The sequence below is a fragment of the Arabidopsis lyrata genome (genome assembly GCF_000004255.2).
Source record: "Arabidopsis lyrata subsp. lyrata unplaced genomic scaffold ARALYscaffold_5, whole genome shotgun sequence".
Classification (NCBI taxonomy): domain Eukaryota; kingdom Viridiplantae; phylum Streptophyta; class Magnoliopsida; order Brassicales; family Brassicaceae; genus Arabidopsis; species Arabidopsis lyrata.
This window is the reverse complement of record NW_003302551.1, coordinates 11,362,360-11,430,740: the sequence shown is the minus strand read 5'-3', so window position 1 is coordinate 11,430,740 and position 68,381 is coordinate 11,362,360. Positions and strand designations below refer to the sequence as shown.

Sequence of the window (68,381 nt, the reverse complement as noted above, 5' to 3'; positions counted from 1 at the left end):
AGGGTTGGTTCATACTTCACTTATGTTTGCTCTATGTGTGTACGATGGTTCATAATTCACTTATGTTTACACAAATCTCCCCTGGTTCATACTTCATAGAACTTATCATTGTGTGTTCATGCTTATATTGGGAATGAATTTGATGTAGTACGTGTAGAACTTTGTTTGTAACTCATAGTCATAGTGTCATCGAATTTATCATTGTGTGTGTGTGTTTGCTTTGTTCTGGTGTGAGTTCGATGTGCATGTAGAACTTTGTTTGTTACAGTCAGGGAAAATATGACAAGTGCAAGTTGGGAATAAAGCGAATGCAACCATAACTCTCTGTACCATAACGTTCTGGTCATCTAATTTTCAACTCTTATAGCTTTTCCAATCTCTCTGGCTTTGTTATTGCATGCTTACGGTTTTTGAGAGTTTTGCAGGTTCAGGTTTGGCTTGTAGGGATGATAGGTGCGAAAAGGTTTGTTAACGATCTGTGGAATTTGTTTTTCAGGTTGAATTGGTGGCTTGAAGATTTTTGTGTTTAAAAAGATATGCAGATGCAAGGACTGTTGGATTCAGATTTGTTTCAGACAGGTTTGATGGTCGCTTGAAGATTTATTTTTCGTTTTTTTTTTTGGGGTTTTGAGTTTTCAGACTTGTTCTTGGCTTTGTATGGATAATTTTTTCTACTTTTAAAATATTATTGTGTGCTTTGTCCTGATGGATCTCGGCTCATTTAAACTCTAAAGTGACAATGGAAAATTAGATGCTTCCCGCGTGGCGCAGAATGCAATTTTAAATAAAAATAATATTAGTTATACTATATAATAACATAATTTTATCACTAATTTAAATGAAATAATGTTTATACGAGAAAGGTTTTCTATCAAGCTTGAGATTAGAATCCCGAAAATCGAAAGTTACGACCCCGTTTAAGACAAGGGCTATTGGATCCGAATAAAAGCACTGCAAGCACTGGGTTGTTTAAGGCAGCGATTCTAAAGAAAGAGATTTTCTTCTGTTTGGTTTCGTCTCCTTTGATCAAAGTAGAAAGGCTTTCTACTTTGCTCTGGTTTAGCTTCGTTGTTTGTGTCTATTTCTGCTGGAAAACTAGGCATGGACAAAATAACCGATCCGAAAAGAGTAAACGTAACTGAACTGAAAAATATACTCGAACCGAACTGGACATAAAACTCTAGACCCTAAGAACCAGTACCAAACCCAATAATTGTAATTACACAAATACACAACGTTACAATTTTTTTGGTCGGGTTACATGGATAGATTTGGGTGACACAAGTACAATTTCTTTTTTAGACATGTCGGAAACTTTTGGGTCATTTGGGTATTATTTGGATGATACAAGTATGATTTTTTTCCGAGTATTTTGAATATATTTTTTAAAATTTAAAATCCCGAGTACTTAAATGTTTAGGCAGTTAGACTAGACCTATGGAAAACCAATCATAGAGAAAGAAGATCTTATTATAAATGCATGGTATATCACAAAATATCTCTTTATGGTTTTATGTGCATCAAATCCTAATGATATATCCCGAGATTTTAATTAAGGGTTTGAATGATATAAAACTTTTTTCACGTTTTCAACACGTGATTCTATTGAATACAAACCATTTACAAAAATTTCTGCTGAACTATAAAACGTAAAAAATAACAAATGATTTTTCAGTTTATCCGGCACGCTTTAAAACTATAACTAAATCATAGAAAATTCATTCATCCATGAAATAGTAGCTTCACAATCTGTTCTACGTACAACAACATGTTGAACTACTTCAACAAGTCGACGCGTAAGATATCCAACATCTAATGTGCTTACAACAATATGTACAACTCCTTTACGGGCTCCATAGCAAGAAATAATATATTTTGTTAAAGACAGTCCTTCGTATAAATTGCTTTGAATAGGTAAATCAATCATTTGTTAATTTAGATTAAAACCGTTGTCGTTGTATTGATTCCACTATTTCATAATTCAGCTATTTCGTTGTTATTCGTACATACCGGTCAATATTTTGTCAAATTTAAAATTAGAACTAGCTAACAGGTAAAAATAATTATTAAGTTAATTCGAATTAACTATATAATCTATTGTAATGGCAAAAATGTATAATAACTTTGAGTTGTTTTATGTAAAAATATGCTTTGCCTATAATATGATGATTATTTGTATTATAACTCATTTTTCATAAAATAAATAATTTTATAAATTCATTCACTTAAAAACTAGATTACAATTTTTATGTATTATATGTTTTGTGAATTTGATTGTATCTTGGTTCAGAAAAATATATACATGTTTTGTGTATATATATATATATATATATATATATATATATATATATATATATATATATTTGACAGCGTATATTATATGTGAATGTTGATACATAATTATTTCTGTATATTATAAGTGGGTTTCGATTCTAAAAAATAAAATGTGTGATAATTAATTGGTTAGTTATGATAAAATTTGAGATTCATTTCGTAAATGAATATGCTTTCACATGTACAATGATGAAATGTATCAAATGTATCTGCCACATGTACTCTTAAATAATAAAATATTTGAAATTTTTTTAGCTACAGTAATCCTCTATTATTTATTAATGTTCATCCTTTTAAATATTTTCTGTTTTTGGTTTCGTCATTTAAATATTTTCTGTTATTAATTCCATCCGGGGTAGAATTTAAACTTTTAGTCAAAAAATATTTCTAGATTCAGTATTTGAAAATATTAGTCCTAGTTTCGATTACAATTTGTTAAAGTGGATATTACTATTTATTGAGTAAAATATGTAAATATTCTAGTTAAGGCCGGGCAGTTAATTAAATGGGTTGATGAGCTCTTGGACAGCAACATGTGAGCATGAGATTTAAAAATAATTTAATTATTCTTTTTTACTTCAAGAAAATAATATTTACACAATTAAAAATTAAAAATACCATTGAATTGAGTAAATATACGACTTTGTAATAATTGTGTAACTTATGCACATGTTAACACAATTAATACTCAATATTGACATTATAAATTTCTACATTTACCATTTAACAAAAAAAAAATAATTAATAATATGACTAAGGTTATAGAAATAGCTTGTTTTTAGTTTTACAATCAAAAATATTGAAATCAAAGACACTAAAAGTAATATGACTAATGTTGTTTTCAAAATAAATTCCAAACTGCATTTCCATTGAAAAATACTTGATAATCTCATAGCAATCAAACTATGTTAGCATTTTAAAACTGATTAAACGCATTAAGTGTATGAAAATCAATTGTACATTTTTTTTTTTGGTAAGCTGAAAATCAATTGTACATTGTGCTTATTTCACATGGTCTTAAATCCATATGTTTTATGTTTTAGTTTCCTTTAAAGAAAGTATTAAGACTAAATTATATTTTAGAAATTTGTCGTCATGGAGTTAAAGCTGCCCAATGTCCCGGATATGGAAATTTTTTCCTTGTATGGGATTGGCCTCCCAACATACAGAGCATACATATATCGTGTTAAGTTGTCATAACCTTTAATATTTTCAGTTCAATGGATTGATGATGAAGAAAGTTGTTTGAAAGCTGGCAGTTATTACGTGGACGAGGATGGTATAGTACTCGTACTAAGTGTAAGGTTTACAAAATGAGAAAAAGAATTTATAAATTGATTGCAATCTTGAATAATTTTCTTTTTCTTTTTTCAACGATGGAATAATTTACAAAACAAACAGATATTTTATAACCAAACTAGATCATCACCCGTACTAAAGTACGGGTTGAATTTTATTTATTACAAAATTTATATAATATATATATGAGAACTAAGTTTTAATATATTATAATAGTAAGTGAAAAATATTAATTTTTTTGTCAGTCCCTATATAAAATATTAGAATAAATATAGAAATTTTTCTATAATACTCAATTATGGATAATTTGTTTTTAAGATATAAAAACGGAAAATAATTTTATTTTTTAAAAAGTAATATTTTTTGAACAATAAGTTAATTTATGTTAACAACCACAATATAGGATTGCATATATTTCAGTTAGATCAAAAATTAAAATATCATAAATGAATCGCATATAAGACATATATTATTTTGAATTAATTAAGAAAATTAGCTATTATTTTGAATTAATTTAGAAGATTATTTTTCAATTTATAATTCTTTGGTTGTTGAAATAGAGATTTGTTTGAGCTAATCTAATTACAGAATTTGTTTGAGATTTATAATTACGGAATTTACCAATTATTCGCATAATTGAATATGTTATAAACATATATTTAGTATATAATAATACCAAAATTAACCCGTGCGTGGAGTCTATATTTTCATTTTAGAATCTCAATATTTTATTTTAAAATATTGCGTGCACAATCTATTATTTGTTAATTCTAAAATTGCTTGCGGAATCAAATTTTCAAATATTTAGAGGTGTCAAACCATATTTAAATGTTCTACACTATTTTTAAATATTCCAAATTAAAATCTTTAAATTTTTTTTGTAGTTTAGAAAATTATGAATTTCAAAAAACAAATTATATGAAATTAAATATAACTATTCAAATAGTTATAAGGATCAAAACACATTTCATCATATAATATATTATATTTAACCGCTACCTATTATAAATATTTTTAAAAATAATCAAATTAGAGTATTTATAATTTTTAACTTTTTGAACTATTAAGTATTGATGATATTCTCTAAAAGTATCAAGTAAAACTTATTTTAAATGTTGCAAATTAAAATATTTAAATTTTTATTGTAGTATATAAAATTATACATTTCAAAAATATAAATGTATGAAATCGAATATAAATATTCAAATTCTCACCGTTGCTCAGTCGGAATTTTTGTTGACTTTATTTTTGTGTAAAAGAAATATATTACTCAAGTCTGAATTTTTGACTCGTTTAATTGTTTCCTTTATAGATTGAACAATTTATATGCGTTTTTAAAAATTCAAATCTTGGCATATGCAGGAAAAAAATTACTTTTTTTTATTATGTAGATGATATGATGATTTATTTGTTTCATATTAATATAATCATATTAAGATGAGAGGTGAAGTTTAATGATTAATAACAAATTAATATGGTAAGTTAGATATCAAATCTTATATGTTCATTTTGATTGGTCATTTAAAAAAATAATAATAACAGATTTTCGTTTTATAATTTAATTAAATTAATTAAATGACATAAATTAGTATTTTACTTGTTTATCATTAATAAATTGAATGAAATTTGTTCTAAAAGAAGATTTTTGTAATGGCATTCTTAAGTAAATTCTTACAAAAAGGAAGGTTAGTTAAGGGTATATTATAAAGTGTACTCCCCAAATAATAGTATAGGATATTTTGTATGTAAATGATTATTTTCGGAATGGAATAATATTCCAAACGTTTTCTAATATATGGTAAAAATTTTGCACAAGTCAAGATTACAACTAATCGTTATTCCAGTTTTTGATTTTCACATCTATTTTTAATATGTTTGAAAATAATGTATGTAATATTTTATAATTGCAATAATTATTAAGTTTTATAAAATATAATAATTTCTAATTTATTTTTTTCTAAGAACCTCACTAGAGAGACTACCATTGGACTATGAATTTTTTTTTTTTAAAACACAAACTCTCATCTAACAAATTAACAAAATTTAAATTAAATAATTGGTGAGAGCCATGGTAGTCTCTCACCATTGGAGATGGTTTAAGAATCTTAACGAATCTAAAATTGCCAAGAAGAGAGCTAGAAGTAAAGCTAACAAGGAAGCCCTTCGTAAGAAATCTCATCAGGCTAAGATGATTGCAATAGCTAAGGCTATTGATATATTTAGGTTCAAATAATTTTTCTGAATTGTAAAATCAGAACATTTTATAATACATACGCTGTCCGGTCTAAGAACATTTCACAGCTGCAGGATGAATCTGTTCAAATTGTCATCATAATTTATTTTTTATAACTTAAATAACATACAATATTAATATACATTGGATCTGTTCAAATTGTCGCCATGATTTGTTTTTCTAACTTAAATAACAAACAATAATAATATACATATTTGTATATATATAGTTTATTTACTTCATAATTTTATTTATTTAATTTAAATTTAGTTTTTTTTTTAATGGGATATATATAACACTAATAACAAAATCTGTGAATATTCTAGTTTTCAATATAAGGTTTTTTATGAGCGAAATCAAAAGTAGCATTGTGAATCATGTTGATGAATTACGAACAATTAATACAAATGATTCTAGATGAAACTAATATAATGAGTAAAAAATTTGTTTCTAAATGATAACCCAAATCACCAACCCAATATTTATTGTAGGTTTAGGCCAAGCCAATAAAACCAACTTAGCCTTTTGGCGTATGGAGAAACATATATAAGAATTTGTATTGGAGGTATCTTAGAGAGCAAGATGTGTATCTTGCGGACCAACTATTGTGGATCGTCAAAGTCCGTTTATGAAGTTAACCCGTAAAGTCCAAGCCGAATAATATTCTAGATATCCTATTGTGATAAGGATTAAGAGATTTAGAATATTTACTTATTCATATTTATCTATTTCCTAATCTAATTAGGTTAAACCTAAATTAGTCTCTATATATGGGTATCAACTCTTTTGAGATGAACAACACATAATAAAGAGTTTTCTCCCAAATCCTTATCTAGTTTCTACAATTTGGGTGTAGGGGAGAGAGCCTTTACCCACAAACCCTAAGATATGAAGAGATGGATAGATGGAGTGCGTGAGAGAGAGAGAGAGAGTCGCAACCCTAGGCCCTGACTTGTCCTCTTCAATTCACAAGCCGCCGTTGCCAGCCTCGTCGTGCATCAACAACATCCGAGAGAAAGAGAAGCAGATCGAAGGAGGAGGCGAGAAAGATAGATCGGGAAAAGAAGAGAGGAAGAAGGGAAGGAGAGATATCTGAGGGAGAGTGAGGCCGAGAAGGAAGAGAAGCCGAGGGGGAGGAGGGGCCCGACCCCGAATGGGAGAAGAGAAACAGATCTGAGAGGAGAAAGAGAGAGAATCATGAACCACCGAGTAACTGAGGTGGAGATATATGGGATACCTTAAAAATGAGTATGAAACCCAAACATCATTCAAAATTTTTTATAAATGCAAAACTGTGTTCCAAATTCAACATGACATAAATGATAAAAGTCAAAATCAATGCATCCTAGACTTAAAACTTAATACTGTTAAATAACTAGCTCTATTAACAAAATTAAATAGCGCGCCAAAATAACTGATTTAACGAAATAAATAACGAGCCAAAATTTGAAACTAAATAAATAACAAATACTTGACTTTGATTTATAAATTGTTAACTAGATTTTAACCCGCGGTACACCGCGGGATGATTTAATTTTAAAGTTAGTATAAAAATATTTTGTAAATTATATCTCTTTATAACATATTTATTTCTATTACAGTTTACAATTGTTATTAAGTAACGGTATACCACGAGTCCACGAGACAATTATTAATAAACTGAGGATTTAACCCGTATTAAAGCGGTATATAAATATTGATTCAAATTCGTCCGGCATATAAATCCTTTCCGAAATATAACCCGTTCCATAATTTCTTAACCCATCCCGTGATTTGTTTTTATTTTAAAATTTAATGATTATTTATTATATATAAAAGTTTACAAATCATATCATTCTCTAAGACATTTATATTTTAATAAACTAAAGATTTAATATGTATTAAAGCATCATGTTAATGATATTTTAAAATTTTATAAAATATTGTTATTAAGTAACATTATACCACGGGACAATTTTTGGTTTTATACAATCTTTTCTAAATGAGACTGATTTAATATGTCTAATATTTGTGGTATTAAAAAAAAAAAAGATTTAATCCGTATTGAAGCGGCGGATTAATGATATTTTAATCTTTTTATTATTGTTGATTCAAAAACCCGTCCCGCCAAACCCGTCCCGCCAAACCCGTCCCGCCAAAAAACTCATTTATTTTATTAATGTTCTTATTTATGATATGATTCTGAATCATTGTCTAAATATTTTAATCGATGTAGAACGTTGAACACACATTTTCGTCGATTGGATAATATATGTACGTTTTTAAAATTTCGAATCACAGTATATGCTGAAAAAAAATTGATTTTTTTTTTACTTTATGTATTATGTGATGATTCAAAACAGTTAAAAACAAATAAAAAAAAATGATAGGAAAATCATAATTATAAATCTTAATCAAATCTTCTAAATATCTAAATTATTAAATATGGAATATTCGGTGTATGAGTTGGGTTAAATATAACCCGACCCAACAAATTTTTTGTGAAGGAATTTTAAAAACGGGTCGGGTATCCGATATATCCGGAAGCATTTTTAGCCACCCGTTACCAAAGTGTTGCAAAAATACTAGTATAGATGTATTAACTAAAAACATAAAATTACCTTTCCTTTTGTTTGACTTTAGAATTTGGATATTATTCAAAATATAAATTCCTTGAGCTTACTCTCTTCCTGTCATCCAAAATAAGATTCATGTCTTCCTTTTAGTGCTTACAAAAACAAAAGGAAAAACAAAGATACAAAATCTCGTTAAATTTTATGTTGTTCAGCTGTAGGTTTTGAATGACTCATTGTTGAAGCTAGCCGAGGTACATTACTTTCGTATCAGGCTTTTCATGGATTTTTTTATTTCTCGATAGGGAAATATAATTTTTATGTGTTAATTCTCCATTGACAAGGAAAATTAAATACTATAACGATTTATCTATAGATTTTGATATCAATGTTATATACTACTTTTAGTCTTAATTATTTCTTTGAACCAATAAATACTCAAAACATTTACATATACAAAATCTATAAATTTTAAATAAAAGTGGATATTTTGGCAACCATAGAAAGTATTTATTGAGATTGTTATTAGATTAATACCAAAAAAAACAGATTTTTCGTAGCCATCTGATTACATTTTTCGACTGATTTGCAGAATAAGGTGTTGTGAAAGATGTTTCATTTTCGAAAAGAGATGCAAAATAATGGTAAAAGATATCGTATCAATGGTAGGGAAGATCGAATAAGCTTATTACCAGATCTTCTTCTTGGTAAGATACTCTTGAATCTTCCTACAAAAGATGTTGTTAAGACAAGTCTTTTGTCCATTAGATGGAGATCACTTTGGCGTTCGGTTCCCAAGTTAGATCTCGATGACAATGAATTCCCTGATTACAATTCCTTTGTGAATTTTGTCAATAGATTTGTTTTCCCTGTTGAGACACCGATTGAAAACCTCAAGCTTACTTCCAAGAGAGAAAAGATTGATCCCTTGGCTATCAAGTCATGGGTGGATGCAGCGGTTACACGTAAACTTCAACATCTTGAGATTAATTTTCTTAAGAGATATGATGGTTTTGATCTTCTGCCTATAAGGATCTTTGTCTGCCAGACTTTGGTATGCTTGAGACTTCGTTGCATGTTCTTTAATGAGTTGAACCATATTTCTTTACCGCGTCTTAAGACAATGCATTTAGAAGAAGTTAGGTTCAAAAATCCTGCGACTCTAGAGGCACTTATCGTGTCTTGTCCTGTTCTTGAGGATTTGAGCATAGTTAGAAGTCAAGATGATTTGAAGGTCATCCGAGTGGGCTCTCAGACAATAAATACTCTCAATCTGGTTCGCAGTGATGATGTTACTAACCATTTTGATATTGACAAGTGGGAAGTTGTGATTTATTGCCCTAGAATCAAGTATTTAAGTCTTAAAGATAATAAATCCGATAGTTTTAAGATATATAGCTTGTCTTCACCTGCCAAGGTAGATATCGCTGTTGATTTCAATGTGAAAGGTGTTTTGGATCCAAATGACTTGGAAAAGAGAAGTAGCATTGGTAATTTTCTCGGCAGGATCTCGAGTGTCAAGGATATGACCATATGTTGGAATACTCTTAAGGTATATAATGTCAATAAATCTAACATGTGACTTTGGTTCATAAATTAAATTATATTCCTTAATTATTCATTTTTTTTTTCAGGTTATCCATCAATACTCGAAACAAGAACCCATACCTCAGTTTTATAACATGTCTCATTTGCATGCTAAAATCTTTGCTGATGATTTGGAAATGTTGCCTGACCTTCTCAATAGCTGTCCAAATCTCAAATCACTCGTCGTGGTACTAGTTTTTGTTTGGTATTATTGGATTAATACTTTTGAAAAGATTTATCCTATTCATCTTTTGTGTTTTTTTCAGGAGCTGAATGTTTCCACTAGGAAGAAAGAGCAAATTCGTTTCTCATATGTGCCTTGGTGTTTGTGGTCAAGACTCGAGAGCATCGAGATGAAAAATCCAATTGGTGGAGTTGGAGTAGAAATGAAACTAATAAAGTATTTCCTTGAAAATTCAGCAAGCCTCAAGAAACTTACTATATGTTTGGGAGGTCGTAGTATGAAGGAAGAGTATATCATCTTCAAGGAACTCCTGAGGTATCGAAGATGCTCTAGCGCGTGTGAAGTCCACGTTGTTGGACTCGAAGAGACGTTGATGAAACTATGATTGATGAGATTGTGTTTCAATACAGTCTAAGCTTCTTCTCTCTTCTCTTGTATTCATTTGGAATCTTCAATAAAATCATGAAATCTTTCAGGCATAATGTGTCTGTTTAGTTTTGAACTTCTCTTAGAGATGTGTCTGATTCTAGAACTTGCCATTTGGTGCTGTGGAAGATTTTAATAGTTGAGTCTGAGTTGTAATATATTTTAAAATTTGTGAAATATAATAGTTTATAATTTGTCAAATACCAAAATCTAGATTTCTAAAACTAATAAAGATATATATGAAACAAGTCATAATAAGAGCACTACGGTTTAAGTAACATCTTCACTTCCATTATTATAATAATAATTAGGACCTAGAAGTTAATAATTCTCAAATTATATTTTTATTCTTATAACGTATTTAACTTTATATATCTTAGTTGTAAAATTAAGTATAAAAAGCCAACTAAAATGGATATCATTATTAAGTATGAAAATCCAACTAAAATGTATAACATACAAATATTATTGTTAGATGTTTGAGTTGCTAATTTGATTAGTGAAAATATAAATTTTAAAGTATTAAAAATCATAGTCCGAAATTTCATTGACCAAATGAAATTAACTTTTTAAATAAATTAAAAATTAGCAATGCAATTTAAATATAGAATCCAACATTGATATATATATAGATATATTACATTGTATTTAGAAATATAGGTTTCAATTCACTTAAAAATAAATAAGTTACAAGACTAAGAAACTAAATTTGATTGTTTATTAGTTCTATAATCTAATTATCATTGTACGTTTTCTCTGAAAATGTTAACTTTTTTAATTAGTGAGTTATATAATGGATTTTTTAGCAAAGTAAACACTTTTATAAAAGTAATTTGAGAAATAGGTAGTTTTTTTTTAAATTTGTGAAATAGACACTTTTTATTTCTTTTGTGAGATAGAAGTGGTGTGTAATAGACTAAAAGACAAGAAAGAAGTCAAATACCACTTTACCCCCTTGTCTTTTGTGAGTTAGCTTTTTGTGTGGGTTCAAATCTTTTATATTATTGGTTCAAAATATATTATATCATTACTTTTTTTTTTCTTAATTTTTTTGGTTTTCTTTTTTAAAAAAGAATCTTAAAAAAAAAAAAGATGATTTGTATATATTCTGCTACCAATCTCGTACACCAGCATTTTAAACATAGTTTTGTACACTAACTTGTACACCAAGTCATTAAGTACATCGATTTGTCTTATATTTGTAAATTAAAGTAATTATTGTTCATAATATTAATACAAACACGATTGTAATATAAACCATAGGTTATACTAAATATAATAGTGTACACCATCATGTACACCAATGAATATGATGGTGTATACCATTAAATTGAAATAATGTTTGTACATTTCTACGTAGTGTACACTAACGTTTGTACACTCTTCTGTACACCAATCTCGTACACTATTGTGTAAATATTGTTTTATACATTATCACTTGACAAAAATGGTTATTTCTTTGTATGTGGTGTACAAGTACAAAATAGGTGGGTGTACGATATTGTAGACTACACACGAGGTGGTATATGGTGCGACATACTATCTCATCGTTTTATGTACACCATATTTTACATCATCTCCGTACACCATCGTATTATGTACGTGTACACCTCTATCAATTGTCGTTTGTACATCACCTTGTATACTGTTTACATATTGTATACCACTTTTACATTAATAGTATACATTAATTTTTATATTATCGCCGTACACTACAATTTGTACACCATTTTTTACATTATTTTGTACACCGACGGATTGAGATTAAATTAAAAAAATATAAAATATAGCAAAATTGAACTTTTTTGGATTCACTTAAAAATTTTAAAGATTAATATGTTTATGTAATAATTTTTTATGAAGAATTTTTAACAAAACAAAACAAAATAAAAGTATTTAAGTTTAAGTTAAAAGAAGAAAGAGAAAAAATAATAGTTTTGTCTTTATCTTGCTAGATAACAAAACAACAAAGGATATATATAAGTCATTTACTAAAATCTCTATTAGATAGAAAGTTGTATTAGAGAGGAAAGAGAAAAATGTCTATTCTTCTAATTTCTAAAAAAACTACCTACTTTGTAAATTATTTGTTAAAAAAGTGTCTATTTTACATAATTTCTCTTATATAATGTTATAACCTTGTAATCAAAATGATATATAGTTACGATATTGCCTCTAATGGAACAACAAAGAATGGAATCTTAATGCTAACAAACCAAAAAAAACAATCCATTCTTGGGTGCAATTAGTGCTCCACGTTGAATTCTTGTAAAACACATAGTGAAAAACACAATGTTATTAGTTTTCCCCAATAAAAAGAAAAACAAAAGAAGAGTTGAAACGCGTTCTCGTGTTGACGTCGATTATAGACTAAAGACATGTTCAGTTATAGTAAGTAGTCGTAATCTTTCTTCGTTCTTCTTTTTCTCTTTTTGATCTCGTCTTCTTGATATATACGCCATTAACAGAGATAACTAAACAATCACATTTCTTCTTTCATCTTCTTCATACACATTGCATACAGTTCGATTATTCAATTCGTGAAGGTTAAAATAAAACACATATTTGTGTTCTTCAATAAATATTCTTGTTTCTTGCACTCCACGCTTTAGGTTTGTAAATGTCGTTCTTCAATGTCGATTAAAACAGAGGTTTCTTGGTTACCAATACGAGTGTGCTCTTCATCTTCGTGATCCAGTGTGTGTAGTCGAACTTATCTTCCAGAGAGAGAAGGATCTTTCTTGTGCGATCTTGCGAGACGCATAGAAAAAGGGTAGGTTTGCTGTTCTTAAGCTCAATTCATGAGAATATGAGATCATTTATCTTCTTCTTCTTCTTCTTCTTCTTCTTCTTCTTCTTCTTCCATCAAAACACTTTGATTGAGAGCGATCGAAGTCTTGATTTCAACATTCTTCAGTTTGCGTGCGCAGGAAGTCTTGTGATTTTTCCAAACATCAATGGAGGAACTTCCTATTAAAGTAAGTTAAGAATTGATCAATTTAGTTTCTTGGAAGTAATGTTGATCTGACGAAGTAAAGAGATGTTCTTTTGATGATTTAATGATGTCGTAAATCTACGCAGGTTGAGATTCTATACGAATCCGATCAACTCTTTTCAGAACTAAAGAAGATTGGACAATACATCCCACTTTCAACATTTCTCGAGATTCTAAAACTTGAACCTGATGGAAAATTTGAGATACTCAGAGTGAAGAAAAAAGTAGTGAAACCTAAGGTAGAAGGTGAAAATATTGTAGTCGCACAGGGAAGAGGCGATTCCAGAGAAGAAGAAGAAGAAGAAGCAAAGGGATTCAAATCCCTAAATTGGAATTGGGGATTTGTTAATTTCTGGTGTTTTGTTGGAATTGTATCCTTGATTGAACTTGCAAAAGAGAAGAAGAACCCATGAGAAGAAGAAGATGAAGAACAGAGGAAGAAGCATCGGAAGAAGAAGACGATGTCAGAGAAAAGACATCGTGAAGAGAAGAGTCAAAGGAAGAAAGGAAAGTCATCAAACCAAATGGGTTTGTGTTTTGTGAGTTGGGCCATTGGTGATTTGATAAGGCCCATACGAATAAGTGTTTTGTGGTTGTTTGGTTAAGGTCCAACAAGAAGAGTTGTAATAACTAAAGTAAACTAAGTCCTAGTTAGAGTCTAAAAGAGAGAGTAAATCAAGGAACTAGTGTTCCAATGTCAATGTGTAGGGTGGCTACCTTGCTTGTGTAAGAGAGTCTAGAACTAGGAGTAAGGTCCAAGTGCAAGTGTGTATGTGTATGTAGAAAGTAGAAGTAAAGTAGTATAAGTATGTGTGTGTTGTATCTTGTAAGAATTATCCTTGTAATCCAATTAATACAATGTAGAAGATTAAAGCAAAAACGTTTCTTGTGTTCCTCTCTAAGCAAGAACAAGAACATAGTGTGATAAAGAGAGAGACATAAATAAAGAGTGAACTAACCTCAATGATGTTAGATGTAAGAATTACAACATGTTTGAATGATTTTTACTTTGTTAATACATGAGCAAATTAAGTAATGTACTTATGACGTTGTTTTCTGCTTTTTCACTTGTCGACCAATAAAGGTAGTGCCCGATGAAACGAAGAAGGTGGACTGGGGACCTTTTTATGGTCCGGTGAAAGATCAGGGAGAACACGGTAGAGTTTCAAATTCTAAGCTGTTTTTACTTATGAACTGGTTTTTGTTTTTCCTAAAATTGGTAACTATAAAAAAACTTTGATAAAATGTAGATATATGTTGGGCCATTGTGACGGCTGAATTAGTCACTGCAATACGGTGGATCAAACAACGTGAAAACGGGACTGAGTACTCGTATCAAGAGCTTGTAGATTTTGTGTTTCCGGAGAAGGGAAAGCTTCGAAACAATAAGGCGCATTTCTGTTATAGGCTCAGCATCTTAAAAGCCTTGAGGTATGTTGTTCAACAAGGTATTCAAAAAGCAGTTGACCGGCCTTTCGATGGGTGCAAAGAGTTTCCACCACCTCGGGTTTTATCCAATCCCCACCTAGGGTATATTGGTGCCGCCAAGTCGATCCCTACCGTAGAAGAAGCTCTCATTCATTTGCAAACACAACCCCTGGGAGCGGCAATGCCAATCTTTCAACCGGATTATGAAAATATTAAAGGGGTATATCATTACTCATGTATTTGCATATATCTAATGTTTAAACAGAAAATTGAGAATAAATATCATATTGTTGAATGTTTCTATGTTTTTGATAGGGAATTTACCGTGGACCAATGCATCCGGATTCTATGTTTATGGGCATGCACGCTGTCTCGGTAACGGGAGCAGGAGTTGAAAACGGGGAGAGTTTTATGTGGGTTAGATCGAGTCATGGTGTGGGTGTGGGAAAGGGCGGCTATTTCCGGATTTCGATTGATGCATTGATTCTCCGAACTGGTGAAGGATATCAAAAGCATGAGAAAGATTATTTCATAGAACCCACCCCACTACTTGTCAGATTCTGTTTTCCAGAGGTTTTAGATGAAAATGACGAGAAGAGATTGAAGGAAAATACAGCAAAAAAAATAGCAAGTATGGACCGAAGGTCAGCTTTCAATACCAAAACAATTACTAGTTGATTCATACACGGATTGTGAATGGCTTATCAGCTTTGGTGTCTTATGTTTTGGATTCTTTTGATGTTGTAGGGAAGGAGCAACATCAGGCAAAAACAAGAATAATAAGTGAACCACATCGTTCATGGGTTGAGAACCAAAGATCACTGGAGCTCCTTTATAATTACCTCATAACTTATCGTCTTTCGAGCTGAAAAACTTAGTTTTCTGATTCTATTTTGGACGTGACTAAAGAGATTATTAAAAGTTTATTTCTGTTGTTATTACATAGACAATAGTTACAAAGTTATATAATCAGAAGTAAAACTGAAATTTTGTAAAGACTTCATAATGTGATCTAACATAAATAAGCCTTCATAAAGAGGTGAATAAGAAAGTAGTACACTAGTAAACGACATGATAAGGTTTGGCAACATTAACAGATGAAAACGAGTAAATTAGTTTTTAAAGCCTTTATTTGGTAGCATTTGCGGTCAAGGCGGGGCTTGGTTGATCGTCCCAGCAATTAATTTCGAGAATTATATGCCCTGTTTTCCCATCCGTTGTTCTCCTTACAACCGATCTGTAGTCACGGCTCTTGGCCCTGAAGTTTATGTAGAAGATGGCATTACCAGACTTCAGCTTATGACACGGTTCTCCATCAGTTTCACGGGTTTCCACAATTATCTTCTTCATCTCCACAGGCAAACTAAACTTAAATCCATCCTTCACAACAAAAGCTTACTCCAGTTTATAAATTGCACAAGAATATGCGATTAAACCCGACCATCCAACCAGTTTCCCACTCGCAAATACCTCATTAAACCACCAAAAGCAGAAAAGTGCAAATTCGGTATATAGACGAAGCCAATCATTTTCACATATATCCTGCTCCTGAACCTGTTAAACATAGCAACATATAAAATGCATAAGAGGAGCATATATACCTCAAGCAAATAAACACATACAGAACATGTTTAATGAATTGTAGAAGAGAATTTCTTTCAAACGCATAGAGGAAACACCTTTTACCTCGTAGAATCTCAGCTTATCATCAAGTTTTGTCTCGGACAAAAAGTCAGGCATAGAGCCTTTGTAAAACTCATATATTGCTTTCTCATCCAACCGAGCATCAGCATCTCCTTCACCTACAATGATAAGAACAGACATCCATCCATGCTTTAACCATGCAAACCATGAATGCAACTTTAAAAAAGGCTTTCACAAAGAAAGAAACCGAGTTCAATAGAGAGTATAAATGCATGCTAGTTCTTGACATCCCAAAACATAACATACTTTTCAATACAGTATTCAAAATCTTGAGATGTGATAAATCGTTACCTGGTATCTCGGGTTTAAGTCTGCAGATTCCGGTAAAGACTACTAAGGATGCGTTGTTCCTGGGAAAACATCTTGTCACCAAGGTCTGAAAAATGTGAACCGACGAATTATCAGCAAGATCTTCCACCTCCATTGTTATATAGTAAGCCCTAGTTTGAACAAGCTCAATATTGTATTTAGGTATTCGCATAACCAGTAAATTCCTGCCCTGCAAAGATTGAAAAACAAAATGGATCAAGAACAAGGAAAACCATAAGACTCTGAGCCAAACCACAAGCAAAGTTGCACTAAACCTTCTCAAAGTTGAAACAATGAACTCCCAAGCGACCATAAAGAGAAATGTCTATAGGTGGTTCATAATCGCCTAGCTCATATGGTGCAATTCCCCATTCTGGTATACGAACATTCATATCGATATCGAAACCCTGCACAAAACAGAATTCACCAAAACAGAGACTATCAAAATTCACAAAATCACATGTTCAGGATTCTGCTAGAAATCTAAGATCTAACCAAATCAAAATCAATTACGTGACAAAATACCCCAATCCTAAATTCAAAACCCTAGAATTGTGATAAGCAGCGTTACCAGAGATTCCTTTACTTGGCGACAATATTCTTCGTCAACTTCTTCTTCTTCGTCAGATGACCATTCATCGACTGCTTTGTTTTTGGATAAATGCAGCTCATCGACTTGTTTGCCCAACCCACGCAAAACCAAGCGGCAATTTTCGTCGGATAATTTTCCACCGTCCAATAGCTTCCGCAGAACATCCGCCATCTCCGATCCTGAAGATCTCACTCTCTCTCGCTCGCAAGCCCTAAGTCTCAAACTTCGACGATCTATTTCCTATAACGTTATTTTGGATGATCGTTTTATTTTTTATACATAACAAATTACTTTGTATCCAGATTTTTATTTTATTTCTTGAGTTAATTTTTTTTTTTTTTTGTGTGCGAATACAAAATAATGAAATATTTGTCTTAGTTCAAGTTAATAAAATATACAACTAGAAGTTGGTTTTTTATCTACAGTGGCAGAGCTAGAAAATTTGGTTACAGGGGTCAAATATTTTAATAAAAATAATATATTATATAAAATTTATTATTAGTTTTGTCTAGAAATAATCTACACTTAAGAAAAAAAATCTGAAAATCAACCAAATTAATATTTACAATTTTTTGTTATGGTCCACAAAGGTTAACAAAAGCAAAAAAAGATTGTGGGGTTTTTTTTAATAAGTAATTATAATATTAGATCTTTATTTTAAATAAGTCAAGGATTTTTTATTTTATTACACTAGGTTTTGAACCCACGCTACGCGTGGGTTTATTTGATATATTTTGGTAAAAATTATATATGATGAGAGTTTTGGAAAAAGTTCATTCCAAATACACCATCTTAAAAATTATAAAAGTCAATAGTGTTTAAGAATCAAATCAGATCAAAAGAATCATGAATCAATATTATTTTCTCATATTCAATTGGCTGCCAACACCTATGCTTTCGTATTTGTCTTCACATACATCGTTTCTTACTTTTCATTTTCTTTCTCGTCATCTTCATTGTCAACTTTTCATGGCTCTTGGCATCGTTACTTTCACCGACCGTTTACGCTTCTTCGTTATACTCGTCTTCTTCCTCTTTCTCTTCCTCGTTATACCTTCTTCACTTTTTTCCTAATTCTCTTCATCTTCTTCTATGTAAAACATTCGTTATTATGTGGTTAAAAACAGAACATGAACTTTAAACTTACTAACCTTAACTAAACAAATCTCCATAAGCCTATGAACTAACTACCCGAAACAACGTCGTTCATTTGACCTTCTGAACTCGAAATTCAATGCCTTTCTACCCGAACTTAATTCCACGTCTCCATGATACTCCTACCAAATTTTAGATTATTCTGTGTACGTTTGGATGTTCGTTTGCTGTCTCCACATGGCTGGTTAGATTTGAAACTTTAAAAGAAATCTACTCGAACAGGTTATAGAAGCTAAGATACAATATACACAAAAAGCCGTTTAAATCAATATCCCAATATTCAACCTCAAGACAGTAATACCAGATACATCGCCGTCAAGTTTCAGCTACATATGAACTAAACGTTGTCATACAGAGGTTATGTCATAACTGTTTTCTCACTTTTCTTTTCCATATTTGATAATCCAAGTTTTTCTTGTGGTGTCAACCGCGTTTTTCTCTTTCTCCTTCCATTTTTACATCAAAATCAACCCTCTTTATTACCTAAATTATGACATCAATTGTTCATAATGCAAGGAAACTCTCATCAATTAAATTTATTACCTTTCTAACATCTCGTTAATTCTCGATTTTGATTGAAATTGGTATTCCAAAAAGAACAACTTTTCCCACAATTTTAACACAAGTCTTCATACCTTTTGAGTTTTGACTGGTTAGATATTATCCAACTGAAGTATATACAACCTGAGTTTTTAAAAAGAACTACACAAAAAGCTACCTCAATAGCCATATCTGCATCCACTTACAGTTTAACGTAAACAATTTTCACTATATTGACCAAGACATTTTTCCCAAGAAAGCTTTCTTGCACTGTCTTATATGTATGTTCCTCAACTCCCACCGCCACCACCACTTCTCTAGATTTATTAGCATGTGACACTTCTCGGGTACAAGCAATTGATGCTGCATTCATCAGTTGCACTGAATAACCATTCTAAATAATTTGTTTTAAAGTACCACACAACTTGTTTCCCAGCAAACCTCCTGCAATAATTGCCTATTTTCTCATAAGATTTGTGCAATTCAAGCCCAGCTTAGCCACCACCTGCACTCAATTATTGATACCGTCTCACGTATTCTCGATTTAAGATCCATACATATAGAAACTTTTCAAACCAAAATCCTTAATGCTACAAAATTTTAAGTTACTTGCGGAGGAAGTAACATGAACATGGCCACATGTATAGCTAATCAAACATGTGTGCTTGTTGTCGATTCTTCTTTAAACCCAAAGTTTTATCTCAAATTAAACAATATCAAATCAAGGTCTTACGATTGATAATCGACATGAAAGAGTACAAACATCGACCAATGATGCTTCTCCTCGATCCTTTTTCTTCAGACCCAAAATTTTTATGCAAATAACATCAAATCATCTATAAGATCATACACAAACACATGTTTTATGGCTCATCAGAGATATAAAGTAGAAAAAGTCTGACGGAGAGAGAGCGGCCTATAGTGGCAAAAGCGATAAAAAAATATAAAGAGGTGCCAATAAGAGTAGTAACCAACACTTACTGTTACTGACGACTCAAAACTTACAAACTTAAGAACTTATGATAGTATGAGATGCCTACGGTTATTATTTATATTAAAAAGATTTTAGGGTTTATCGAATATAGTTTTTTATTAGAAAATAAGATGATTAAAAAAATAAGAATATAAGTTTAATGTATTCCAAATATTGTTTTTTCAAAAATTAACATTTTTTAATGATGGTTTTCTTATTTCCGTATGTTGTTTTTCAAAAGTTTACATTTCTATTTTTTTCATATATATTTTTTTCTTTTTCATAACTATCTTAATATATAAAATATGTTGATTAACGTAATGTCAAAAAATGTCAATTAATGAGATGGCTAATTACGATTGGTCGATTATAAAATATGACAATATAATAAAATTCGTTAAACTAATATGAATTATTTTATGCATTATAATAACAAAATTTATATACATCTTGCTTCAATATATTATCATATTTTCTCTTATCTATAAATTCTTTTAATATAAAATTCATAAATTTTTAAAAATATCTGTCATTGAGATAGTTACCGTGAATAAATGGCTATTGTTATTAAAGATGAAATACTTATGAAGTACTTATTATAAATTTAGTGAGGCTAATAATAAATTGTGTATTTTTGTTTATAAATATAATAAACTTAATAAAAAAAACTTTTTTTTTTGATAATTTTATATTATGTTTTTTATGACAAAATATTAAAAGACTTTCCATATTTTCAAATATTTCTCTAATTTCCATATGTTGATTTTTTCCATTTTACAAAAAACTACAAAAATTGAAAATATTATAATTTCAAAAATGTTAATTAAAGAGATGGCTAATCGCGATTGGTGGTTTAAAATCCTACGTGGACAGCCTCAGGAGCTTATGGCCTCGAATTTTATATAGTATAGATTAGAATTTTAAACCAAATTCTAATGAACCAAACTTATTTGGCTATTTTGTTGTTTTAATGACATTTTTATCCCATATAGTTGAATTAGTTTGATATAGGAGTCAAAAACTATAATGCATTGGGGTCAACTGACCCCCCTAATTACACTCTGCCTCCGCCCATGTTTATCTATGTTTTCTTTTCTTCGTTAGAGGATTGCCTTGGTTTCTTCTATATATCCGGTTACGAACCCGTTTGGGCATTGGTCTTTGGTTGCAAACCGGTTTAGTTCGTGTTCTCTCCTTTTCTCTACATATCAGATTTGTTTGTGGCTTCTCTTTGGCTTCTCTTGAGGCGTTTAAAAGTCATAGTGACACATTGCCGCGTGGTGGTACTTTGTGTACTGCTTTCTTGCGGGGTTTTGAAGCCTATGTCTTTTATTCGATTGTCTTTATAGGAGGATTCTTCTTCCTTTGGTGTGCGTGGTGGTACTTTGTGTACTGCTGTTGGCTTTCTCGGGGTGTCTATGGAAGGTTAGAAAACTTGTAGGTCTCCACGGTTTTGACTAGTTTCAGCCTTTCAGGTTTAATATAGTTTATTACCTGCTTTAATTGTATGTGTTAATCTTTGTATTTATAGCTTTGGTTATTTCCCTTTTTAAGGATTTGTCTCTTGGAAACTTTGTCGTTTTTATGGATTTGTCTCCTGGAAATTGTAATTCCTTCGTCGGCTTTGTATTTGCCAAATTTTAATAAGATCATCAAAGTTGACAAAAAAAAAAAGACTTCTTCATAATTTTTTTAGGGTAGGAACAATTTCCTCGCTTAAATTAGACTAATATGATCTAGTTTAGTACCCAATTCGAAGAGATATCTAAACCAAAATTGTGAAAAACCTATCATACAAAGATGGTTCCAGTCAAGAGGATCGTAAGTTCTCTCTTCATTTTTATTGATTTGAATATGTCCTGTTTTCCCGTCCGTCGATCTCCTTACAACAGATCTGTAGTCACGCCCCTTAGCGCTGAAGTTTATGTAGAAGATGGCATTACTAGACTTGAGCTTCAAACACGGCTCTCTGTGAGTTTCAGATGTTTCCACAACTATCTTATTGATCTCCACAGGCAAGCTCCACTCATATCCGTCCTGCACAAAAGAAAGATTACTAAAGTTGATAAAAATCGGAAGATACATACCAAAACATGCTATGAGTTTCACACTTTCACATTATCAAATACCTCATTAAACCACCAAAAGCTGAAAAGTGAGAATCTACATATACATTTTTACAGAGTTTTTTTGCATTAATTCATTTGGATCCGGGTTTTACCCGGATTAATACTATTCGGATCGTGGATAAGAAAATTAAGGAAGTTTGTAATAAAAAACGAATTTAATTCTTTTATTAACCATATTTATAATTTCCTTAATTAACTTCTCACCACACCTCCCAAAAATTTAAAACAATAACTAATGAGTAATTATTAACTGTTTTTAAATGGAATATGCGTATAATATTGGCATTTAATATTTAATTTCAGAATTAAAATCCAAGATTTACACCTCAACAATATTGCCATAAATCTCTCCATTATTACTCGACCAAGACTTTCTAAAATCTTCTATCCCATATTTCATATCTAATTTTAATTACTCCAAAAATACTATTTACGATATTCTTTCTCTCCTAAATGTCTAACAAAACGATTTTAAGCAACAAATTAATGACCGTATAATTGGCATTTAATGTATAATTTCGACAATTTAAATCCACCATTTACAGCTCAACAATATTGGCACAAATCTTTCCATAATGAACAATTATTGGGTTCAACCCTAGGGGTGAACTCAATTCATTCACCCCCATTTTAATCACCAATCAAATTTTGACATGTCATCTAACTAAAACAATTAATATTGTTCTTAATATTATCTAAATAAAATAATTTAACTAAATTATTAAAAAATCAAAATTAAATTAATTATAGGCCCCACTACTCTCTCTCTCTCCCACGTCTCTCTCTTTTGTTTTTTTTTTCTTTTCTTCAAATATTTTTTTTCTTCAACTTTAATAAAAAATGTAAAAAAAAAAATTTAACCAAAATAATTAATAGTAAAGCTTTAACATTTCCATATGTTTTTTGTCTTTGTATTCAAAATGATCGAGGTTTACAATAAATCTCCGTAACTTTTGTCGAATTCCTACAAAATATAAGATTTCAAATAATGAAAAATTTGACCGAAAAGTCAAATATAAATAGTAAGAGTAAATTATTTACCTGAAACACTTATGAAGAAAAAGACCCCGTCTGTAAAGTCGGATTGCTTGTAGCTACAGATAAGTGGATATCGGAAGCAAAAGTTGAATCCGGAAGCATTTATCGATTTTATCTTGTAATTAATATACATACAACTATTGACGAAGTCACCGAAAAGTCAAATATAAATAGTAAGAATGAATAGTTTACTTGTAGCACTTGTGAGGAAAATGGCTCTGTCTGTAATGTCGGATTGCTAGTAGCAAAAGTTGAATCCTGAAGCATTTATCAATTTTATCTTTTAATTAATATATATATACATATATTTACGAAGTCACGTTTTGCTGGAAATTGGACATAAACGAAAAAGAAGAATTATTTATCAAATACCTGAAACAATAATTTTCTCTTTGATGTACCCCGGTTTTTCATTTCAAGAGCAGTCAAATATCGACCGTGGGGTCCGACCTTTTTGTTCTTTGGTCGTCCAACAGTAGCTTTTCTTTTAATTCCACGTGCATTTAGAACTTCCTCGTCTTCTTCTTCTCTTTCCACATGTTCAACATTTGAAGTTGGGAGCATCCATACATTAGCCTTCACAAGTTCTTTTTTCTTTTTCTCCAATATTTTAATCAATTCACATGCAGCTTCATTCGCACACATCGTCAATTCTACATGTTCAGCAGCAACAGATGCAATCTCACGGAAATTGTGACATAAATGGCTATAACGCTTTCCAATCGATTGCGTTACTGTTCCATTAAATGTCTCTGAACGATAAGAAGATATGTTTCGTGATTTTGCCTCTTTACTCCATCGATTCAAGATGTAGCTAGATGGAATTCTCCTAACATCCTTCTTATCCAATACTTTCATTGCATGACGACATAAGATCCCAGCAAAAGAATACTTCATGCAACTACACTGTATCGTTTGGTTTGTAGCATCATAATTAACCAAATGCTCTCGCGGTCCACCACGATAAGATACTTTGTATTCATACACCATCTCAGACTTGCTGACTTTTTTAGCAACATAATCACCGATAACTGTATATTGCTTCTGAAACAACTTAAAAACTTCGGGTGTATACACCTCTTCTGCATGTTGCAACATCTCTACGGTAGCAGATAATACCGAAGAGGTATGCATCATTTTGAAGTCAGCATTTGACTCGTTATATCGCCGATCATCCAACACTCTCTCATAGTGTTCAAAGAAGGACAACAAGTCATAACTACTCTTCAAGCATCTTTTCAAAATATTATTCATACTTTCACTACGTTGTGTGCTCATCATATCTGCTGTAAAAGTATGACGTCCATATACCATTGCCCATTTTTCTCTCACCTCAAACATATTCTTTAACCATTTATTCTCTGTCAAATTATGCTTATTGAGCATATTACTCCATGCCAATAGCCAGTCTTCTTCTTCCTCATGGTCATATACACAGTTTCCAAAGTCTGTGGCAAACTGTCCTGGCCCATGAAATACATGACTCAACTTTTTTGCAGCATTTTGGTAAATATGTCAAACACATAACCTATGTTTTGTTTCAGGAAATACCTTCACTATTGCATTCGCCATTGCTGCAGATTGGTCAGTAAGAATAGTTTTTGGTTGTTTTCCAGACATTGCTCCAAGAAAAGTCTCGAAAAGCCACTTATATGACTCAGTGGTTTCATCATATAAGAGAGCAGCACCAAACACTATAGTTTGCTTATGATAATTGACCCCGATAAATGGAGCAAATGGTCTATCATATTCATTGGTCTTGTAAGTTGTGTCAAAGCAGACGACATCTCCAAAAAGATTATAATCACTTATAGACCGATCATCTGCCCAGAAGATATTCGTGATCATATCGTCCTCATCAAGTTGCATTGAATAAAAAAAAGATGAATTATCCACTTTCTTTTTTTGAAAGTATTCCAAAACTGCTCCAGCATCTCCTTTTACCATTTTTTCCATTCGCTTTCAATAAATGTAATTACGATATCATTTCAACAGTTGATTTTGCTGAAATTCCTGACATCTCGGCATCATCAGCATGTTGTATTTGAGCGACAGAGAACATCCGGTTTCCCTTCAGCAAATGCTTCATAGGCGTCTTCACTAAATCATGGTTATGATTCTGGTTGAAAGACACAATCTTATATCTTCCCGTCCTCTGAAGGTAGCAAGTCATATGAGCTTTACAACCACACTGTGTAATTGGCTGTGAATAACATGTCTTGATCTTAGGTTCCTTCCTAAACCCTTATTTTGAGCAAACATAGAGAAGCCTTACTACTTTATCATTTTTTTTTTCTCCATTGTTTCCTTACATTGAAACCATGTTCACCTGCAAACTTTTTATAAGCTTTATATGCAGTTTCATCAGAACTAAACTCCATTCCAATACTCAGTTCATCTTTCTTCTCTTCAGTTTTAACGTAGTTCTCTTTGTTGACTATATCATCTTTTTCTTCTTCGAATTCGCTTACTAAAGCTTCGTCTTCACTGACTGAAGCTTCGTCTTCACTTACTGAATCATATTTTTCCTCATCACTACTTTCCATTGCAATCTGCACTAATCAATATATTATTATTATTATATATATATTTATTATGTTGTATAAATCTTGCCAATAAAACAAAAAAAATAGCACGGTACCATCTTACGACAAAAAAAAAATATGACGAAGAAGAACAATTCTTCTTTATGTGGTGCAAAAAAAAAAAATTGACAATTGAAAACTAAGTTACCAAAAAATAGAATACAAATAAAACCATACAAAACAAAAATAATAATTCACGTACTAACATGTTTTCAAAACACAAACAACGTCCTACTTATATGATATTCAATACATGAATCAAGTAGATAGAAAATCTTCAATTGAATAATTTTTAAACTAAGAAACTTTGATGTAAATATAAAAATTATTTTAACTTACGTTTAAATTGTGTAGAAACGTGAAATTCTTTCTTTTGATAAAACTAATCTCTTTTGATGATATGTGAGAAGAAGAATTAAAAAAACTTATGAATAAGGTTAGGGTTAATGAGTTTATATAACATTTAGAATTAGGGTTTTTGACATATTAAATTTTTTTTCCTAATGGATTTAGGAGTGTTACGTGAATGAGAGAGTTAGTGGCCCCACAATTAATTCAATTTTAATTTTTAATGATTAAATCTGATGAAACTAAATTATTATTTTTTTACATTTTTTATTAAAGTTGAAGAAAAACAATATTTGAAAAAAAAGAAAAAAAAACAAAAGAGAGAGACGTGGGAGAAGAGTAGTGGGTCCTACAATTAATTTGATTTTGAGTTTTTAATGATTTAGTTTAATTATTTTGTTTAGATAATATTAAGAACAATATTAATTGTTCTAGTTAGATGACATGTCAAAATTTGATTGGTGATTAAAAAGGGGGTGAATGAATTGGGTTAACCCCTAGGAGTGAACCCAAGCATTGTTCCTCCATAATTATTCGATCAAGACTTTCTAAAATCTCACATCCGAGATTTCATATCTTATTTAATTACTCTAACAATACCATTTTCAATATTTCTCCTCTCCAATATATCCAATAAAACTTAGACATTCAAATCTCATTGTCTTAAATTCTTTAGATTTTCAAAATTAAATAGAAGATATCAACAAAACGATTTGGTTCCTTAAATCTCGATTAAATCTACAGTTTTTTAGCTTATATATTTTGGTAAGATTCCCTGGAAAAAAAATATTAAATCTTACAAATCGAAACATATATGGTAACTAAATCTTATAAATTATAATTTAATCGAAACTTATATTTAGAACAAACACTAAGCATATTCTTTACATATTCCAAAATAAAAATATTGCCTAAATCAAGGGGTCTACAATCTTTTACAATATTCCATCGTAACTATATTGTTACCTTACAAAAAATTCTATCATTAATCGTGATTGATCATATAATCCAAAAATTTGTTTAAGAAATCTAAGATTTTCTACTTGATTTCCAGGATATTCTAAAACCGACTCAACCTTAACCCTATGAACAATGCATCTATAAATACCAAACGTCAACGGGCTTCAAATTGGTGGTTGTTTGCATTTTTATAATTAAAAAAGATTATGCCTGACGTTCTTATTTGTTATTAACATTCAAAGTTATTTGACTTCCCATCTTCTTTGGTAAAGGTTTAAGAGAAGCTCAAGTCATGCCAAGGGAAGACAGCCTTCCGTCGCTTATTCTCAAGATTTTGTACCCCAATATTTCTAGAGGTAATTGTATATTGGGCATATTGATGCTTTCAGTTTGTAATTTAGCCGTAAACTGTTTAAAAAGTCCTTTATGTTGTTTTTTCTTGCAGTCCTTCAACTTAACCTTTCTAGCTGAATGGGGTGACCGTAGCAAGATCGCTACAATAGATGTAAGAGTCATCTTTCAAATCTAGCTTCTTAAAAAAATTGACCAGTGAATGACTTTTATCTTTTTTGAAGTTGGCGACTCACAAGAACGCTATAGGATTGTCCATAACTATTGGACAAACGCGTTGTGTACTTCACCAGCGGTTGTTGGAGGAAGCATGCTGGCTTTAAGGATCTCACAACGGACGGTTGCAACTGTTGGAGGCTTGCTTTTCTTCGGCTTTTCAGTCTCCTCCTATTTCTATCCTCCACTACAGTAAATGCGCTTCTTTCGAAAATGGGTGTTGGAGACATTGTCTAAGTAAAGTTTCAATTTTGTTTTTTTTTTTTTGTATTAAGTTTGATTTTTGTTTAATACGAAAGAATCCAGCATCAATACTTTTACAAAGCTAATTATATAAATTTTTGAACTATACAATTTTCTATCTAGAAACCATCCGAGGGTGGAGTTCATGTAGAATTGTTGGCTGATCACATTTATGAAATTGTCCCAAGCTTTCATCTGAAACTATAACAGTTTCAACATCTTGACTACTCTCACCAAGTATCCTACTCTTAACAGTTACAAACAAGCTTGCAAGGTGAAAGAGTTTTGTGATGCTATGGATGAAGAAATTGGAGCCTTTGAGCGTACACATACATGGTCTGTGTGTTCACTTCCTCAAGGTAAGAAGCCGGTTGGATGTAAGTGGATTTATACAGTGAAGTTAAAAGCAGATGGCAGCTTAGAGAGGTATAAAGCGCGTTTGGTGGCTAAAGGCTATACTCAGAAAGAGGGTCTAGATTATGTGAAGACTTTCTCACCTGTTGCTCGCATGGCCACTGTTAAGTTTTTGCTCTATGTTGCTGCACCAAGAAAGTGGTTTTTGGATCAACTGGATGTTTCAAACGCCTTCCTCAATGGGGACTTACAAGAAGAAATTTACATGGTCTTACCTCCTGGTTACCTTCCCAAACAGGGGGAATCTTTTCCAGAAAATGTTGTCTGTAAACTCCACAAATCCATCTATGGTCTCAAACAGGCGTCAAGGCAATGGTTTTTAAAATTTTCTCAGTCTCTGTTGTCCTTGGGTTTCAAGTCAAGTTATGGTGATGACACCTTATTCACAAGGAAGTCTGAGAATGTTTGCATGGCAGTACTCGTATATGTTGATGATATAATCATTGCTAGTACTTGTTCTGCAGCCACATCATCTCTTACAGCTTCTTTAAAGGAATCCTTTAAGCTAAGAGAGTTAGGTCCTTTAAAGTATTTTTTGGGGCTTGAAATTGCAAGGACAGATGCTGGGATCTCCATATGCCAACGCAAATATGTATTGGATCTCTTGGATGAAACAGGTCTTCTTGGGTGTAAACCTTCCTCTATTCCAATGGATCCTAGTCAGAAACTGAACATGGAAACAGGAGACTTCATAGAGGATGTGGAACGATACAGAAGACTTGTTGGGAAGCTTATGTATCTCACCTTCACTCGTCCTGATATCACATTCGCGGTTCACAAACTTTGTCAGTTCACCTCAGCGCCACGACAACCTCATATGAAAGCCGTTTTCAAGGTCTTACATTACCTCAAAGGAACCATTGGTCAAGGTATGTTCTATTCTGCTACCTCTGACCTGCGGCTAAAAGGGTATACAGATGCGGATTGGGGGACTTGTACTGATTCAAGGCGATGTGTAAATGGTTTTTGCATGTTCATTGGTCCTTCTTTGGTGTCATGGAAATCCAAGTGGGGTTTGTTGATGGGTTTGTTATGCCTGATTGGTTGTCTTTAGCCAGATGGGTCCCTGCTTTGAACCTTAGCTTGGGTTTCTCCGCCCTATGTTTGGATACGGATATAATTCGTTTGGTTCAACAAGAAACGGTTTCTATGTCATCTGCGGAGGCAGAGTACAGGGCAATGTCTAATGGTGTGAAAAAGATACTTTGGTTAAGAAAACTTATGGTTGATTTATGGCTTGATACATCAGAAGCATCAATACTTTACTGTGACAACACAGCAGCAATACATATTGCTAACAATTCAGTATTTCATGAGAGAACTAAGCATTTGGATCTTGCTTGTCATCTTGTTCGAGAGAAGGTTCAAGAAGGCATTGTCAAGACATTATATGTTGGGACTGAACACCAGTTGGCTGATGCATTAACTAAACCATTATATCCTACACAGTTCTTGTACTTAATCCGCAAGATGGGTGTTATTAACATATACACTCCATCTTAAGGGGGAATATTAGATGTGTAAATGGTTTAGTATGGTTTAGATAGGCTTTGTATATAACCGGTTTGTACCGGATACCTTCCTTAAACTGTATATAACGTTTGTACCTATCATTGAAGAATAATGACAGAATCATTTTAATCATCATCATCTTCTTCCTCGTTTCTCTCTCTCCATCACCTCTCTGCAAGACCATCGATTCTGTTCGTTATATTTCACTAATATTGTCCCAAGCTTTCATCTGAAACTATAACAGTTTCAACATCTTGACTCCGCATAAGTAAGAAATGAATCTCGATAAGGTTTGGTAGCAATCGAACACAAACCAAACTTCATATTAGAGTAATGATTGCATAATCATAGTAAAGTAAACAACATCGTAAAGAGATGTTCTTTATGATACAAAATGCATTAAATCCTAGAGAATGCCATTACTACAATTTTTTAATCTATTAGTTAATATAAAAAAAACTTTATCTACAAATATGAATATATATTCCATATTGTTAATTTTCTTTTTCATTTTAAATATTTATAATATTAAGAATTTTATAAACTTTCAAATAAAATAAATATTTGAATTTTTAAGAATTTATCAGAAATTTAAACATTATAAATATTTACAAAAGATTTAAATACGAAACGGTATATTACGGGTGAAATCCTAGATATAACAATCAAAAGACTATTTGAATTTTGGGTCGATATTATTTTATTAGAAAATAACAAAATGATGTAGATTTCACGGGACAGGGTTATGGTCGGACGAGGTTGGGTCGATATTAATACAGTAAGATATACTACGGGTGAAATCCTAAAATTGATAATCAAAATATAACTATAACTATACAATCTTAAACACTAAACAAAACTAAATAAACAATATTAACAAAACAAATAAAAATTTTATTTAAATTTTTTAGTAATAAAATATCGTCATGCGGTGTACCATACATTTAAATCAAACAAAACAATACTATATATCTATAGATCATCTTTAAAAAATTTACTTTAATTTTTTAGTAAAATTATAGGCCCGCGGTGTACCGCGGGTTGATATCTAGTTCAGTATATAGACGAAGCCAATCGTTTTCACATATGTCCTGCTCCTAAACCTGTGCAACATAATAACAACATACAAACTGCATAAGAGGAGCATATATACTTGGAGCAAATATAGCACACAGATCCAAATAATTCTTAAGATGCATTTACTTCAAACACATAAACCTTTACCTCGTAGAATCTCAGCTCATCATCAGCTATTGCTTCCGACACAAAGTCCAGCATATCGCCTCTGTAAAAACCATCTATTGCTTCCTCATCCAATATAGCATAGGCATCTCCTTTACCTACAATGTTAAGAACATAAATCCATGTTGCAAACCCTGAATGTAACTTTTTAAAATGACATATCACAAAGTCTACGGACATAAACAGAGAGAGTTCAAGATGTGCATGGACATCTCAAAACATAACATTCTTGTCAATATAGTATGAAAATCCTTAGAAAATGTCAGTAAATAGTAAAAACCTGGTGTCGCGGGTTTAAGTCTGCAGATTCCAGTAAAGACTCTTAAGCCCTCACCATTCTTGGGAAACAACCTTGTGACCAAGGTCTGAAAAATGTGAGGCGAACAATCTGCAAGATCCTCCACCTCCACGGTTATAGAGTAAGAGTCAGTTTGATGGATTTGGGAATTGTATTTGGGTATGCGGATAAACCGCAGATTCCTCCCCTGCGAGATTGAAACGACATAAGAATAAGCCGTCGCCAGTTATCAACAATACTGCAAAGCAGAAGAACACACTAATATAAACCTTCTCAAAGTTGAAACAATGAACTCCCAAACGGCCATAAAGAGCAACGTTGTGAGGCGGTTCACAATCGTCTCCTATCTCATGTGGTGCAATTCCATAGCTAGGGATACGAAGGTTCATATATATCGATATCGAAACCCTGCACATACCAGAATTCACCAATCACATCTTAAATAACAAATCAACATGTTGAGGATTCTTCTAGAAATCTAAGATCCAACCACCGAATCCTAAATTCAAAACCCAAGAAAAAATTATGATCGAATCAGAAAAAAGTGATAAACAGTACCAGAGATTCCTTTACTTGGCGAAGGTATTCTGGGTCGATTTCTTCTTCTTTGTCAGAGGACCATTCATCGATTGCTTCGTTTTTGGATAAATTTAACTCATCGACTTGTTTTCTCAATCCACGTAAAATCAAGCGACACTTTTCGTCGGATAATTTTCCGCTGTCCAACAGCTTCCGTAGAACATCCGCCATCTCCGATTCTGCAACCCCTAATAATTCCCAAACTCCGACGATCTATTAACTCCTCCTCACCGATCTTTTTTTTTTCTCCTATATATTTTTTGCAACGATCATTATATACAATTATACATTAAATAAAGTTAAATAAATTTTCACTATGTTTCTGAGACATTTCATTATCACACAAACTTGGTAAAGTTAGCTGTGTAGCCATATTTGCACCAAAAATAAAGAATATAGCCATATAATTTAGGTAATTCAGCAAGTAACCAAAAACCCTAAATAATTACAAGTCTATCCCTGCATTATTTTCCTATTTTCCAATTTGCCATTACTCTGAAACGCATATGCTTTTTATCGTCGGAGCTCAGGTTTTGCGCCATTAGCAGCGGCGTCGATGCAGAAAAGCCGACAGAATCACTGAGAGTCGAGCATGTTTGATATTAGAAGTATCGATTCGTGGTCGAAAAGCTTGGGTTAAATCTAAACAGAGCGAAATTTTTTCGAAGACGGAGGAGTAGAATTAGAAAGGAATCCGGTGTCTAGATCTGGATTCGATGGTGGTAAAAGATAGAGACGAGGGTGGTGTGAAGAAATTGCATAGCCGGGACTAGAGGTCTGTTGAGGAGGTGATTGGCGGTGGAGATGAATCGGTTTCCGACGAGTATTCAGGTGATGTTGATTGATAGGAAGTGAGGTTAGATTTGATCGGATATCCATTGTTGGACGGAGGAGAGATTGGTGAGCTGTGGGATTTGGTTGTTCGGAACGGTGACGGTGGCTAATTGGGGGTATAAATGTATATATTACATATTATATACAGAATATCGTAGTTTTTTTTTTTTTTGTGGTTACTTATTTAATTTGTTGTTTTTTTATGGTTATCTACTCCAATTTTCCAAGTTATAATTAGGCAGATGTCACACTAGCATGCATTAGACTTAGGAGGGTGTATTGGAAGTAGGATTTTGGAAGATATTGGTTTTTCTTTAAAATGACCTGTTATTCAACTTGAGATTTGTAAATATCTTCTCAAATCCCTTGTTATTGAAACTGGAATTTATATAAAATCATTCAAAAAAACTCATAATCTCCTGTTATTCAATCAAGAATTTATAAAACCCATATCAAATCTACTGTTATCCAAACTTAACAAATTTTTTTTAATAAAATACTAATCACTGATTCTGGGAGACTTTGGATAATTTTTTAGTTGAAAAATAGCATGAAAAAATCCCACCTCTAGAGGTGTTATTCACAAGGATTTGATAAAATTAAAATTTCACAGAAAAACTCTGCAAACATATCCTCATCGTCCTTCTCTTGTCTTTCATTCCATATTCTTGGAAAAAGAGGGTTTCACACTCTGATTCTGCATTGATCGATCGATTGTGAAAAACTAATTGCTTCCAGTAATCGAATCCATACACGAATTCAATTTCCGATTGAACCCTAGTGTCCGATTCTCCAACCAATTCTGTGTTTTTCACATGCAAAATCTAAACTCGAGAATGTAGAAACTCTGATCATTCTCCGCTCTTGTCTTTATGCTTCTTCCTTCTAATCTTCATAGGAAGTGACAAAATTCTATTTTATTGTAACTTCGTGACAGCAAGTGAACATTCATAGGAAGTTTGAGATAGCAACTCATAAATTTTTTTGAAGAGTCTCTGAAATTAACGGTTCTCGATGAACTTGGTGTTAAGCTCTTGACTGATGTTGCAAAATTGGAAACGAATCAGAGATTACAAATGGTTGTTTGCTCCCTTTTTCACTTCATTCAGTGAAAGTTCAATTATGTTTTTGTCTGTAGTAACAATTCAATGGTGTTATCGAAATAATGTTTCAGTTTTGTGGGTTTCTTGTTATTTTGTTTATGCAGACATGGTGACGTTTTAGCAAACATGCAATCTTGGTGAGTTATTTCTTCACCAATGTCAAATTACTATTGCTTAGCTTCAAAAGTTGCATATTTACATCTAAAGTTTGAGTTAGTCCTATGTGTGGTTTCTCTTATGATGTTTCATTCTTGGTTTTATGTTTATATCTTTTGCTTCACGAGACAGAATTGAAGCCACACAAGTTATGAAACCCAACCAAACTGAAACATTATTTCGATATATTTGTTGGTAGAATATGTAGGATTAAAAATCTCAATGGGCACATCACATGAGATCAACGCCACAACAACATCACAAACACCAAATAATCCTCGGAGAGGAGAAGATGATCATGAGAGCAGAGCACCGTTTAAACAATTCAATGGTGGATTCACCAAAAAAAAAACAATTCAATGGTGGGGTTTGATTGGTCACAATTTCGTTGACATGAGAGAGGGGATTTAAACCCAGTTTTTTTTTTTTTTTGGTTCTAAAGTATCCCAAATCACTCAAAGTTAAATAATAAACTTCCCTCAAAATCTCACCAAATCACCAATCATTTAAAAAATAAAAAAATAAATAGCCTAACAAATCAACCCAAATATCTTTAAAACTTATCAAATCTCTCAAAAACCTAAAATATTCAAATTCCACCAAATCTTCTAAAATTATAGTTCCAATACACCCCCCTTAATTTGACCTTATTTACGCCTTTTTAGTCATTGATGCACTTTGTTTTTTCAACTTTCACCACAACTAATCTCACTTCTCATTAGTATAATCAGGATTAGGCTTAAAGTTTAAACATATAGAATCGAAACGGCCGGGCTGAATTAAGTTTGTGCCGTCCGCAATTACATCCTTTGGGACCAGTTAATTTGAAAATCAGTATTTTGCTTGTGCTTTCAAGTGACCAAACTCTCTCTAATAACATTGGACTAGTAAAAAAAAACTATCGTTTCAATGTACTTTTGAACAAACTCTAAATTCGAAACACAAAACTAAACTTAGTGGCAAACTCATAGGAGTAATTACAACACCTGAAAATTAAAACTCACCCAACAAATGATTCAAACCCTGGAAAAAAACCTTAAAACCCAGCTTTGAATCTTCATCACCAAGCCATCTAATCTTGAGTTTACTCATCGCAGTAATTACAACACCTGAAAACTAAAAATCACCACCAAACGATTTCTACATTAAAAGAAAAAGAAAAAAAGAAAAAACCCTAAAACCCAAGCTATCTTCATCTCCAAGCAATCTAATCTTGAAATTCTTTTACGTTTCTTTGCTCGACGAATTGTTGAACCAAAAGTAAACTCGGAGGAGAAACTGGCAAACATAAAACTCCCAAGAAGAAACCGAACAAGTACATGAGTAAAAAGACCAAAGCCAAGAAACCATAGATCATCATAGCCAACTCTTTACCAAATTTTTTGAAATCAATGGTCTTATCATTGCCCAACAAAGCAGCGTCGAACAAAGAAGATATGACCAACAATAGAAGATGCTCCTTTTCACTAACAAACACAACCATTGGGGGCCAGGAATGCCAATATTCGAACAGGATTATTCAATTCACTTATAAAAAAGGTTTGTGATTTGTTTTAGTTAAAGAAATCATTCTCCTCATATAATTTGTTTTTATAGAGAATAATAAATTTAATATCGATGTTATAACAATATAACTTGTTGACTAAATATGTTCATTGTAGGGGATATATCGTGGACCCATGCATGAAATTCAAGATTCTGTGGTATGCACGCAGTGACTGTGTAGAAAATGGAGAAAGTTTCATGTTGGTGAAATCATCACATCGTGTGAAAGTGGGGAACGTTGGCTATTTAAAAGTTTCAGTAGATGTTTTTATCGTTCCAACAAGCCAAAAATGCCAAGATTAGATGCTTAGAGATGAAGAATATTTTCAAGTCTGGGGGTTTTAGGGGGGTTTAAGGGTATGATCGATCGTTTGGTGGTGATCTTTTACTAGTCTTTTTTTTCAGATGTTGTAAGTTACTGCTATGAGTTTGGCATTAAGTTTGGTTTTGCTATCGAATTCAGATTTTATTCAAAAATTCATCGAAACAATAGCTTTTACTAGTCCATGTTATTAGAAAATTAGATCACATGAAAGCGAAAGCAATATACTGATTTGTCAAATTAACTGTCCCAGAGGATGTAATTATGGACCGCACAAACTTGATTCGGCTCGGCCGTGTTGACTATGTTTTAAGCTTAATCCTGATTAGCTATGGTGAAAAAACAAAGTACATCCTTCACAAAAATGCATAAAAACGAGTATGTAGAGATAACCATGTTAAAAACACACAGGGAGTCCTCTTCAAACGAACACAAATTGCAATCCATAATTACTTAGTCCTACAATAAACTAAACGTCATTTAAAAAAGCTATTAACAAAGTGTTATAGAAAAAAACAAATTTGGTCATCTAGAAATGCTCCTAAACAATAAACTTAAGACAAGCTAAACAAACCTTGATATATAGCGGTCCAAAAGTTCAAAAGCTCGTTGGTCCAGAAAAACTTAACAAGGAGAAATTAAATACATAATATAATGTCAATGAATATACAGACACCTTCATAAGATTAGCTGGGGTGAAAAACAAAGTACATCCATGACTAAAACTAAAAGGCATAATTAAGGTTTCAGCCACATTAACCTATAAGTACGAGTAAAAACTAAAGCCTTTTGGATACAATTATCGATGAAATCTAGTAAATTAGGCGGCTTAAGGACTGTTTTTGTAGTAGTAAAGAAAGCGGTTCAGGTGGAGCTCGGTTGATCGTTCTTCCAGGTATTAATTTCGAGAACTATATGTCCCGGTTTCCCATCCGTCGTTCTTCTTACAACCGATTTGTAGTCACAACTCTTGGCGCTGAAGTTTATGTGGAAGATGGCATTACTAGACTTCAGCTTCAGACGCGGCTCTCTATGAGTTTCACAAGTCTCCACAATTATCTTCTTGATCTCCACAGGTAAACAAGACTCAAACCCATCCTGCAAAAAAAAAGCTTACTAAAGTTCAAAAATTGCGGAAGATATATATAAGACTAAGCCCAAACATCCTGCAAGGTTCCCACTCTCAAGTACCTCATTATATCTCCAGAAGGAAAAAAGTGCAAATTCAGTATATAGACGTAGCCAATCATTTGCACATATGTCCTGCTCCTGAACCTGTCAAATTCAACACATCATAAAGAGATACGTTTCTATCAAACACATATAAGAAACACATTTTACCTCGTAGAATCTCAACTTATCATTGACAGCTCCTTCTTTGGACACAAAGTTGGGCATAACACCTTTGTAAAACTTATCTATTGCTTCCTCATCCACAAGACAGATATCTCCTTCTACAATATTAACAACACACATTAATTCAAACTTTTCGGCTACAACTTTAAATGTTTGTATATCACTAGTAATAGAGTTACCAGGTGTTTCGGGTTTGATTCTGCAAATTCCAGTAGAGACTCTTAAGTGCTCTCCATTCCTAGAGAAAGATCTTGTGACCAAGGTCTGTAAAAGTGTGAGCTGAATTATCAGCAAGATCTTTCACCTCCACGGTTATATAGAAAGACATAGCTTTAGGAAATTGAATATTGTATTTAGGTATGCGCATATACTTCAACTTCCCCTCCTACAAAGATTGAAACAACGACAGTAAGACAAGATTCTACCGTTCTCAGATATGAATACTCAAAGCAGAAGTCAAATATAAACACTAAACCTTGTCAATATTGAAGCAATGAACTCCCAAACGGCCATAAAGACTGATTTCGCTATGCGGGCTTTCATTAGCACCTAGAAAGACTGGTGAGATTCCACATGATGGGATACGAACATTACCATCAATATCGAAACCCTGAAGCCAAAGTTTTTTTATCAAAAAGCATCAAAATTTTGATATGTAATTTCGTAAAAACAAAACCTAAATACCAAATCAAAGCAGAGATATGAGAGAGTACCAGAGACTCGGTAACTTGGCGACAGTATTCTTGGTCAAGTTGTTCATCTTCCTCCGAAGTCCATCCATCAACTTCTTCTTTGGTTTTGGATAAATCAAAAGTATCGACATGTTTACCCAATCCACACAAAATCGAGTGGCAGGTTTCGTCTGATAATTTCCCACTATGCCGTAGAACATCCGCCATCTCCAAGAATCTTAATTATCAGAAGTGGTTAAGGAATAAAGTGGTTCTGATTTTCTTTAAAGAATTTCTTATGGTTAAATAGTTAAATCTTATAAAAGTATGCTATTATGGTATGTGTATCTTATAAAATTTCCCTAATTTGTGTATTATGGACTCATATTGTTATCAGTTTCAACCTCTCAGAACCACATTTTACACATCGGATACGAGAAACGTACATAGCTTATGTTCAAGGTCCGAAGGTCGAGCTTCAATTTGTTGATTTAATATACTTGTAAACAGAGTAAAAAAAAGGTTCTCTAACAACATGAGAGAGCAGTAAAATCTATCGTTACAATGTATTTTGGAACAAACTCTGAATTTCAAAAGCAAAACCAAACAACACCTGAGAAAACTAAGAATCATCACCAAAAGCTCCAACCGTAAGAAAAACCCTAAAACCCAGAGTTGAACCTTCATCTACAAGCTATCTAATCTTGAGATTATTCATAGCAGTAATTACAACATCTGAGAGAAAAACCTAAAAAATCACCAACAAACGATTCAACCCTAAACCCATATATGATCCATGTGTTGAATTAGATTGGAATCTTCATCTCCAAGCAACCTAATCTTGAAATTCTTTAACGTTTCTGGACTTGGCGAATCGAAGAACCAAAAGAAGACTCGGAGGAGAAACTGGTAGCCATAAAAGTCCCCAGAAGAATCCGAACAGGTTCATGAGGTAAAAGGCCAGAGTCAAGAAACCATATAACATAGCCAACTCTTTGTCAATCCTTACCAATGGATCGTTAAACTTGAGCAAGTCAGATAAAATCCATCGAAAACTTCCCGAGTAGTAAAAAGAAGCCATCATCAGAGTCAAAAGCCCCATCGCCTCACGAGAAGTTACTTTCGATATCTCAAAGTTTTCGAAATCGATAAATTCTCTCCATGTCATCCTCAGCAGAATCAGCGTTGCAACAACGAGAACGTTGAATTTGATCGATAATTTGTTGAAAACTGAATCCGAAGCTATCCATCTGCAAGTCATTCCCGTTTTCTTCATCGTTTTTGACAGAAGTGAAAGATGCGTAATCTTGAAGAAAGTGAAGAAGATTGAATTTGGAGACTGAACAAAGTTTTGTTGAGAAAACCTAAATCGAAAATTTTTAGTTTTGTGGGTATTTATAATGTTTATTTGGTGTCGGTTTAAAAGATAACGTTAGGGCTTTTCTAGGCCCATTTGTTTTTAACATCTGTTGACCTTGTTTGACCAAATCTTCTTGTGTTCCGGTTTAGTTAGTGTGAATTGAACCAGATTGAGTCTTTAATTAGGATGGACAATTCATTTTTTTTGTTTTTTTTTTTTTGTCATCCAAAATTAATTAACATTTTTTGTGTTCTAAGGACAGTCCAATTTATAATTTGACAAATCAATATATTTTGCTTTAGCTCTAGAGTGATTTTTAACAATACATGTGTTTTTTTTTGTTATCGTTTAAATGTGTTTTTTTTTTTTTGGAACAAACTCTGAATTCGAAACGCAAAACCAAACTTAGTGGCAAACTCACAGCAGTAATTACATCATCTGAAACTTAAAACTCATCCACCAAACGATTCTGCCCTTTAAAAAAGAAAAATCCAATCGGTGTGGTTGAATCTTCATCTCCAAGCAATCGAATCTTGAGATTGTTTTCTTCTCTTGACAAATTGTTGAACCAAAAAGAGAAACGAAGGAGAAAAAGGTAGACATAAAACTCTCCAGAAGAATCCGAACAAGTTCATGAGAAAAAAAGACCAAAGCCAAGAAACCATAAATCATAGCCAGCTCTTTCCTCTTTGTCAGTTCTTTTTTTGAAATCAATGGTCAAAACAGCGTCATATGATCGAGTTATCAGCGCAATAAGCAGCTCCCATCATTAGACCTAAAAGCCCCATCGTCTTACAAAAAGTTACTTTCGATAACTCGAAGTCCTTGAAATCGATGAAATTAATCAAGTTTTGCCGTTGAACGGCTATAGATGAGATCATGAGACTAAAAAATATTTACTTTTACCTTTTACTAGGTCTTGTTCAAGCTTGAGCTTAGATTTGTCATTTGTTTAACCAGAATATTATATACAAAGTAAAAAAAAAAAAACTCTCTAATAACATAGACAAGTAAAATCTATCTTTTGAAAAAACTCTGAATTCGGAAAACTAAACCAAACTCGTAGAAGTATTTACAACACCTGTAAAACCCCTAAAAAACCAGATTTGATCCCCAGACCCCAAGCATCTAATAATCTTAAGATTAGTCTCGTAGCAGTAATTACAATGAAAATAGAGATCACCACCCAACAAATCAACCCTAAAAGAAAAATAAAAAACCCTAAAATCAATCTGCGTGGTTGAATCTTTCTTCTCCAAGCAATATATTCCTGAGATTCTTTAGCGTTTCTTAACTTGACGAATTGGAGAATCAAAAATAGAACCGGTGGAGAAACTAACTAGTAGAGACAAAAATCCCCAGACGAAACCGAACAGATTCATTAGAAAAAAAGGCCAAAGTCAAGAAACCATAAAACATAGCCATCTCTATGTAAGTCCTTTCGGTTGTATCATCGAACAAACCCGCAGCGTCGAACATGAAAGATACAAAGCAGTGAATACATTTCGAGTGATAACAAGATGCCAATATCAAAGCCAAAAACCCCATCGTTCCACGGAAAGTTACTTTCGATATCTCAAAGTTTTCTAAATCGATGAACTCTGTTTCTTCTGGCCGTAATATCCACAGAGGCAAGAGCGTTCCAAGTAGGAGAATGTTGAATATGATTGCGAGTTTGTTGAAAACTGCGTCTGATGCTATCAGTTTGTATGTATGTCCCACTTCTTGCTTCATCGTTTTATCTTTTTAACTGAGAAGAAAGATGCGAAATCTTGAAGACAAGAGCCGAGAGAGGTTGAAGAATATGGATTTTGGAGATCAAGTAATTTGTTGAGAAACCTAAATCGAATATTGATGACGTCTGCAGATCGCGCTTTATATAAAAACATGAGTTAGGGTTTTTGGAAAAGAAATCACACGTACCATTTTTTTTTCTGTTTTTTTTTTTTCCTTCTAAATTCATTGATATCAAATCAAGGTTACAAAGTCAGTATACAGAAACTTTGGAAACAAATTATTACATAAGCAGATATATGCGCCATATAATGAGAGATACACAAAAGAAGTAAATTTGACGATGCTTTCCACAGATAAGCCTTATTCGCTAACGGATTATTAAATCCATTATTTTTCTTCTCTATGTTCGATCTCGCTCTGATGCGAACTGTGTGCGTGGATAGCTTTTCTTGGCTTGATCTCTAAATTGCACACTGCATGGTTAAACCTAATGCTTCCATCATATATTCTGGAGCTATGACTATCAGATACCAACACTTCCGTAACCGAGTCGTTCTATGAAAATTTGATTTTGAGATTATTTTCTTTGAAATCAACCTTTGATGTCGTTTCCGCATATTGGCTATGGTTTCCTCCTTCTTTCCACAATGCCCTCTCTTCCACAGTTGTTGCGTCAGATATTTTTCAAAACCAAGAGCATCTTCCAAATATTTCAGACTAGATTCATGAGTTCCCATCCAACGCACGTCATACGTTTGAGTAGAACAAATTCTGTAATCCAAATCCACCACATGAGACATGTGAAGGAATAATTCCAATCCAACTTTACCCCGATCGTAATCCTTGACAAAGCATCTCAAACGGTGAAGGCGTCGTCGATATAATTCACAGCCACCATTGGTCTTACCGATAATAGTGATCCTCCTTGCACGCAATATGAAGATTGTGGTTCTATCCCATAGTCTCGAAGAGGCGTGAAAAGTAGAGGACATCCATGGTGGCTTAGGGGGTCGAACTTTATCCAAGAGGGACAATTTCCACCAACCGTCAGAGATTTCACTCAACGGACTAACACCGGCATGTCTGATCCAATGAAAACAGAAAACAGATTCCGGACAAACACTCTTCTGGATGAAGAGAAAACGAATACGATGATCGTATAAATAGACATCTTTCAACGGAGAAAGGGTATGGAGAAGAAAAGATGGTGCCAGTATCGAAGTTGGGATTTGAATTGAGATCGCCGAAATGAAGACATGTACCACCACGGATTCTAAGAGGCAAAGGGCGTGATTTTGATTTTCACGATTAGCCATTATTAGAAACGAAATCTATGCAAAAACTATGTGAAGAGACTAAAGGAGGAGAGAGGTGCCGACCGACGCCAGAGAAGCCGACGCCGGCCGGAAACTATGGAGATCGGAGGGGTTTTGTTGGTGAACAGGCGTCTTCGTGATGGAGAGAGAGAGAGAGACCAACGTTTTCAATTGTTGGTTTCCCCTTTTTCTGGTTTTTTTTTTTTTTTTTTTTGTCGTTAAAATAATCATAAAAGTGCTTGGGTTTTTGATATATTCGTATTTACTATAACCATGTTTTATATATTTGTTGTCACAATTTTATATTTAGTACCATGCGACCATAACGTTTACAATTTCGAAATTTTGGAAGGGTTTGGAGATATTAAAGGAGTGGAAATGGCGTGGTCATCTGAGGAAGATGGTAATTCACGGATTGGGCAGATGCTGGCTATGAGCAGCAGATGCTAGTAAGTTACTAACAGGCTCTAAAATTTATTTATTAAAGATAAAAAGGAATTGATCATTTCTTTATATATGTTGCCAAACAGACACTATTTTATCCTTGTAATTCACCCTGTTATGTTCGATATTGGCTAATACTATTATTAGTGGCAAAAGAAAACGGTGAAAAAGAATTTGATATGCTAAGACTCTAATTGCCTACTTTCATAGACTCGTTTAGACAAATAAAATGTTGTTAGACACATGAAAATAATCGAAGAGGTTGATCGATGAATTGCATTTAGTTGTATAGTGTCTTAGTTTCTCCCCATTTAGTTGTTTTCTTATTTGTTTCTCAAATTAATAATGTAGTCATTAAGTTAAGTTATTTCTTTGTTTGTAGGAATTGTAAGATATATTCAATATTCTTCTCTATTTTATGAAACCCATGAAAAATAAAATTTAAAAAAAAACAGAGACCAAATTTCTCCAAAAACTAGTTTTGTTCTTTGAGTTTTTTTTTTGATCGGGATCTATATTCCCCACACAACCTTTAAATAATAGAAATACGATTAATGACAAAACAAACAAAAGTAGAACGAACGACGAGAAAATCCACAAAATATAAAGAAAGCATAATCTGTTTTCTTATAAAGAAAATTAAAGCATAATCCCAGACATTAATTCCGATCCACATAGTAGAAATTACAAGATAACAACAACAAAACGATTAAAGCTGCTAAATATGACACAATAGAATTAGAAGACCAAAACGCCAAGGACAGTTTTAGCTTGAAGTGCCTCCTTTCCTAAACCATAAAAACAAAAATTCATTTAAGAATACTAAATTATGTTAAACTAAAAGCGTACGTGAAACAACAGCTCTACATTATAAATGGGAATTAAATCAATGAATCAACTATTTATTGTTTTCTTATTCAAGAAAACTAACCTCCTCTATCTTTGTTTTCAATTTCTTCTCTTCACTTTCCTCTAAAAGTTCTGGAAAGCAAAATCTCGTTAGTAGTGGTGTGGGCGTTTGGAAATAACTTTCCTCATGCTCGTGGCATTCTGTGCTTGTTCGGAGGAGCATAACGTCTATTGAAACTTTGAAGTAACCTTTTATCCCTATTTTCTCGCCATGAGATGATCTCACCGTCATAAAACTTTCTCCATTCTCAGTTGAAGCTCCTGTCACTGATACTGCGTGCATGCCAGCAAACCTTGAACCCTTGTACATTGGCCCACGATATATCTCCTATAAAGAAACACAAACAATTTAATTAACTATTATAAGAAGATTTTTATGCCCATAAATACATAAAACAAATGTGCAAATGAAATGTTAATTGTTCTATATAGAAACAAGAGATCATGCATGTAAGTACGTACCCCTCTTATTTGTTCGTAATCCGGAAGGAAAATTGGAAAAGCTGCTCCTAACGGCTGTGTTTGCAAGTGCACGAGTGCTTCTTCTATTTTTGGGATCTTCTTTACAGCACCAATAAATCCAAGTTCGGAATTCAATATAACCCGTGGTGGTGGAACTGCTCTACACCCAACAAAAGGTCGATCTACCTCCCTTTGGATCCCCTTTTTGACTATGTATGTTAAGGCTTTAATGATGCTTAGTGTATAGCAAAAATGACCACCCTCTTTGACATATTTTCCTTTCTCTTGATCCACAAAATCAACAAGCTCTTGAAATGAATACGCCGTTCCGTTTTCACGTCCTCTAATCCATCTTATAGCCTTGACCAATTCAGCTGCTACTATAGCCCACCCAACATATGTCTGAAAAAATTAATATTTTAATTTCATCAAATTATTTTATAGTTACTAAATTTGCAAAATAAAAAGGGAGTAAACTTGGACTACCGTGGTTTTCCTGATCTAGCACGATACCATAATAAGGACTCCAGTCCACATTGTTCGTTTTATCTGGCATTGCCTATATATTATTGATCAACACAGAAAAAAATGAAAAAAAAAAACTAAAAAGTTAAGAAATGACAAAAAGAAAAGTGAAGTTTGAAATATTTCATCAATTAGACATAAGTTATATATTAGCAAAGTATTAGTATTATACCCTGTGTTTTCTCAAGCGAGCATAGGTTACATCAATACTTTTCTCGGTTGGTGTATTTTTACGTATTGTGCTTGTCACTCGGATTAGCTCAAATTTAGCTTCAGGTTGTACTTGCAGAATCTTGACCAATAATGCTAGTGGAATGATCTTGCAAATCTTTTTTATTTCTGAAAACAATTCATCAGACTCGTAGATTACCTGTTTAGATTTACGAGAATTCAACGTTATAAATAGAAAAACAAATCAAAAGAATATAATATTTTTGACCCAGATTAAATTTAATAGCTTAATAATCTACTTACTGGAAGAGGAAGTAATTCGGTCTCCGTATATTTCTCCATAATCTCAGAAAACTTCCCAAAAATCCTATGAAGAAAAAATAGTTTGAATTTTGAGGCGATGGTTCATGGGAAGACAACTCATTTTCCTTTCCAATTTTATTTCTGGAAACTCAAAGAGTCAAACTCTTACCTTATCTGCTCATAGAAGAGAGAAACGAACAATATTGAGAAACAAACACAGTGGATGGAGTGTTTTTTTACCTTGCAGACAATTTCAAGGCCAAGGCACCCAACAGCTATACGGAACAAGCAACAAAGGCTACAGACACAGTTAGCAAATGAAACCCTAGAAGACAAAGACACATTAATGAACTTAATCGTATGAATAAGAAGCTAGAGGTTTGAGAAGAAAAAAAGAGAGAAGCAGATTCTAGGTCATTAGTGTAATGGAACCGAAAATGAAGAATGAGCCTACCCTAGAAGCTTGCCTCTTCCCACTAAAACAAGCAACTCTGAGCAACTGTAGATAAAAGAGAAACGTTAAGTTAGGAGTATATATGGATAAAAGTGGTGATAAACAACAGATTAGTAAACAATGAACATGAGAGGGAAGAGATTAACTAACCAATGTTTCTGGAAAGTGAAAAAGGAAATCACCGACTCAATGAGTCAAGTCGTATGTAACTCTCGTTGCAATCCATGGAAATCACCTTAAAAACAACCAAGAACATGGAAATAAGTTAGTCTATAGATCCACAAAAAGAACTCAGATTCTAAGTAAGAAATGAGAGATTACTTGAGGTTTTGAGCAGAGAGAGAGAGAGAGAAGATGTGCACCAACGTCGTCCAAGCTTTTATAGAAACTGAGCATGGAAAGTTGAGTCTTTACTCTCTGCATTCTCTTTTTTTTTCAAATTTTTATTAATTTATTTCTCTCACGGTGTCAGTCCATACTTTTTCTACCATACCCCAATATTTTTAATGTTACAGTTTGAATTTTGTTCTTATTTAATTTTCGTAAACTGATTAACCACTTATCGATGGAAAATGTGGAGTGTGGACTACAAAATTATAGTAAACAAAAGTAACTTTTGTTGTAATAACGAAAGTACTTATATTATTGATTTATTAGAGTGCAAACTACTATAGGTTTTCCCTAAGAATATTAAAACTAAAATCCGAAGGTCTGCAATTCAAAATATGGGTTATAAACTTATAATTTGGACCCCGTTAGGGTTGTTAATAACAACTTGTTATATTGTTATATATGTCTAGAAGAGTAGACGACCCACAGTATTTGATAAAACAGCTCGCAAAATAGTTTAATTTCCTATGGAAAAAGTTAAACATAGGTGATTAGAACGTGTAATTTATAACACCAACGACAAATAGTAGCAACGGAACAATGAAAAATAAGTTATGCATGATGGTCCTCTTGTTATGTCAGCAAGAGTGACACGATGAGGGTTTACAAAATTGTTATTACTATTATTTTGTTATCACGATTCAGTGTTAAGATTCTACGACGACGTAATTACTTAGGGGATTAAACATGTACATCATTTTGTTGTCATTACTGTCTATGATAACCTTAATTATAAATTTTTATAGCACATGGTATTATACATCAATTAAGATATTTAAGGATCAGAAATAACAAGTACCATATGGTTTTAGAAGTGACTCCGTATATGCCTTTTGAGGATCAATGTGTTTTAATTTTTAATTCACATGGACGTTTTACAATTATATCATCACTATATATATACATTATGATATAAATTAAATATTACTAGTAACTACTATATATTGTAGATAAACTAAATAAAATTCAAAATGGTTACTTTAAATAGAAAGACTAAACAGAGCGATCTCTTTGTTAGCAAGACCCAAAAAAAAGTCCATTTTTATGTCTTAATAGTTAATTCTTCAGCCTTATAGTTAATGCTCTTTGTTATCAAGCTTAATAGTTAATGCTCTTTGTTATCGAAGCTGTATTCTTTAGGTGCCAATTAATTCCTAGGAAAACATAATAGAAACCTGTCGAGACAAAAAAAAAAAGCTGCCAATTTATGAAGACCCATCTCTTCAAGCAGAACTAGTGTACGAAGATCATAAAGATGACATCATTTGATTCACCAAAATAAACTGATTTTGTTTCAAAAGAGCCATGACACGGCATCTCTATTAGTGTTACATATTTATTATAGATATTGTTAATTTATGTAGTGTGGAAACCTATCCAAGTCAGGTTTGTTCATTGATGATATTTGTATGATGTCCAATGGGGATAAATTAGTCATTAACTTGTAAAATTCAATTCGCAATATTCATTAGGTTATGATATTGAATTAATTATGTAGTGTGGAAACCTATCCAAGTCAGGTTATGATATTGAATTAGCTGCCCATTAGATTGTAAAATTCTAAATGTTTATAAAAATTTTGTGTTATGGTCAATAACTTGATCCACTTTCCTAGGCCTGGGTCTTCGGGTCGGGTTCGCATAAAACCCGTTCGAATTCGGATGTAAGGGTAGAAGAGTGTAGGATCCAGTAGGATAAAATCGGTTCGGTTTTAGTTTAGGTCCTTTTGGGTTCGAGTATATGGATTTTCAGAATTGCATAATATCTGTTAATTAAATTTTCGGATAAATTCTCGGGTTTTCAGGTAAAAAATCGAGTTTTGGATAAATTTTGGGTATTTTAATAAAGAAATTCGGTTTTTTTTTAGGATTTGAATTTGGGCCGGATTCGAGTTCGGGTTTTTGGATAAAATAGTTTAGGACCCAATAGAATCAATCTCGATTCGGATGGATATTTTTCGAGTCGGTTTTGGTTCGTCTACTCGGTTCGGTTTTTATGTCTGGGCCTACACTTGCCCTACCCGTAAAATAAAAAATCCCTAAATCTAGAAGAAAAACAGTTAACAATCCCTAAATCTCTCGAAGCTTAGGATCTCGGAGATGGCGGATCTTCTACGACAGCTGTTGGATAGTGGGAAATTATCAGACGAAACCTGCCACTCGATTTTGTGTGGATTGAGTAAACATGTTGATACTTTTCATTTATCCAAAACCGAAGAAGAAGTCGATGGATGGACATCTGAGGAAGATGAACAACTTGACGAAGAATACTGTCGCCAATTTACCGAGTCTCTGGTACTCTCTCATGTCTCTGCTTTGATTTGGTATTTAGGTTCTGTTTTTACGAAATTACATATCAAAATTTTGATGCTTTTTGATAAAAAAAATTGGCTGCAGGGTTTCGATATTGATGGTAATGTTCGTATGATATAGGAAACTAGGCATTGATATATGGTTAGATACGTGGCAATACATGAGTGGAGACAGTAGCTGTGAGACGTGGCAAGAGAAGATTGGTCGATGGGAGTGTTAGAGGAAGAATCGAGACGCAGAGATATATAGCTAATGAGGATCATTTGCAGAAGAATAAGAAGATTTGGATTTGTTGTTTATCGTTTCCTTTTGGATTCTCTCTGAGAATCGTTCCTCATCATTCGCCGGAGTTTCATGTTGAACTCTTGTAGATGAGAAGTTGATATCGCGTTTTATGAACGTTGTATCAATCTGTCATTTTCATTAATCGAAGTATTCTATTTCGTTCCTCTGTTTTCCGTTATCACTGGTATCAGAGCAAGACGACCTCGGAATCCAGGGCAGAGATCAAAGCTACTAGAACGAATCCGTTGTCAAATCGCACAATGAAGATTCGTCGGAGCATATCGTGGGAAGAGATTAACGAGAGAAGGTTGAAGGGGTTATGTGTGTTTTGCGAAGAGCCAGAAACTCTCGATCACCACCTAAAACACAAGAAATTAGGAATTCTCATGATTGATGGTGATGAAGATCAACTTCCTAATGTTGAATTTGGTGAATCAATTGAACATCGTAAGGTGAAGTTGGTGTGCGAAGCTCAAGAGGAGAACCTCAAGTTGGAGAATCACGAGATGTTGGTACAGAAAGCGATCTTAGAGAAAGAATCAATTCCACCATTTCAGGTACCACTTGCTAACTCAGATATTTTGAGGAGTATGGAACTTAGGGAAGTAAATTTAGGGTTGGAAATGGTGCTGAACGAGAATCTAGAGCAAGAGTGGGTTCAAAAGAACATTAGTAAGAGATTTGAGGTTGAAGGTGATGTTGAGAAGGATTACAAAGTGCCAAGTATCACAGAAAATGACTATGCACATAAGGTGTTCGATAAAATGCCTCTCATAGTACACAGTAAGAAGAGACATATTAAGTGTCCCAAGGGTTGGAGGTTCAAATTCAAACAACGGAGTCAACATAAGGGCAGGTCACGAAAGGCACATAAACAGACTTACAGAGGGGTTGTCAAGTACAAATATCCTTGTTCAAATACTAAAGTTGCATTGATGAAGAAGAACAAGTTTACCAAAGTTTGGTCCATGCTGAAAGATGATTGTTACATGGAAGATGATCAAGTGAATCATGAAACATTTCCAGTGTGGCTACTTGTTAGATTCAAGTTTTGGAAATTCAAGCTCATGAACATGAATTTGCAGAAAATGATGAGAGAGTATAGATACTCCAGCCTCCTTCAACTAATGTTTGATAAGGGTAAACATGATGAGAAATTCAGTGTGGCCAGCGCTGCTAACATGAGAGGTTTGCTAGGTATAATGTCTGATCAAGAAAGACATGATGCGATTCTAAGAAGTGCTCCTTATGCAAATTTGGGGACAATATCGTTTATGGAAATAGATTCTTTGAGTGACCAGAGTCAACTGATTCAAGAACAAGCCAGGAATCATTCCACGGATTCAATTATGGAGCTTAGTTTGCTACAACCAAAGGACTCGTTTCTCAAACATCAGCCACAAACAGTGAGCCAATGTTTATTGGTTGGAAGATTGTATGAGCAAGCTCATCAGAAGGGACTGATTATCAGAAAAGATGGTGGGGATTATGAGAAAGGAGCTCAACCTTTAAATTTTCCAAGGGAAGCTGCAGGACTTTCTTTAAGTAACATTCAAATGCACATTCCTTCACCTATGGATAAAGACTCCACGGATGAGAAGCAAGTGGCTTCTGTTGGTGTGAACAAATGTTTGCAGCCACAAGAATTGAACTGTCTCTCTATTAGATTGAAGAGAAAAACTTTACAAGACCTGCAAAAGTTTACAATTGGTGTTGTGCTGTTCCTAATCAAGCATAAATGGAGATTTAAGTTCCTACATTCAGCTTCAGAGTTGCTGTTATATTTCGACAGTTTAGAGCTTTCCACTAGTTATGCAAATTTGTGGGATTGCTTATGGACGGGGGGGTCCTCTACAGTGCGTTATGAATATTCTATTTGGAAACAGAGTGACAAAGGGACGCAACTCTTTTCCAGCAGGAGATTGGTTGTTTACAAGCTTGGAAGTGAGGCCAAGAATGTTATAGAGGTGTCTCAACGTGTGTATCAGCTTGTTAAACTGAAATTTGCCAAAGACGAACGAAAGCTTGAAGTCATACAGAGCCAAACCTTTGACCCTGGGATTGGACTTGAATCACAAGAGCTACTTGAGAATACCTATTCGAACTGAACCTTGTGGTCAAGGTTCTTCCAACAGGGGAGCTCTGATATAGGAAACTAGGCATTGATATATGGTTAGATACGTGGCAATACATGAGTGGAGACAGTAGCTGTGAGACGTGGCAAGAGAAGATTGGTCGATGGGAGTGTTAGAGGAAGAATCGAGACGCAGAGATATATAGCTAATGAGGATCATTTGCAGAAGAATAAGAAGATTTGGATTTGTTGTTTATCGTTTCCTTTTGGATTCTCTCTGAGAATCGTTCCTCATCATTCGCCGGAGTTTCATGTTGAACTCTTGTAGATGAGAAGTTGATATCGCGTTTTATGAACGTTGTATCAATCTGTCATTTTCATTAATCGAAGTATTCTATTTCGTTCCTCTGTTTTCCGTTATCATCGTATCCCAGCATGTGGAATCTCACCAGTCTTTCTAGGTGCTAATGAAAACCCGCGTAGCGAAATCGCTCTTTATGGCCGTTTGGGAGTTCATTGCTTCAACATTGACAAGGTTTAGTGTTCATATCTGAGAACTGTGGAATCTTGTCTTTATCGTCTTGTTCAGAGTTGTCATTCATTTTTGATTCAATCTTTGTAGGAGAGGAAGTTGAAGTATATGCGCATACCTAAATACAATATTCAATTTCCTAAAGCTATGTCTTTCTATATAACCGTGGATGTGAAGGATCTTGCTGATAATTCAGCTCACACTTTACAGACCTTGGTCATAAGATCTTTCTCTAGGAATGGAGAGCACTTAAGAGTCTCTACTGGAATTTGCAGAATCAAACCCGAAACACCTGGTAACTCTATTACTAGTGATATACAACCATTCAAAGTTGTAGCTGAAAAGTCTGAATGTGTGTTGTTAATATTGTAGAAGGAGATATCTGTCTTGTGGATGAGAAAGCAATAGATAAGTTTTACAGAGGTGTTATGCCCAACTTTGTGTCCAAACAAGGAGCTGTCACTGATAAGCTGAGATTCTATGAGGTAAAACGTGTTTTCTTATATGTGTTTGAAAGAAACGTTTTCTATTAGAACTCTTTAAGATGTGTTGTATTTGACAGGTTCAGGAGCAGGACATATGTGCAAATGATTGGCTACGTCTATATACTGAATTTGCACTTTTTTCCTTGTGGAGATATAATGAGGTACTTGAGAGTGGGAACCTTGCAGGATGTTTGGGTTTAGTCTTATATCTTCCGCAATTTTTGAACTTTAGTAAGCTTTTTTTTGCAGGACGGATTTGAGTCTTGTTTACCTGTGGAGATCAAGAAGATAATTGTGGAGACTTGTGAAACTCATAGAGAGCCGCGTCTGAAGCTGAAGTCTAGTAATGCCATCTTCCACATAAACTTCAGTGCCAAGAGTTGTGACTACAAATCGGTTGTAAGAAGAACGACGGATGGGAAACCGGGACATATAGTTCTCGAAATTAATACCTGGAAGAACGATCAACCTAGCTCCACCTGAACCGCTGTCCTTAAGCCGCCTAATTTACTAGATTTCATCGATTAATGTTTCCAAAAGGCTATAGTTTTTACTTGTTTTTATAGGTTAATGTGGCCGAAACCTTATTTATGCATGGATGTACTTTGTTTTCCACCCCAGCTAATCTTATGAAGGTGTGTCTGTACATTCATTGACATTATATTATGTAGTATTTAATTTCTCCTTGTGAAGCTTTTCTGGACCAACGAGCTTTTGAACTTATGGACCTCTATATATGGCGGTTTGTAGTTTATTGTAGGACTAAGTAATTATGGATTGCGATTTGTGTTCGTTTGAAGAGGAATCCCTGTGTGTTTTTAACATGGTTACATCTACATACTCGTTTCTATGCAATTTTATGCATTTTTTGTGAAGGATGTACTTTGTTTTTTCACCACAGCTAATCAGGAGTAGGCTTAAAACATAGTCAACACGGCCGGACCGGATCAAGTTTTTTGCAGTCCGTAATTACATCCTTTGGGACAGTTAATTTGACAAATCAGTATGTTGCTTTCGCTTTCGCTTTCATGTGATCAATGTAATTACCTTCTATCGTTTCAATGTATTTTTGAAACAAACTCTAATTCCAAAAGCAAAACCAAACTTAGTGCTAGTAATTACAACACCTGATCACACAACCAAACGATTCAACCCTAAAAGAAAAAAAAAACCTAAAACCTAAAACCAATGTGTGGTTTGTATCTTCATCTCCAAGCAATTATCTAATCTTGAGATTCTCTTCTTCGCTTGACGAATTGTTGAACCAAAAAGAGAAACGGAGGAGAAAAAGGTAGACATAAAACTCCGAAGAAGAATCCGAACAACGGAACAAGTTCATGAGCAAAAAGGCCAAAGTCAAGAAACCATAGACCATAGCAATCTCTCTTTGTCAATTCTTTCGAAATCAATGGTCTTACCATCGTACCAGGAAGATACTATGCAGTGAGTTGACTTATAGCAACAAAAAAGTGCCATCAGCTCAGCCAAAAGCCACATAGACTGACGGAGAGTTAAATTCGATACCTCAAAGTTGAAGAACTCAGGATCTTTCGTTCGACCACCTACCATCATATTATATAGTATAAGCACCGTTGCAACAAGGATAACGTTGAATTGAACCAGATTGAGTCTCAAAATCAAATTAAGTATTTGATATTTGATACATTTGTATGTACTATTACCATCTCTGTGTTTACTCTAGTCGCTTGGAGATATATACTCTTCTGCAATTTGGATGTGTTATGTTTTGACAGGTTCAGGAGCAGGACATATGTGAAAATGATTGGCTTTGTTTATTTACTGAATTTGCACTTTTCAAGAAGAGTTGGCAACTTTTCAAGAAGAGTGGGCAATTCAAGTCTTCTTTAACAGTAAAGATCAAGAAGATAGGTTTTGAAAGTTGAAACCCGTAAAGCTGATAGAGAACCGCGCCATAAGCTTAAGTCTAGTAATGCAATCTACTACATACACTTTAGTATCAAGAGCGTTGAAGGTGGCCTTTTCCAAAAACAACAGAACGGTAATACGGATAACAAAGGATGGGAAAACAGGGCATCTTTGTTCATGAACTTAGTTGCTGGCTTAAAGGACCGATCATTTTTAAAATGTTGTGGAAATAGAAAATGGTGAAAACCTAATCTAAATTAACAAATTGTGCCTAGATAGAATGTTGAAATATAGTGGAGATAAGACTCCAATTGGCACTCTTTCATTAAGACTTGTTATAAAAAAAGGATGAAAATCCGAAGGTTTCATAAAGACTAGAGGCAAAATTTCAAAGATATCATAATGATCCTACTCAAAACACAAAACAGAGGAATAGTTGATAAGCTCTAAGAAACCACTTCACTTGGCGGCAGAATGCTTGGCCTTGTTGTGAGCCTCAAGTGCATTCCCAGAGTTGAAAGTCCTGCCACAAAGATAAGCCGATAAGCAAATGTTATTAGAACCAGATATATTGAGCAGTGAAGAGGACGTTAGAGAAAGAGAGTGTCTCACTTTTTGCATGAACCGCAGGAGACTTGACTGGCCGACTTTGGGCTCTGGGTAGCAGGCTTGGGGGTCTTTCCACCTTTATTCTTCTCCTCTGTTCCAAAGAAGACAAAAGAGGTTCAGATGGGTACTTATGTTTCCAAAATTCAGTGAATAATATAAGAGAATGGTTTATATCTTTACCTGTTTTCTGAGGAGTAACTGCTACTTTCGCCTTCTTTGATGACACAGGTGTTTTAGGGGCAGTTTCATTTGCTCTCTTCTTGTTTGATGCAGGCTTCTTAGGAGTAGGTGTCTCTTCTTCTTCCTCTGAATCGTCATCACCATCAGAATCATCTTCATCCATCTGAAAGAATCATAACACAAGAATGTGTCACTAACATTACTTGAAAAAAATGCCACCTCTCCTCACTCACTATTCTGGAATGGTATGATACACATATTACTGTAAACAAAAAGACATATCACAGAAAGCTATAGCAACTCACTCCTTCGTCGGAATCAGAGTCATCCTCTTCAGCATCAGCAACCGGCTTTGCAGTCTTAGTCACTTCTGCAGGCTTAGCCTTTGGTTTTGCTACAGCCTTAGCAGCATTCCCTGCAAATGGAACTAGTTATTACCAATTATCCGGAAAACAAATCAAGGCAACAAGTAGTCTCTGCCTAGTTTAAGTACCATTAGCAGTAATGGTGGCAGGAACTTCTTCAACCTCTTCCTCTTCTTCCTCTGAATCTGTCAATACAACACATAACGAATCATCAGCAACCAAGCAAATATTACAGTTACAAAGAGAATAATTGATTTGAAAGAGATTTATCTTGCAAACTCACCAGAAAAGTATTCTCCTCCCTCAGTGAGAACACAATCGATTAAGAATTAAGGAAACCATAGAAACTCAAATCAATAAGAAACTATCTAAAGCCAAAACAAAGTACAAATAAACATCATCAAAGGATATTTGATGTTGGGAGTTTTGTATCCAACAAAGTAGACACTTCCTTTTCCCCAAGTGTGAGAAAGCTCAAACTCCTTTTCGAATACCAAATCACAGAAAAGCTGAGGGATGTTCTCAGTTGATAGAGTTCCCAGAACCAAGTTCTGGTTACCAACCTTAACATGTAAAGGCACAAATTCTCCTTTCTTGTTTTTACATTCTCCAAGCGATGCCTAAACAAAGAAAGATCCAAGATTGTTTACACTAAACCTCTATAAACTCCCAGAATCAAATCAATAATAATATTTGATACTAAACCTGAGAAACGTGGATAAGAGTGCCTTCTTTAGGAGTCACTGTAACTGGCTTCCCTGGTTTAACTTCAATTCCTGATTACATAACAAAAATCAACATGAGTATCAATAAACAGCTTCAAGTTAAACCCTACCACACTATTTCCTATACAAGATAATAATTTCTATGTAAACCCTAGATGAAGCTACACACACAAGGAAGCAGCCAGAAGAGAGTTCAAAAACAGATTTTTAAGAAAACCCAATAAGCTTCAGACAAAAACATCGATTAAATGACTGAAACAGAGAAGAATATTACCCCAGAACTCCATAGCTAAGAATCGAGGTAGGAAAAAAGTTTGAGAAAGAGAGGATTTTTAGGGTTTATGAGCAGCTAAAAATGAAAGAGAAGAAGAAAGGGTTTTGAGAGACTATTTATATAACAGAGAGGGTTTTAAGTGCTTTGCTCTTTAGGGTTTTTGATCATTCTCTCATACGACGCCGTTTTCATAAATACGCAATTTTTTTTTTTTTTTTTTTTTTTTTTTTTTTTTTTTTTTTGTCAAAATATAAATACGCAATTTTGTTACAAAATTTTTGTATAAAATAAATTTTAAAACAGAAAAATTTAACATTGCTCCGATCAGATTCTAATGGAGACTCTTCGTGAATCGTTATCGGAGAAATCTTCCTCCGTCGAAGCTCAAGGGAATGTCGTCAGAGCTCTCAAGGCTTCGCGAGCAGCGAAACCGGAGATCGATGCTGCTATTGAGCTGCTCAATAAATTGAAGCTTGAGAAATCCGCCGTTGAGAAGCAGCTTCAAGCAAGTATCGGAAATGGTTTACATAACCGTGAAGCTTTTCGACAAAATGTTGTTAATACTCTTGAGCGGCGTTTGTTCTATATTCCTTCATTCAAAATCTACGGTGGAGTCGCCGGACTTTTCGATTATGGTCCTCCTGGTTGTGCTGTTAAATCCAATGTTCTTAGCTTCTGGCGTCAAGTAAGCAACAACACCATTCTTATTTCTCATTGAGTTGAAATTGATGCAAATTTTACATGATTCATTGAGTAGAGTAGAGATTTTGTTAGGTTTGTTCTTCTATGGGATTGATTTGAGTAGAAATTGAGGTAAATTTTACATGATTAGAGTAGAGATTGTGTTAGGTTTTGTTCTTATTTGGGATTGATGTGAGTGAAAATTGAGGCAAATTTGACATGATTCATAGAGTAGAGTAGAGATTGTGTTAGGTTTGTTCATATGGATGTGAGTAGTAATTGAGGAAAATTTGACATGATTCATAGAGTAGAGTAGAGATTGTGTTGAGTTGGTCTTTATACGGGATTGATTTGGTTCTATTTGCAGCATTTCATTCTTGAGGAGAATATGCTAGAAGTGGATTGTCCATGTGTGACACCAGAGATTGTTCTCAAGGCATCTGGACATGTAGATAAGTTTACTGATCTTATGGTTAAGGATGAGAAAACTGGGACGTGTTACCGTGCGGATCACTTGCTTAAGGATTATTGTAACGAGAAGTTAGAGAAAGATCTTACTATCTCGGGTGAGAAAGCTGCTGAATTGAAGGATGTTCTTGCTGTCATGGAAGATTTTTCTACTGAACAGCTTGGTGCTAAGATTAAGGAGTATGGGATTACTGCTCCAGACACGAAGAACCCTCTCTCTGATCCTTATCCGTTTAACTTGATGTTTCAAACATCCATTGGTCCATCTGGTTCGAGTCCCGGGTGAGTATTTTATTCATGTTGTAAGTGTTCTTGAGCTAGTTAAGTCCTTGGTTTTTGATCAAGTTTCTTTTTTTTTATTGTGTGTCAGTTACATGCGGCCTGAAACTGCACAAGGCATTTTTGTGAACTTTAAGGACTTGTATTACTACAATGGGAGAAAACTTCCCTTTGCTGCTGCTCAAATTGGTCAGGCCTTTAGAAATGAGGTGATTTGTTTTTTTTTTTGCAATTACTTAGCTTGGTAGATTGGATGTGTTTATCTCAATCTTCTTTAAGGGACTCTTTTTTCTATTATGTCTTGGGTTCAATAAGTAGCATATTACTTGCAGATATCTCCTCGTCAAGGGCTTCTTAGAGTTCGTGAATTCACTCTGGCAGAAATTGAGCATTTTGTTGATCCTGAGAATAAGTCACATCTGAAATTCTCTGAGGTAGCAAAATTGGAATTCCTGATGTTTCCAAGAGAGGAACAAATGTCTGGCCAATCTGCCAAAAAATTTTGCCTTGGCGAAGCTGTTGCCAAGGTCAGTATCTGTACTCATCTGCGCCTACTTAATTCTACTAAGCACTCCCACAGAACTTTTTTGTGATTTCTTATTGATGCCTGCAACTGTATTCGAATAGGGAACTGTGAACAATGAAACTCTAGGCTACTTCATTGGGAGAGTGTATCTTTTCCTTGTCCGTCTTGGCATAGACAAGGAACGGTTGCGTTTCCGCCAGCATCTAGCAAATGAAATGGCCCACTATGCTGCAGATTGTTGGGATGCTGAAATTGAGAGTTCATATGGGTGGATTGAATGTGTTGGGATTGCAGATAGGTCTGCATTCGACTTATGTGCCCACTCAGTAAGAAACTCACCTTTTACTTCTATTTTCGTCATTTCATATGACAGCTAGAGAATTGATGGTTAAAACCCAGAGGTATTCCTATCTTAATTTACTAAAGTAGATTATGGATCCATTGTTGTATGGCAGGAAAAAAGTGGCGTTCCTCTTGTGGCTGAAGAGAAACTTGCAGAACCTAAAGAAGTAGAGGTATTCTAATCCATATTTTTATCTCTGTCTCTATAACTTGTCCTTAATATGGGTTCTCTGTTATTTCAGAAACTTGTGATTACTCCTGTGAAGAAAGAACTTGGTCTTGCGTTCAAGGGAAATCAAAAGAATGTGGTTGAATCTTTAGAGGTAGAGTGACTGAATTCCATTGTTTTACTAACATATTTCTTTGTCTGATGGTGATGCTTTATGTAATGTTTTGTTAGGCGATGAATGAAGACGAAGCTATGCAGATGAAAGCAACTCTGGAATCCAAAGGGGAAGTAGAGTTTTACGTATGTACCCTAGAGAAAAACGTGAGCATCAAGAAGAATATGGTGTCAATCTCACAGAAGAAAAAGAAAGAGCACCAGCGGGTTTTCACTCCTTCAGTGATTGAACCATCATTTGGGATTGGTCGGATCATATATTGTTTGTATGAGCACTGTTTCATATCACAAGACGAAGCAAAACAGGTGATGAACAGTTGAATGTGTTCCGTTTCCCTCCTCTTGTAGCACCCATCAAGTGCACGGTTTTCCCGCTTGTTCAGAACCAACAATTCGAGGAAGCAGCCAAAGTTATTTCCAAGGAACTAGCTTCTGTTGGCATCTCACATAAGATTGACATCACTGGTATGTAAACAATTTGACAATTACAAGTTCTTAATATTTTGAAATGGAGGAGAGCGAGTGAAGATTTACATGTGTGAACAGGTACATCGATCGGGAAGAGATACGCGAGAACCGATGAGCTTGGAGTGCCATTGGCAATAACAGTGGACTCGGACACATCAGTGACAATCAGAGAAAGAGACAGCAAAGACCAAGTTCGAGTCAGCTTAGAGGAGGCAGCTTCCGTGGTTAGCTCAGTCGCAGAGGGGAAGATGACGTGGCAAGACGTCTGGGCTAGTTTCCCTCACCACTCTTCAGCTGCTGTAGATGAGTAACTAGCTGCTTCAATTATCGTGGAAAAATGAAAAACAAAAGTTAGCACTTTTAATTACGTAGTTGTGAAGAAAAAAGGGAAGGAGTCACAAAAAGAAAATGTGAGCACAAATGTTTCGTTATGGTTGATAGCTTATATTTTGAGCATCAGATGTTAGTCATAAAAATCAAAAGGAAAACCGTTAAAGAGTGATTGGGCTTTAAGTCCTCATATTAGGAAAAGTAAAAGTATTTGCAAAAAGGTACAAGGTTGTACGGAAACAACATTCCAATCAAAAAAATTATTACATCTACCACAAAGACATTAAACAAGGATCTAAAACTGAGTGATCAATATCAAGTTTTAGCTCTTAGGGTGATCTAGATGAAAATCCAACTGATAAATCAACATGTTTATCTATCTTCTCCTTTCAAGTGTTTACAAGATTTTGGAATACATTATGAGAGGCAATAGATAGAAAGGTATTTCTTTCAAATACAAGAAAATAAGGTTTAATAGCAAAAAAAAAGAATTAAGAAGATAAAATACATGAAGAGGCCATGAGTGATACCTCCATACCGGTCTGGAGCAAGGGTGTGCTGTGCACTGTGCAGCTCAGTATCCTAGCTCCGCCATATTTGGCCAGATATATATATTTTTTAACTATCAATTCAACCATTTGAATGACCTCAAACCACCTCCAAATAAAACTATCTCAAATTTCTAGCATATATTATTCCAAATTTGAGCTCCATCCAACAATGAAAAGTTTCTCGTAACATCCCATATATACTTATGTCGATAACATCCCAAATGACTCGTTTCCTCTCCCAGTTTGGGACTCGAATGACGACACACAATTAGAAAAAGTTAAAAAAAGAGAAGAAAAAAACTCAAAACTGAACAAAAAAAACAAGACAGTACCATTTTTTTGAGAAATTTTCTATCCATATTTTAAATAAAATACCAATTTTTTTAGTTCCAGTTAATTACACACGTAATACCAATTATATTTCAAATAAAACAACAATTATTTAGAAAAAATCTGACCACTCAAGAACTTAATATCCCCACAGACGGCGCCAAAATGTGGATGTCGGATTCACACACTCAAGTATTTTGTTAAGTGGGAAAGATTATTCTTGAGGGACAAAAATGAATATGTAAAAACTTATAGATTGATACGAAAATTACTATATTATTTCTCTCTTTAGAGGAAGCTCCCTTTTACATGGCCATTGGCCTCTATATTTATACATAGATAAACGACATTAAAATGAGCAATTAAGTACAATTATTTCTTCTTAAATGTGTCCGTTTTGATTCTTCGGCTTTAATGCTCAACGTTTGAATTTGAGTTGACTCTGATCTTCATGGGCCTCGCCTCTTTTGGCCCAAGTGCCCTTGAACCGACTTACCCATGTCTTCTACATCGAACTCGTGTCACAGTGCATTCACTTCGGATTCTCGAAGTGGTGACGACCACTTCGACCGCTTCTTCGGCTCATGGGTCCATTAGGCTTCGTCCTTTGTGGGCCATTATCTTGATTACGTGGCAATCTTTGGTTGGTTTCGTACTTCTGGTGCGGGCCCGAGACCAACATATATTATTTCACATGTGAATGACTGATACAATAATATTTTGTATGTAGTACTAGTAACAGTGTGAGCAAATTCCACTCTGCTGTTTATTATAAACAATGTGTATGTAGATTTATATAGATATAAGGTTATAAGAAAGTTTGATCTTTTTGTGATAAAGATTCCATGCATAGAAGTAAGTGGTGTCTTGTCCTTGTCGTTTGCTAGAGAGATAAAGCTTTGGGGTTAGGGTTGGTCTCCTCAAGGCGTACGTGAGTGTCCCAAAATATGTGAGTTTATACATCAAATTGTGATTCATCATTCTTGATAGAAAATGGATCAAAATAAGCTTTTTAAAATATAGGTCTATGCAGTCGACAAAATATATATATATATAGGTCTATGCAGCAGTCAATCTAATATTCTATAGGACTTTTATGACTTTTTTAGTGGTACGCATATACGTTATTGCAAAGTTAGCAATTCCCAAAAACTTGCATGTGAATAAGTCATAGTTTGGTGTGAACAATCAATATATACCATAGTACTCTATCAATTATAAGTGGCTGTAACATTTTGTTTTGTGTGTTTCAGATAACCGAAACTCTCTGTAATTATATTGGTCTTAGTAGTTTTACTACTACTGTTTGAAAGATAACAGAACAGCATCGTGATCACACGTTCATATCATTAGTAAGTTTCAATCTTTTCAAAATTCATTATAAGATATTGGTGTTTTAAAAATCTAAGATATGGCAGTGTTATGGCCATGTTAAATCATCCTACGCATGTAAATTTCTCGCCTGATATTAAGAATAGATTATAGAAAGTTGAAGTCGCGTAACTCTACAATTTGTTTCAGTTTTGAGAATGCTAATGTTTATCATCAAATTTATTTAGCGAATCTGTGTTTAATTATCATTGTTATTAATTAAAACCGAAAGAAATTTTCCTGTGTCATTACTAATTATCATAGTCTAGTTTCAAGTCATTTCTAACGGACTAAGTAAGAGTGCTGCGACAGTAACAAAAGAAAAAGAAAAAAAAAAAAGGCAATAGATCGAAATCAACAAAACAAAAGCTACATATTATCTATATTAAATTAATTGAGATAAGATTACCATAATAAAATGAAGTGCTCGTGCATGCATGTTCTATGTTTGTAATTCGATTCGACCAATGGGTAAGGCTTTGGGTCACATTGGTAAACTGCAAGTTGACCACAAAACTTATACGTATAACGTATGAGAGCTAAAATGTAAAACTACCAATTAACTAAAAACACAGAAATTTGACAAAATATAGTATCTTATTAGTATGGGTGGACTATTAGATGTATATATGATTCCGGTTTAATGTACTGGTTAAGTTACTATACATGTATACGGTTTAGTCTTTGGTTTAGTGTAGATTGTATATATACACTGTTGTAACAACTTTTTTTAATTTGGGAAATGTAGAAAATCATTTCACAATCTCTTCGTTCTCGTTCTCTATCATGGTATCAGAGCATTTTTCCGCGTTTTTCTGTTGATTTCGACCTAATTTCTTCTGATTCTTCTACAATTTCTTCGTTTCTTCGTCTTAATCATCATCAATCGTTCTTCCGCACTATCGATTTCGACGAAAATGGTGAAGAAAGGAGGAAAACAGAGAAATCAAAGTGTTACACCTGAAGATGGTGGTTCCGTTGCTAGATCTAATCGCGAATCGATGATCGTTGAAGATCCTAAAGATGCGATGATGAAACAGCAGCTGAATTCAAGATTTGAAGCCTCTGAGGGACATGGATCGATGAATTTCAACACGATCGATAATCCATTCTTCCTCCATTCTTCAGATCATCCAGGTTTAACGATTGTATCTCATATCCTAGATGGAACTAATTACAACAGTTGGTCGATTGCGATAAAAATTAGTCTTGATGCGAAGAATAAGCTAGGACTAGTTGATGGATCTTTGCTAAGGCCTTCTGAAACTGATGCTGGTTTCCGAATCTGGAGTAGATGCAATAGTATGGTGAAATCATGGATTCTAAATGTCGTGAACAAGGAGATTTATGATAGTATACTTTATTATCAAGATGCTATGGAGATGTGGAATGATCTATTCACTAGGTTCAAGGTTAATAATCTTCCACAGAAATATCAACTTGAACAGGCAGTTATGACACTCAAGCAAGGTGATCTGGATTTATCAACATACTTCACAAAGAAGAAGACGTTGTGGGAACAACTTTCCAACACAAGATCAAGAACTGTGAAGAAATGCGATTGTGATCAGGTTAAAGAACTTCTTGAGGAAGCAGAGACTAGCCGTGTTATTCAATTCTTGATGGGATTGAATGATAGTTTCAATAACATTCGTGGCCAGATACTTAATATGAAGCCAAGACCTGGATTGAATGAGATCTACAACATTCTGGATCAAGATGAGAGTCAGAGAATTGTTGGTTATACTAGACCAGTTTCTACTCCTTCTGCATTTCAAGCTCAGGCTATTCTCACTGAACAAATTCCTATTCTGATGGCACATGGAAACACTCAGAAGCCTAAATGTTCTCATTGTTCTCGTATTGGTCACACTGTGGATAAGTGCTATAAGGTACATGGCTATCCCCCTGGTCATCCACGAGCTAAGAAGAACAATTATGTGGGCAGTGCAAACATGACCAGTTCAGAAGTAATGGTCACTCAGAAAGAGAATGTTCCTGTAGAGCAGAATGAAGACATGTCTAAAGACCAACTCCAACAGATGATCTCTTATCTTAGCTCCCAGCTCCAGTTTAATACCATCTCTCCATCCCCTGATAAGGCTATAGCTTCGACTTCTAATTCTGTACCAACCATCTCCCAGATGACTGGTACTTTCCTTTCTCTCTATTATTTTACTTACTATGACATGTTGACATCTTCCTTACCTCATGAAACTGAGTTGTCTCATAGGGCTTGGGTAATAGACTCTGGGGCTAGTCATCATGTTACATATGAAAGGGAAATCTATGTAGAGTACAAAGCTTTAGAAAGAACCTATGTCAGATTACCAAATGGTCAAACCGTGAAAATAGAGGGCACTGGTTTTATTCAACTTACTGATGCTTTGTCTTTACATAATGTGTTATATATCCCTGAGTTCAAGTTTAACTTGTTAAGTGTGAGTGTTGTGACTAAAACTCTGAGATCTAAAGACAGTTTTACTTCTGATGCATGTTCTATTCAGGCACTTACTCAGGAGTTAATGATTGGGCAAGGTAGTCAAGTTGCAAATTTGTATGTGCTGAATCTTGATAAGTCTCTTGTTAATGTTTCTTCTTCTACTTTACAAGGTACGCCTGCTTGTGCTAGTATTCATGTTGATTCTGAAATGTGGCATAAGAGATTAGGGCATCCTTCTTTGAATAAAATTGAATCTCTTTCTGAAGTTTTATTGTTGTCAAAACAAAAGATAAATAAATCATCTCATCATTGTCACATATGTCATTTAGCTAAACAGAGGCACTTACCCTTTAAATTGTCACATAATATGAGAAGTAAACCATTTGAATTAATTCATATTGACACATGGGGTCCTTTCTCTGTACCTACTGTTGATGGCTTTAGATATTTCTTGACTATTATGGATGATTTTAGTAGAGCAACTTGGATTTATATGTTGAAACAGAAATCTGATGTCTTGCATGTGTTTCCTGGTTTTATTCAACTTGTTGAAACTCAATATAATAGTAAAGTTTGTTCTGTTAGATCAGATAATGCCAATGAATTGAAATTTACTTCTTTATACATGGAAAAAGGTATTAAAAGTTTTCATTCTTATCCTGAAACTCCGGAACAAAACGCTATTGTAGAGAGAAAGCATCAGCATTTGTTGAATGTAGCTAGGGCCCTTATGTTTCAATCGAGTATACCTTTACAGTTTTGGGGAGATTGTGTCTTAACTGCTGCTTTTCTAATCAATAGATTACCATCTCCTGTCTTGGAAAATAAAACTCCATATGAAAGGTTAACCAATGAAAAACCTGATTATAGTTCTCTTAAGGCTTTTGGGTGTCTTTGTTATAGCTCTACTTCTCCTAAACACAGAACAAAATTTGAGCCTAGAGCCTGCATCTTTTTAGGCTATCCTTCAGGGTTTAAGGGTTATAAGCTTTTAGACATTGAGACATAATCAGTTTCTGTTTCTAGACATGTTATATTTCATGAGGAAATTTTTCCTTTTGCTTCATCCAATATCACGGATGCTGTCAAAACTTTCTTTCCTCATTTTTCTCTTCCTGCACCAAATCATGATGAACATTTGCCTCCAGTGCAATCATCTTCTGATGCTCCTCACAATCATGATGAGTCATCTTCCTTGGTTTCTATTCCTTCTGAATCTAAACCACATAGGAAGAGAAAACTGCCTTCCCACTTGCAGGACTTTCATTGTTATAATAATAATACTCTTACTAATCCTATTAAAACTTCCCCTTATCCACTAGCAAACTATATTTCTTATTCTTATCTATCTGAGCCTTTTGGTGCTTTCATTAATATCATCACCAAAACAAAGTTACCTACAAAGTTTCATAAGCTAAGCATGACAAGGAATGGACAGATGCTATGGGTAAGGAGATTGGCGCTTTTATAAGAACTGAAACTTGGAGTGTCTGTGACTTGCCTCCAGGAAAAGTTGCAGTAGGATGCAAATGGGTTTTCACCATCAAATTTCATGCTGATGGCAGTATTGAAAGGTATAAAGCTCGCCTAGTAGCCAAAGGGTATACTCAACAAGAGGGTATAGATTTCACTGATACTTTCTCTCCTGTTGCAAAAATGGTAACAATGAAACTTCTTCTATCCCCCGCACCGAAAATGCAGTGGTCTTTGCACCAATTGGACATCTCCAATGCTTTTCTTAATGGTGACCTTGTTGAGGAAATATATATGAAATCACCCCCAGGTTATGCAGAGTTAATGGGAATTGAGGTCTCTCCTAATGCAGTTTGTCGTCTTCATAAATCCATTTATGGTCTTAAACAGGCTTCTCGCCAGTGGGTTTTTAAGTTTTCAAGCACTCTGGTTGGTTTTGGATTTGACAAATGCCATGGAGACCATACTCTTTTTGTTAAAGAAGTTAATGGTAATTTTCTGGTGGTTCTGGTCTATGTAGATGATATACTCATTGCTAGTACCAGTGATTCTCTTGTAGCTGAGTTGAAGACACAATTGAGCTCTGCTTTCCAGCTTCGAGATCTTGGTCCACCTAAGTTTTTTCTGGGAATTGAAATTGCTAGAACTGTTGAGGGCATTTCTTTGAATCAGAGGAAGTATATTTTGGACTTACTAGAGTCAACTGGTTTTTCAGATTGTAAGCCGTCTTCTATTCCCATGGAGCCTAATCAGAAGCTTGCTCAGGATACTGGTACAGTTCTTGCTGATCCTAAACAATATAGACGTCTGATTGGTAAACTGCAGTACTTATGTATTACTAGGCCAGATATCACCTTTGGAGTCTCTAAATTGGCTTAGTACTCCTCTGCTCCAACTGATATTCATCTTCAGGCTATTCATAAAATCTTGAGATACTTGAAGGGAACTATTGGACAGGGTTTATTCTATGGTGCTGATCCTACTTTTGATTTGCGAGGCTTTTCTGACTCTGACTGGGGTACTTGTCCTGACAGTAGGCGTTGTGTGACTGGTTTTGCCATCTTTATTGGTAATTCATTGGTTTCTTGGCGTTCAAAGAAACATGATGTTGTTTCCATGAGTTCAGCTGAGGCTGAGTATAGAGCTATGAGTGTGGCTACCAAGGAGTTGATTTGGCTAGGTTATCTTCTCACTGCTCTCAGGGTTCCTTTTCGTTCTCCTGCATATCTCTATTGTGATAATGTTGCTGCATTACACATTGCCAGTAACTCTGTCTTCCATGAGAGGACAAAGCATATAGAGTTTGATTGTCATAAAGTTCGTGAATGCATTGAAGCTGGGACTCTTAAGACGATGTTTGTGCGAACTGATAATCAACTTGCAGATATATTGACTAAACCTCTATATCTATCTCTTTTTCGAGAAAACAACAGCAAGCTTGGAGTTCTTAACATATATGAAGCTCAAGCTTGAGGGGGGCTATTAGATGTATATATGATTCCGGTTTAATGTACTGGTTAAGTTACTATACATGTATACGGTTTAGTCTTTGGTTTAGTGTAGATTGTATATATACACTATTGTAACAACCTTTTCTAATTTGGGAAATATAGAAAATCATTTCACAATCTCTTCGTTCTCGTTCTCTATCATGGACTGCATGCGTGTTTGTCTGACCATTTGTATATTTTAGTTTTCGTTTATATAAGTCTCCAACAAAATGAACTAAAATAAAGAAAAGAATATAGATAAAATTTTGAGTCAATTAGCTGCATGCTAATTATTTGAGAAATAATTAAGTGTGACATACACAAGTTTTTTTGTTTGCAAAATAAGAGAGAGAAATATTTGTTTTCAAAAAAACAAGAAGAATATTCCCCTGAAATAAATGCGGGAGTTTTCCCTCTGAGAATTTCGTAGGGGACAGGGATATCATGCAATATTCTGTGGGCCTCCACTTATTAAATGCATATATCGATAATATATTATGATATGCAATTACGTATCGTGATATCTTGTTTTTTATCGGATACATGGATATATATCTTACATCGTAATATTTAATAATGTTGTTTACATATGATATATGCCTATAGATATATCACTATATTTTCTGATATATCACTATATATCATGATATAGCAATATATTTCATAATATATCAATATATATCATGATATCTCAATATATAATATGATATATGTTAAAATATCGTGATATATAAATATATATCATACATCGTAATATTCTATTAATATTGTTTACATATGACACATCACTATAGATATATCACTATATATCTTGATATATCACTATATATCCTGATATAATATGATATTCACTATATATCATGATATAACAATATATGTCATGATATATCAATATATATATCATAACATATATCATGATATCTCAATATATAATATAATATATATTAAAATATCGTGCTATATAAATATATATCAAGGTTTATAAATATATCTCATGATATAACGATATCTGATATTTGTTATCATCTCTAACAGAAGCTCAATAATAACGAACGACACACATTCGTGACGTCTTGGTATCAAGAGTTCGATGAGGTTCATGGTATGCATTTTGATCAGAAAAATCTAATCAATTTAATGAATTCAGAATATCATAATTCAGGATACAATCAATTTTAAGAAAATTAGAGAGAGTCATATGGAGTATTTCATAAAGTAAAGAAAAGAAAATGAATAAAGAATTGAAGAGAGAGAAAGCGAAAGAAAGAAGAAGG

The 68,381-nt window shown here is 33.8% G+C and overlaps 12 protein-coding genes across 19 annotated transcripts in view; 6 read left to right on the top strand and 6 right to left on the bottom strand.

Annotated features, from left to right (window-relative positions):
* The window catches only part of LOC9313431 (splicing factor U2af small subunit A), a 2,720-nt gene extending 1,957 nt beyond the window's left edge, over positions 1 to 763 (top strand). For 4 of the 5 annotated variants that reach the window (XM_021025937.1, XM_021025938.1, XM_002877317.2 and 1 more), the window contains one exon: positions 497 to 763. In XM_021025937.1, coding sequence (XP_020881596.1) covers positions 497 to 530 — 34 coding nt within the window. In that variant the 3' untranslated portion in view covers positions 531 to 763. The other variant, XM_021025939.1, reaches the window with a different exon arrangement.
* Positions 764 to 9,049: 8,286 nt separating this feature from the next.
* LOC110228515 (putative F-box/FBD/LRR-repeat protein At5g22670) lies at positions 9,050 to 10,801 on the top strand. The gene is made up of 3 exons (XM_021026164.1): positions 9,050 to 9,970; positions 10,053 to 10,193; positions 10,272 to 10,801. The coding sequence occupies exons 1-3, from the start codon at positions 9,050 to 9,052 to the stop codon at positions 10,572 to 10,574; spliced, it is 1,365 nt and encodes a 454-aa protein (XP_020881823.1). The 3' UTR covers positions 10,575 to 10,801.
* Positions 10,802 to 13,531: 2,730 nt separating this feature from the next.
* Positions 13,532 to 15,910, top strand: LOC9311761 (protein HEAT-INDUCED TAS1 TARGET 2). The gene is given in 6 exon segments (XM_021024030.1): positions 13,532 to 13,593; positions 13,697 to 13,867; positions 14,644 to 14,767; positions 14,861 to 15,258; positions 15,354 to 15,682; positions 15,786 to 15,910. Coding segments are annotated over 6 exon segments (1,083 nt in total). The 5' UTR covers positions 13,532 to 13,572; the 3' UTR covers positions 15,826 to 15,910.
* Positions 15,911 to 16,046: 136 nt separating this feature from the next.
* On the bottom strand, positions 16,047 to 17,931 carry LOC9313429 (UPF0725 protein At3g44770). The gene is made up of 6 exons (XM_002875646.2): positions 17,623 to 17,931; positions 17,327 to 17,458; positions 17,034 to 17,241; positions 16,725 to 16,840; positions 16,509 to 16,592; positions 16,047 to 16,418 (listed from the first exon to the last, which is right to left on the bottom strand). The coding sequence occupies exons 1-6, from the start codon at positions 17,812 to 17,814 to the stop codon at positions 16,167 to 16,169; spliced, it is 984 nt and encodes a 327-aa protein (XP_002875692.1). The 5' UTR covers positions 17,815 to 17,931; the 3' UTR covers positions 16,047 to 16,166.
* Positions 17,932 to 23,786: 5,855 nt separating this feature from the next.
* LOC110228513 (protein FAR1-RELATED SEQUENCE 5-like) lies at positions 23,787 to 25,347 on the bottom strand. Its single transcript, XM_021026163.1, has 3 exons — positions 25,030 to 25,347; positions 23,929 to 24,966; positions 23,787 to 23,804 (listed from the first exon to the last, which is right to left on the bottom strand). The coding sequence occupies exons 1-3, from the start codon at positions 25,345 to 25,347 to the stop codon at positions 23,787 to 23,789; spliced, it is 1,374 nt and encodes a 457-aa protein (XP_020881822.1).
* Positions 25,348 to 27,516: 2,169 nt separating this feature from the next.
* On the top strand, positions 27,517 to 29,721 carry LOC9311760 (uncharacterized mitochondrial protein AtMg00810). Its single transcript, XM_021023939.1, has 3 exons — positions 27,517 to 27,727; positions 27,817 to 27,876; positions 27,947 to 29,721. The coding sequence occupies exon 3, from the start codon at positions 28,477 to 28,479 to the stop codon at positions 29,647 to 29,649; it is 1,173 nt and encodes a 390-aa protein (XP_020879598.1). The 5' UTR covers positions 27,517 to 27,727; positions 27,817 to 27,876; positions 27,947 to 28,476; the 3' UTR covers positions 29,650 to 29,721.
* A 1,234-nt stretch (positions 29,722 to 30,955) lies between these two features.
* On the bottom strand, positions 30,956 to 33,497 carry LOC9311759 (UPF0725 protein At3g44770). The gene is made up of 5 exons (XM_021023941.1): positions 32,206 to 33,497; positions 31,917 to 32,055; positions 31,630 to 31,834; positions 31,332 to 31,447; positions 30,956 to 31,210 (listed from the first exon to the last, which is right to left on the bottom strand). The coding sequence occupies exons 2-5, from the start codon at positions 32,034 to 32,036 to the stop codon at positions 31,205 to 31,207; spliced, it is 447 nt and encodes a 148-aa protein (XP_020879600.1). The 5' UTR covers positions 32,037 to 32,055; positions 32,206 to 33,497; the 3' UTR covers positions 30,956 to 31,204.
* A 3,328-nt stretch (positions 33,498 to 36,825) lies between these two features.
* LOC9311756 (UPF0725 protein At3g44770) lies at positions 36,826 to 38,441 on the bottom strand. Its single transcript, XM_021024111.1, is given in 7 exon segments — positions 36,826 to 37,284; positions 37,378 to 37,461; positions 37,528 to 37,640; positions 37,722 to 37,812; positions 37,814 to 37,927; positions 38,018 to 38,152; positions 38,256 to 38,441. Coding segments are annotated over 7 exon segments (957 nt in total). The 3' UTR covers positions 36,826 to 37,050.
* Positions 38,442 to 38,587: 146 nt separating this feature from the next.
* On the bottom strand, positions 38,588 to 39,569 carry LOC9311755. Its single transcript, XM_002875641.2, is given in 3 exon segments — positions 38,588 to 39,027; positions 39,029 to 39,210; positions 39,213 to 39,569. Coding segments are annotated over 3 exon segments (525 nt in total). The 5' UTR covers positions 39,490 to 39,569; the 3' UTR covers positions 38,588 to 38,961.
* An 8,739-nt stretch (positions 39,570 to 48,308) lies between these two features.
* LOC9311752 (UPF0725 protein At3g44770) lies at positions 48,309 to 52,727 on the top strand. 3 transcript variants are annotated; one of them, XM_021025264.1, is made up of 7 exons: positions 48,309 to 48,578; positions 48,681 to 48,703; positions 51,379 to 51,490; positions 51,578 to 51,782; positions 51,860 to 51,972; positions 52,050 to 52,133; positions 52,222 to 52,727. In XM_021025264.1, exons 1-7 carry the CDS (start codon positions 48,384 to 48,386, stop codon positions 52,453 to 52,455), a joined length of 966 nt encoding a protein of 321 aa, XP_020880923.1. In that variant the 5' UTR covers positions 48,309 to 48,383; the 3' UTR covers positions 52,456 to 52,727. The 3 variants fall into 3 exon arrangements, with proteins under 3 accessions (XP_020880923.1, XP_020880922.1, XP_020880921.1); XM_021025263.1 differs by lacking the exons at positions 48,681 to 48,703; positions 51,379 to 51,490; positions 51,578 to 51,782; ... (1 more) ...; positions 52,050 to 52,133; positions 52,222 to 52,727 and adding an exon at positions 48,717 to 51,362 and having other exon boundaries at positions 48,481 to 48,578; XM_021025262.1 differs by lacking the exons at positions 51,379 to 51,490; positions 51,578 to 51,782; positions 51,860 to 51,972; positions 52,050 to 52,133; positions 52,222 to 52,727 and having other exon boundaries at positions 48,496 to 48,578; positions 48,681 to 51,362.
* A 1,421-nt stretch (positions 52,728 to 54,148) lies between these two features.
* LOC9313427 (histone deacetylase HDT1) lies at positions 54,149 to 56,122 on the bottom strand. 2 transcript variants are annotated; one of them, XM_021025266.1, is made up of 9 exons: positions 56,013 to 56,122; positions 55,719 to 55,789; positions 55,425 to 55,633; positions 55,297 to 55,319; positions 55,142 to 55,192; positions 54,954 to 55,063; positions 54,649 to 54,811; positions 54,472 to 54,559; positions 54,149 to 54,382 (listed from the first exon to the last, which is right to left on the bottom strand). In XM_021025266.1, exons 1-9 carry the CDS (start codon positions 56,023 to 56,025, stop codon positions 54,319 to 54,321), a joined length of 792 nt encoding a protein of 263 aa, XP_020880925.1. In that variant the 5' UTR covers positions 56,026 to 56,122; the 3' UTR covers positions 54,149 to 54,318. The 2 variants fall into 2 exon arrangements, with proteins under 2 accessions (XP_020880925.1, XP_020880924.1); XM_021025265.1 differs by having other exon boundaries at positions 55,142 to 55,198; positions 56,013 to 56,121.
* A 192-nt stretch (positions 56,123 to 56,314) lies between these two features.
* On the top strand, positions 56,315 to 59,575 carry LOC9313426 (glycine--tRNA ligase, mitochondrial 1). The gene is given in 10 exon segments (XM_021026921.1): positions 56,315 to 56,697; positions 57,061 to 57,443; positions 57,532 to 57,649; positions 57,773 to 57,967; positions 58,068 to 58,292; positions 58,422 to 58,481; positions 58,551 to 58,631; positions 58,709 to 58,933; positions 58,936 to 59,116; positions 59,198 to 59,575. Coding segments are annotated over 10 exon segments (2,052 nt in total). The 5' UTR covers positions 56,315 to 56,346; the 3' UTR covers positions 59,431 to 59,575.
* The last annotated feature ends 8,806 nt before the right edge of the window (positions 59,576 to 68,381 follow it).

Excerpts from the sequence above, each read along its gene's own strand:
- LOC110228515 (XM_021026164.1), top strand. The coding sequence starts at position 9,050 with ATGCAAAATAATGGTAAAAGATATCGTATCAATGGTAGGGAAGATCGA. Across the intron at positions 9,971-10,052 it reads TATGTTGGAATACTCTTAAG|GTTATCCATCAATACTCGAA; the intron begins GTATATAATGTC and ends TTTTTTTTTCAG. Across the intron at positions 10,194-10,271 it reads ATCTCAAATCACTCGTCGTG|GAGCTGAATGTTTCCACTAG; the intron begins GTACTAGTTTTT and ends TGTTTTTTTCAG.
- LOC9313429 (XM_002875646.2), bottom strand. The coding sequence starts at position 17,814 with ATGGCGGATGTTCTGCGGAAGCTATTGGACGGTGGAAAATTATCCGAC. Across the intron at positions 17,459-17,622 it reads GCCAAGTAAAGGAATCTCTG|GGTTTCGATATCGATATGAA; the intron begins GTAACGCTGCTT and ends TGTTTTGTGCAG. Across the intron at positions 16,419-16,508 it reads GCTTTTGGTGGTTTAATGAG|GATGGATTTAAGTTTAGTTT; the intron begins GTATTTGCGAGT and ends TTTGTTGTGAAG.
- LOC110228513 (XM_021026163.1), bottom strand. The coding sequence starts at position 25,347 with ATGCAACTTGATGAGGACGATATGATCACGAATATCTTCTGGGCAGAT. Across the intron at positions 24,967-25,029 it reads TGGCGAATGCAATAGTGAAG|TTGAGTCATGTATTTCATGG; the intron begins GTATTTCCTGAA and ends GCTGCAAAAAAG.
- LOC9311760 (XM_021023939.1), top strand. The coding sequence starts at position 28,477 with ATGGATGAAGAAATTGGAGCCTTTGAGCGTACACATACATGGTCTGTG.
- LOC9311759 (XM_021023941.1), bottom strand. The coding sequence starts at position 32,036 with ATGAACCTTCGTATCCCTAGCTATGGAATTGCACCACATGAGATAGGA. Across the intron at positions 31,835-31,916 it reads ATTGTTTCAACTTTGAGAAG|GGGAGGAATCTGCGGTTTAT; the intron begins GTTTATATTAGT and ends TCAATCTCGCAG. Across the intron at positions 31,448-31,629 it reads ACTTAAACCCGCGACACCAG|GTAAAGGAGATGCCTATGCT; the intron begins GTTTTTACTATT and ends TTAACATTGTAG.
- LOC9311752 (XM_021025263.1), top strand. The coding sequence starts at position 49,142 with ATGAAGATTCGTCGGAGCATATCGTGGGAAGAGATTAACGAGAGAAGG.
- LOC9313427 (XM_021025265.1), bottom strand. Across the intron at positions 55,634-55,718 it reads CTCTTATCCACGTTTCTCAG|GCATCGCTTGGAGAATGTAA; the intron begins GTTTAGTATCAA and ends TTCTTTGTTTAG. Across the intron at positions 55,199-55,296 it reads GGGAGGAGAATACTTTTCTG|ATTCAGAGGAAGAAGAGGAA; the intron begins GTGAGTTTGCAA and ends TTGTATTGACAG.